At 33.7% G+C, this 72,089-nt stretch overlaps 3 protein-coding genes across 4 annotated transcripts; 1 reads left to right on the plus strand and 2 right to left on the minus strand.

The window, feature by feature from the left end:
- Nucleotides 1–22,214: 22,214 nt before the first annotated feature.
- LOC125873445 (double-stranded RNA-binding protein 1-like) lies at nucleotides 22,215–49,408 on the minus strand. Of its 2 annotated transcripts, none has more exons than XM_049554390.1 (6): nucleotides 49,045–49,408; nucleotides 37,758–37,895; nucleotides 29,057–29,292; nucleotides 28,450–28,666; nucleotides 23,429–23,557; nucleotides 22,215–22,675 (listed from the first exon to the last, which is right to left on the minus strand). In XM_049554390.1, the coding sequence occupies exons 1-6, from the start codon at nucleotides 49,319–49,321 to the stop codon at nucleotides 22,395–22,397; spliced, it is 1,278 nt and encodes a 425-aa protein (XP_049410347.1). In that variant the 5' UTR covers nucleotides 49,322–49,408; the 3' UTR covers nucleotides 22,215–22,394. The 2 variants fall into 2 exon arrangements, with proteins under 2 accessions (XP_049410347.1, XP_049410342.1); XM_049554385.1 differs by having other exon boundaries at nucleotides 22,215–22,681.
- A 6,777-nt stretch (nucleotides 49,409–56,185) lies between these two features.
- Nucleotides 56,186–57,180, minus strand: LOC125848256 (uncharacterized). Its single transcript, XM_049528128.1, has 4 exons — nucleotides 57,091–57,180; nucleotides 56,846–57,006; nucleotides 56,601–56,724; nucleotides 56,186–56,341 (listed from the first exon to the last, which is right to left on the minus strand). Exons 1-4 carry the CDS (start codon nucleotides 57,178–57,180, stop codon nucleotides 56,186–56,188), a joined length of 531 nt encoding a protein of 176 aa, XP_049384085.1.
- Nucleotides 57,181–60,802: 3,622 nt separating this feature from the next.
- On the plus strand, nucleotides 60,803–61,129 carry LOC125848351 (receptor-like protein kinase ANXUR1). Its single transcript, XM_049528238.1, has one exon. The coding sequence runs from the start codon at nucleotides 60,803–60,805 to the stop codon at nucleotides 61,127–61,129; it is 327 nt and encodes a 108-aa protein (XP_049384195.1).
- The last annotated feature ends 10,960 nt before the right edge of the window (nucleotides 61,130–72,089 follow it).

Below are 72,089 nucleotides of genomic sequence, written 5' to 3' on the forward strand. Positions count from 1 at the left end.
CCAGGTAGGCTAGGTTTCATGAATTGAGTAGTTTAAATCTGTGCTCACCGTGTAATATTTGTAAATCAATGGTAGGATCTATGCGTAGACCTTCATGCACCGAATGATTTATGATTCAAAACCCTAGAAAGAAGCCTTAGACGATGAATTAGGGTTGAGTCTGGTTGAATTAGGGTTTGCATGAAGTGGGTGGATGAATAATTCGTAGGTGATTGGTTGTGATTATATGATTGTGTGATGTATGATGTTCTTGTTTGATTGTGATACATATATGTACATGAATGATGCATTATTGATCACACTTGTTTCATATGAGATAGATGAAATATGATTGCCATGAAATCATGACTTAAATGTATGATCTTGAGGATATACTTGTGGTTGTGATTGTGGTGTGATGGATCGGTTGCCACGCTCCAGCATAAATAACTTGGATCGGTTGCCACGTTCCGACATAACTATGGGATCAGTTTCCACGTTCTGGCATAATTATGGGATCGGTTTCCACGTTCTGGCATAATTTATTGGATCGGATACCACGTTCCGGTATGCTAATTGTTTGTATTTGGGTTCCATGAGAGGACCATGGCAAAATTGTATTATGTGATATAAAATGTGAACCATCGTTGTTCGTAAATGTTGATAATGTGGTACATGTTCGACGTATGACTGTCATTATAATGTTGTTTGACTTGCTTATGTTGCGCTTAGTGGAATATATTATGACAATTATATTTGATAGTCCTTGTGTTAAGAGAACTTTTTAGACATAGTGAAAGAGTAAAGTGTTCAAGGGGCGAGTAATGGATAGTGAGGGTGGTTCGTGTGTTGTAATTACGAGAAGTAGGGATAGCAAGTGTGTTGAAACATACTTAGGTGGATTTCACTTGGGGGGAAAGAGATTGGGTTTAGTGGGAAGAATGCTTGATTTAATGTACTATGTGACCATGGTTGGTTAGTGTGATGAGGAAGTAAGGGTATGACGTGAACGGTTAGTGGGAATGTTGGCGGTTGTGTTGAATTTCTCTAAGTGTTAGAATGGTTAGGCTATGATCAAGTACCTGGTAGTAGGTTGATTGAGAAGGATGTTAGTGGTCCGAATAATAGTGTATAATGGAAGTATTTCAAGGGAGGGTAAAGGTGGAGGAGCGAGTGGTCTATTGTATATTTCTACTAGTTGGCTTCTTATGTTATGTGGTGGGCGTCGGGTTGACCGATGATGTCTACCAGTACGTGTGTTTTGTACTGATACTACTCTTGCATGTCTTTGACATAGTTTGGATGCAGGATTGGTGACGTTTCATTAAGTGAAGACAAAGAGAATTTCTAGCAGCTTCTATTCTTTATTCCTCATGGTGGGAGCTGTGTCTTTTATTTATTTTCCAGTTGTACTCTTAGTAGCTCTTGTACCTGTTTAGACTAGATCCATGGGAGTTGTTTAAATTACTTTACAAGTTGAACCAAAAGTGTGTCTAAAAGTATTATTTATAATATGATAAGTATTATAATTATTTCTGTTTTATTTAAATTTTTGCATGTTTTTACTATTGGGATATGAGGGTTCTCCTACTTAAGTGTTAGAGTGGGTGCCCGCACGATCTGGTGGGTTGGGTCGTGATAATTGGTATCAGAGTCTAGGTTACTGGTCTCCCCGTACAAGAGAAAAATGTGGACTAGACTCCTGTGGATTGGCGTGTTGACGTCCATATCTAATCTTCAGGAAGCTAGGAAGCATTCTAGGAAATTGTTCCACTCATTCTCTCATTTCGTGCAAAGTGTCGCTTGTGGTATGAGTTGAGTTCAATTGGTATCTCCCAATTCCAATTGGTATCTTAACAAAGTGAACCGAAAGTCGTAGTCACGACTTAAGGAGCACAAGCAAGGTAATTGGAATTGGGAAGGTTCCAATTTGTATCTAACCTTAGGGGCTATGAGGATCATGGATGACCAGTAATGGTCATCTATGGAACGAACTAACTAATAAATTGAAATTGTCTGTGCATTGTATTTTGGAAACTGTGAATGTGTGCTTCTTGTTGCTTGAAATAACTGTGTGTGTGATTCTTGCTGTTTGAATTAACTGCGGATATAAAGTTATAATTGCTTGAATGTTATGAGGTGAATATGTGTGCTATAAATGTGTGTTTTAAACGTTGATATGAAGTTGTGGAAATCATTAAATGCAACTACTCGTGTAATGTAAAAACCATTGAGAAAAAGAAAGTCAGAACTTAGCTGGTGCAAGGGTCTAGCTAATTTACGAGGTGATTCGTAAAATAGAATCTGGACGTGCGTCACAACCAATTAATAATCGTGTGAATGTCTGGGTGTATCATGGGGATGTGTGGGTGTAACATTGAATTAATGAGAACTAGTGGGATGTCGTGTCATTAAGTTTGATTTGGATTAGTTAATGATTTTCCTAGCTTGGAGACTTATCCTAGATTGTTTGGTTACGCTGGAAACTTTGGGGAAATATTAGAAAAATGAAGAGAACCCAAAAATTATTTGCCTGGGTTCTAGTCCCGTCTGAGCCGCTGGGGCGAGATTATTCCCGCCATAGCGACACCGCCAGCGATGGATTTTTCCCGCCATAGTGGGACAGGGCGAGGCAAAACCTCAACCCAGCTTCCCCTGTTTTCCCTAACTTCGAAATGTCAACCCAAATGGGATTCGAACAAATCCCTGCAACTCCAAACAGTGTTCAGCAACAACAGAAGTAGAGAGATTATAAAACCTTCAGACTTAATATAAGGCTGCATCAAATAGCAAAAACTAGCATCCTCGTGCTTACAAAAACTTAGGAAATCATAACATAAATCAAAGTGTCTTAAAAATTTGCAAACCCAAGAAGGGCGAAGAAAGCAACTCAGGAACCCTGCGATCAAGAGGTGTCGGTGTCAGAATCTAACTCCTTCGGGGGCACCAGGCCAGTCACGGCCTCCTTCAGCTCCAAAAATTGAACGTAATCATCCTTCTCCACTATGGGCATCTCCTGCCCGGGAGCTATACAGGTAAACATGATTTTTACAGCCTTCCAGAGCCGAATCATCAGATAGTTCCTCGCTAAGTTCTTCTTCCTCTCCTGGCGCAGCTAGCGACGGAGCATCTCGACTTCTAAGGAAGTGCTGGGTGGAACAGAAGTGAAGTCGGCATAGGCACTCCCCATCTTCTTCCGGACATCCTCCAGATCCTCTTCAACCTGTGCACCTGAAAGTGGGTCCTCATCATCCGAATCCACAGCCTCCTTACTGTTGCTAGCCCTGCCCGTCCTCCTCATCTTGCTCTTAGAAGTAGAACTTGTCCTAACCAAAAGAGGGTGAAGACGGGGATCCATGGGAAGTACCTCGTCAGTATCAAATAGAGGCACTCCTACCCGCTTGCACAGGGCAGTGATAAGGCCAAGGAAAAAGAATGCCTTTTTGTTACCCAGATAGAACATCTTCCATTCTGAGATGATTTGCGCCCCCACGTTCAGTTGTATACCCTGTATGGCGCAGGTCACCACCAAATCCAGGGAAAAGGTCACGTCGGTGAGGTTGTCCGACGGGTGGATCCTCCTAGTCACCAAGTGCAGCCACCTCTTAGCATCAAGTTACCAGTCTGTGCTAGTAATACCCTCAGCAGTAGCTTAGTGAACCTGATCCTAGCGTGTAGGCTCTACAAGAGTGTCCCTCTGCCACTCCAGATCCATCTCCCTCAGCCTGGTCTAATACTCATGGTTCGGGACCTCCGGTACCTCTAGGGCCTCATTGATAGCAGTGGCGTTCAAAGAAATGTCAACTCTCCTGATGGGAATGACGGGGTGAGGGTTGTCCCATCACACAGTATGTAGGATGGCGTAGAACTCCCTGACCCAAGTAGAGCGTGCATCTGTGGGAGCCTCAGTCAGTGGAATCCACCCGAGCTCTACCAGACGAGCATAGAAGGTAGGCTCTTTCTCCTCTAACTTGTGCAACACAAACCCCCTCTTGTAACAGAACACCGTGTTGCAGTTATCGTGATGTCTCTCCCGACTCGCGGCATCAAAAACCAGATGAAAGGTAAGTGTTCTTCATTTTTTCCTGCCATTTAGAAAGCCTGCAATAAGTAGAATATAAGTTAGAATGCAAAAGTATAATCGGGGAAAGGCTAAAAACTGAGAATTAAGAAAAGAGAATTTTTTGTATTAAGGGTAAGGCCACTGCCTAGCGCATCCTGCCACATCGGCCATAATCCCGCCTTGGCGGGATTATGAAGGCTTCCATAGCAGGATGAAGGCCACCAGAGCAGCCTTCATCTAGGAAGAACACAGGTGCATCAATGACGCCTTTTAATCCCAAAACCCTCGTTTTCGACAGAATTCCAGCAGATCAGGGTATATAAACTATCCTACAACATAAATAAGCAATAATTTGGTAAAATAACTCCTAAAAGAGGCCTAAATCGGAGTTTTACACCAAGAGACCCTTCAACTTCCCCCACCCATTTTTGTACCGATTTACCCGTATTTTTGAGAAATCCTTATGCCTAGGAGGTTGTGGGAACATTGGGGACGTAAGGGAAGTACCCATGCTACGTTTATTATATCAATTTAACAACCTAGTTAAAATTCAAAATAACTACCTGAAAAACCGTCTTTGATTCGATCAATTAGCAGCATGCAATCGTATTTAAATAATCTACAGAAGTAAAGAGTGTAAGAATGAGAAGCTTACCTTAAAACTCGACGTTCAGAGCGAGGGGTTAGAAAGGTTTTGGGAGAGTTGAGTAAGGGAGAAATAGAGAAATGAGGAAATTCGTTCCTCACCCCTTTACTGTTTTCGATCTCCCGCCTCAGCGGGAGATCTCTCGCCACAGCAGCCCCTCCTTAGCGGGAGGGATGCTGCCCTAGCGGGCCAGGCTGTGTGAATTTAATACGTTCAGTTCTTTTTGTGGGTTTCATTTTTTCCTCTAGTCGATGGGGTATAGTACCCCCTTCCGTGCGTTAATTAAGTGAAAAGTCGACTTTCGTTGTGATCCCATAGTGGACCAATCCTTTAATTTAGTAATGAATCAAAATAGGGCACATAATGTTCGTGCACTAGTCATTCGGGGATGAACGAGGGGTAAATTGGTATCTATTGTAACGATCCGAACCATCGTTAATTAGGAGGGATAAAAATCCAGAAAAAATGTGGGCCATTGTCCCGCCAGAGCGAGCCAGGTGCCGCTAGGGCGGCAGCGCCATAGCGAGGTAAGCTGGCCCCAAGGCAGGATAGGCGAGGCAGAACGTAAATTACGAGAAATCATATCTCCATCTTCCTAAAATACCCAAATAAGTCGTAAAACACCCTAAAAACCTCAAAAAAATTGTTCTAAGCTTGGGAAGGGAGGAGAAGGAGAATTTTAGCGTGAGGATGGTGAAATCTTGTGGATTATTGGCCAAATCTACCGTCGCGAAGCCCGGAAAAATCGGAATCAAAGTGCAAACTCTGTGTGACTACTTGGCACCCAGGTAGGCTAGGTTTCATGAATTGAGTTGTTTAAATTTATGCTCACCGTGTAATATTTGTAAATCAATGGAAGGATCTATGCGTAGACCTTCGTGCCCCAAATGATTTATGATTCAAAACCCTAGAAAGAAGCCTTAGATAATGAATTAGGGTTTGCATAAGGTGTGTGGATGAATAATTTGTAGGTGATTGGTTGTGATTCTATGATTGTGTGATATATGTTGTTCTTGCTTGATTGTGATACCTATATGTACATGAATAACGCATTATTGATCACACTTGTTGTATATGAGATAGATGAAATATGATTGTCATGAAATCATGACTTAAATATATGATCTTGAGGATATACTTGTGATTGTGATTGTGTGTGATGGATCGGTTGCCACGTTCCAGCATAACTAACTTGGAGCAGTTGCCACATTCCGGCATAACTATGGGATCGGTTGCCACGTTCCGATATAATTTAATGGATCGGATACCATGTTCTAGTATGCTAACTATTTGGGTTTGGGTTCCATGAGAGGACCAATGATGTGGAAAAATTGTATGATGTGATATAAAATGAGAACCATCGTTGTTCGTAAATGTTGATAATGTGGTACATGTTCGATATATACTTGTGATTATAATGTTGTTTGACTTGCTTATGTTGCACTTTGTGGACATATATTATGGCAGTTATATTTGATAGTCCTTGTGTTAAGCGAACTTGTTATACATGGTGGAAGAGTAAAGTGTTCAAGGGGCGAGTAATAGATAGTAAGGGTGGTTCGTGTTTTGTAATTGTGAGAAGTAGGGGTAGCAGGTGTGATGAAACATGCTTAGGTGAATTTCACTTGGGGGGAAAGAGATTGGGTTTAGTGGGAAGAATGCTTGATTTAATGTACTATGTGACCATGGTTGGTTAGTGTGACGAGGAAGTAAGGGTATGACATGAATGGTTAGTGGGAATATCAGTGGTTGTGTTTGGGAATTGCTCTATGTGTTAGAATGATTAGGATATGATCAAGTACCTTGTAGTAGGTTGATTGAGAAGGATGTTAGTGGTCCGAATACTAGTGTATAATGGAAGTATTTCAAGGGAGGGTAACGGTGGAGGAGTGAGTGGTCTATTGTATATTTCTACTAGTTGGCTTCTTATGTTATGTGGTGGGCGTCAGGTTGACCGATGATGTCTACCAATACGTGTGTTTTGTAATGATACTACTCTTGCTATGTCTTTGACATAGTCTGGATGCAGGATTGGTGACGTTTCATTAGGTGAAGATGAAGAAAATATCCAGCAGCTTCTATTTTTTCTTTCGCATGGTGGGAGCTGTGTCTTTTATTTATTGTCCAGTTGTACTCTTAGTAAATCTTGTACCTGTTTAGAATAGATTAATGGGAGTTGTTTAAATTACTTTACAAGTTGAACCAAAAGTGTGTCTAAAAGTATTATTTATAAAATGATAAGTATTATAATTATTTCTGTTTTCTTTAAATTTCTGCATGTTTTTACTATTGGGATATGAGGATTCTCCTTCTCAAGTGTTAGAGTGGGTGCCCGCACGATCCGGTGGGTTGGGTTGTGACAATTTCTAATAAATTTTATACTTACACAAATAAATAGGATTTTTAATTAACGTTACTATTTTTTTATATAGTTATTAGATTTTAATTTAGTGTAGGGACAAAATGAATATGTTTATTCCATATTATTGAATATAAAATTTATTTTGTTAATGATAAATTTTAAATTATTCATATATATTCACATATTTTCACATTTGTTGTGAGGTATTTTTTTTTTTTTTTAAAAAGAACTCTGAAAATTTTAAAATAATATATTTTGAAGTTAGAAGATCTTGTTAACTTGATAATACATTCGTGACACACACACACTCTTTTGTCTTGAGCATAAAAAAAAAGGCAATGTTTAAATAGTAACAACTATTTTGAAAATTTCCTAACAATCTAAATCACATAAGTAGCATTGACAAATAAAGTCATTCTTTTATCTTGAGCATCAAAAACCTAATTGTGACAATTCTCTAACTCTTGAGAAGTTTAATATTTTGGAAAAAGATATTCATAAACATATATCTACATCACAAGAGAAATTTTTAATAAAAACAAATGAATTTATACAACAATAATAATTAAACTAATACAAACTTCAACTAGCGTTATTACAAGTCATATGAACTTTTATTCGTTGACAATACTGAAAATTTTAAGAAATAATAAATCAGTAAAACAAAAGAGCAATGTTTACATAATAATAACTATTTTGAAGCAAACTTTATGTCAATTTAAGTCACATAAGTAGCATTGATAAATAAAGTCATTCTCTTGTCTTGGGCATTAGAAAAATAAATCGTGATAATTATCTAACTTTTGAGAAGTTAAATAATTTTGGAAAAAGATATTCAAAAGCATATATCTACATTACAAGAGAAATTGTTAATAAAAGCAAATAAATTTAGAATATAATAAAAATTAAAGTAATACAAACTTCAACTGACGTTATTACAAATCATATAAACTTTTCTTTATCGAAAATACTTAAATATTAGGAAATAGTAAATCAATAAAACAAAAGGGCAATGTTTATATAGTAATAATTATTTCGAAGCAAACAACCTGACGATCTAAATCACAAAAGTAGCATTTATAAATAAAGGCATTCTTTTGTCTTGAGCATCAAAAAATAAATCGTGACAATTCTCTAACTCTTGAGAAGTTTAATAATTTTTAAAAAAGATATTCAGAAGCATATATCTACATCACAAGAGAAATTGTTATAAAAAAATAAATGAATTTAGACTACATCATGTTAACTTCATTTATTGGAACATTACATACTATTGTATATATTAAGCAAAAAAATAATTATTATATCATCAAAATTATTTTCCTCAAGTAATCGAGGTTAAGGAATATACCCTCTTACAATAGAACAATTTACTTCATCAAAATAGTGGTACCTCATATTCCGCTTAACTTTGAACTAACTCAACGACAATAAATCACACAAAAGAATTTATAATGCAAGACGAAGAAGAGTAGAAGATTAAAAAAATTGTGGTTGAAAATGAGAGGAAACCCCTCTATTTATAGTCAACAAAGGATAGTATGAGCAAGTATTTTTTGTGTTTTAAATGAAAAGTCATGACCTTTCCAAGAAGTCACAACCCTTTGAAAAAGTCACAACTTATTAAAAAGGTCACAACTATTTTGGAAAAGTCATAACTCTTTGGAAAAGCCACAACTTATCGAAAAATCACAACCCTTTGAAAAAAGTCATAACTTATCAGAAAAGTCACAACTCATCGAAAAAGTCACAACCTAAGTTAGGGATATATGAATTTATACTACAATAAAAATTAAACTAATAAAAACTTCAATTGGCGTTATTATAAGTCTTGTGAACTTTTATTCATTGGAAATACTGAAATATTAAGAAATAATAAATCAGTAAAATAAAAAAGCAATGTTTATATAGTAATAGTTATTTTGAAACAAACTTCCTGACAATCTAAATCTCATAAGTAGCATTGATAAATAAAGTCATTCTCTAGTCTTGGGCATCTAAAAACATATCGTGACAATTCTCTAACTCTTGAGAAGTTGAATAATTTTGGAAAAGGATATTCAGAAGCATATATCTACATCACAAGAGAAATTGTTAGCAAAACCAAATGAATTTAGACTACAATAAAAATTAAACTAATACAAACTTCAACTGGTATTATTACAACTCATATAAACTTTTCTTTGTCGAAAATACTTAAATATTAAGAAATAGTAAATCAATAAAATAAAAAGGGCAATGATTATATAGTAATAATTATTTTGAAGCAAACAACCTGACAATCTAAATCACATAAGTAGCATTGATAAATAAAGTCATTCTTTTGTCTTGAGCATCAAAAAAGTCGTGACAATTCTCTTAATCTTGAGAAGTTTAATCATTTTTAAAAAAGATCTTCAGAAGCATATATCTACATCACAAGAGAAATTGTTAACAAAAACAAATGAATTTAGGCTACATCATGTTAACTTCATATTTTGAAACATTACATACTAATATATACTAAGAAAAAAAATATTACATCATCAGAATTATTTTCCTCAAGTACCCGAGGTTAAGGAATATACCCTCTTACGATAGAACAATTTACTTTATCAGAATAGTGGTACCTCATATTCCGCTAAACTTCGAACTCACTCAACGACAATAAATCACACTAAATTTTTTAAAATGCAAGAAGAAGAGTAGAAGATTAAAAAAAATTGTGGTTGAAAAATGAGAGGAAACTCCTCTATTTATAGTCAACAAAGGGTAGTATGAGCAAGTGTTTTTTGTGTCTTATCTGAAAATTCATGGCCTTTTCAAGAAGTCACAACCCATTGGAAAAGTCACAACTTATTAAAAAAGGTCACAACTTTTTGAAAAAGTCACAACTCTTTAGAAAAGTCACAACTCATCGAAAAAGTCACAACCTAAGTTAGGAATATTATAGTAATTTAACATTCAAATTAAGAGTTCATACTTTTAAGGTAATATAGATAGATAGAATAGAAGATATAGATAGATAGATATAAAAGATTAGCTATTTTCACCATATTGTTTCTTGTCATTAGCTTCACCAATTGATGCTTTCAAATAATCAAAAAAATTAAGGGAAGATTTGCACTCTGTTATTTCAATTAAGATAACACGTATTTTATAAATTATTCCAAACTTATTGATCTTAAGTAGTTCTCTTTAGATAATATGTTAGGTATATGTCAATTAAATTTCAGGCTTTTGAAACTGAAATTTTGTTTGATTTGTCAAATGATTTATCTTGCTAGTGCAAGGGGCATAAGTTGTTTAGGTGAAGAATTAATTGAAGAGAAAAATATAAATATATATAGACGGTGAGTTCCTTCATCTTTTCTCTTTATCACTCATTTTCTTGTAACTCTCTTCCTTACTTTTGTTGAATAAATATTTGTAATAATTATAAATGCATAGAAACAAGTTAATTTTGAGCAAGTTTGATTTGTATTCATTTTTGCTTCCTCTCACCATGCATAATATTCTCATCACAATATTATATTTTTATTTTTATTTTTCTTTATTTCCTCCGCTCATTATATTTGTGTGTTTGTGAGTTGTTTGTGGGCGTAAGTATACAATAAATAGATTGGACTCCTATTTATTTCAAGCTTGTATTTTAAAAAAATTGTGTTATTCATCACACATTTTGTTATTAGTTATGTTATTTTTAAAAGTTAATTTTGAATAATATGGGAGTCACACGTGCCCATATATATATATACTAGTTTTTTGACACGTACGTTGTCTGTAATTGCCAATTCAGAAAATATATGTTATAGTAAATATATTGCTTATTTAGGGGAAGATTTGAATACTAAGCTTTGTACAAAATCATATTGCAGATTCTTTTATGAATGATCAATGTGGATCATTATTTATATCTCTTATTCACGCGAACCTATGAAGATCGTCAATGAAAATATTTATTAGTTAAATGCAATAATGTATATATTTATTTCAATTTGATGAAGTTCAATAATTTAATTAGTCGTATCTCACTAATATTACCTTATAAACTATATTTGTTGTGTATTTTTCTTGTCATCTAACAAGATATACTTTGCACGTGTATTCCACGTTAAACTGTTTAGATGTCATATGAACATGTGAAGAGAACAACTACATTTTATCTTTTAGACTATTTTTTATATTAATTTTTATTTTATAAGTTATAACATAATAAATGACGTTCTTGTTGTTGGCTTTCATACTTGACTTCTCGATTGACTGTGTACATAAATGAAAGATAGTTATCTGACTGTCCATAGTTAACTGAGAAAGGTTTTCTTTTTTATTTCCGGAAAAAACTAAAAATTAAATTAAAGAATATATGTTATGTGTGAAATCATATATATAATCACTTGTTCATCTTACACCCAACAATGATATAATTCATATACTTTGAAATTATTTCAATTTATTCAACCAAGTATGATTCATCAAAGGAAAAATAACAACACCATGTTATCACATATATATGGGCGGTTTAATAATATGAACAATTATTGGTCAAAAGTTAATATAAGGAAAGATGATAGATAGAAATATAATTAATGTAATAACTATTGAATTCTTAATATTATACCTAAGAATGTAAAAGAGTATGAACAACGTTTACAATAAATGTAAATGTTTATTTCATATTAGTGAATATAAAATTTATTTTGTAAATGATAAGTTTTAAATGATTCATATATATTCACATATTTTCACATTTGTTGTGAGTGTTTTTTTTAAAGCAAATAACTCGAAATATTTTAAAATAATATATTTTGAAGTTAGAAGATCATGTTAACTTGATAATACATTTATGAAATATATAATACTTCAATTTAAATAAAAAAAATACCTACCAAAATATAAATATATATATTTGCATTAATGAAAATATTTATCTCATAAAAATTAGCTATTAAATAAATAATAAAAATTAAATTAATACAAACTTCAACTTGCGTTATTTCAAGTCATATGAACTTCTCTTCGTCTAAAATACTTAAATATCAAGAAATAATAAATAAGTAAAACAAAAGGGCAATGTTTATATAGTAGTAACTATTTTGAAGCAAACTTCCTAACAATCTAAATCACATAAGTAGCATTGATATATAAAATCATTCTTTTGTCTTGGGCATTAAAAAAACACATCATGACAATTCTCTTAATTTTGGAAAAAGATATTCAAAAGAATATATCTACATCACAAGATAAATTGTTAACAAAAACAAATGAAATTAGACTACATCATGTTAACTTCATATATTGGAACATTACATACTAATGTATATATTAAACGAAAAAAAATTATCTTATAATTAAAATTATTTTCCTCAAGTACTCGAAGTTATGGATTATACCCTCTTAGGATAGAACAATTAACTTCATCAGATTAGTGCCCCATATTCCGCTAAACTTCGAACTCACTCAACGACAATAAATCACACAAAAAAAATAAAAATGCAAGAAGAAGAGTAGAAGATTTTAAAAAAAATTATGGTCGAAAAATGAGAGGAAGCCCCTCTATTTATAGTCAACAAAAGGTAATACGAACACATGTTTTTTTGTGTCTAATCTGAAAAGTCATGACCTTTCCAAGAAGTCACAACTTATTGAAAAAGCCACAACTCTTTGAAAAAGTCACAACTCATCGAAAAATCACAACCCTTTGGAAAAAGTCACAACTTATCAGAAAAGTCACAACTCATCGAAAAAGTCACAACCTTAGTTAGGGATATTATAGTAATTTAACATTCAAGTTANGCAAAAGAGCTATAAGGGAACTAATCCTAAGACTAAACTATGGCAGCCAGCAAAAAGTGATACAGGGATCAGCAAAAAGCGAGAGTAAAGGGGCCAAACCAGCTCAGGAGAACCTTTCTCATGTTCGGCTTCATCTACAGATCGAGGGATTCGCTGTCAGAATCGAAAGAAAGGAACAACAAAAATGGGATGGGAGCAGCTATCTTACACAGATTTTCAAAGTTGAAAAGAAGGGCCTATACTCTATATCAATTTCGTCACGAACTTGGACATTCCAACCGAACAGCTCACCTTTAATAGAGCACAAGTCAGCTGAAAAGAGAGGCAATGCAGAAAGGAGAAAGGAGGAATGCAGACCTTTGTTAGCTGAGGATAACAGCAGACGACTTGATGAAGTAAACAAATCACCTAATGAAGGAGCATATACAAAGCAGAGCTAAAGGGAACGACGGAGATCATTTTCAAGGTTTAAAGACGGCAAATGGAGGAAAAAGAGAGAAGAGGAAAATAGAAGCGGAAAAAGCATTTAGGAAATCCTACGGTGGGTTTGTCTCGTTTAAAACACCTGCTTTGGTCATATTTGGGCCGACCAGGTTCCGAATTGTATGTTTGAATGGCCCATTTCTGGTAGTTTAATAACATGAACTCCGAGTCCAAATTTAGCTTAAAAAAAAGATATTTTAAGAAGAAGAAGAGTAGAAAACCTAAAAAAAATGTATTTTAAGGTGAGAGGAAACCCCACTATTTATAGCTAACAAATAGTAGTGTGAATATGTGCTAATTGTGACTTATCAAAAAAAAGTCAGAACTCTTCAAAAAAGTCACTACTTATCAGAAAAGTCACAACTCTTTGAAAAAATCACAATCCTTCAGAAAAGTCACAACTCATCAGAAATGTTACTACTCGTCAAAAAAGCCACAACCCTTTAGAAAAGTCACATCCCTTTGATGTGAAAAGGTATCTACTTTTAATTTGATACAGTAAATTAAATAAAAAATAAAATAAATTGAATATTTTTAATTGGGGGTATTATAGTAATTCAATATTTAAGTTTGGGAGTTCATGCTTTTAAGGCAGTACTAGTTTTTTGACACATGTGTTGCACGAGATTACATATTCAGAAAATATATGTTATAGTAAACAATATTGCTTATTTAAGCGAAAAATTGAATAATAATCTTAGCACAAAATAATATTGCAGATTCTTTTGTGAATGTTTGATGTGGATCGTCATATATATCTCTTATTCATGCAAACCTATGAAGATGATCAATGAAAATTGTATTAGTTAAATGCAATAATGTATATATTTATTTCAATTTGATGAGGTTCAATCATTTAATTAGTTGATATCACTAATACTACCTTATATACGACATTTATTGTGTATTTTTCTTGTCATCTAACCAAATGTGCTTTGTACGTGTGTTCCACGTTAAACTGTTTATATGTCATATGAACATGTGAAGAGAACAACTACATTTTATCTTTTATAACTATTTTTTGTATATTAATTTTTATTTTATAAGTTACAACATAATAGATAATGTTCTTGTTGTTGGCTCTCATATTTGACTTCTTGATTGACTGTGTACATAGATCAAAGATAGTTATTTGACTGTCCATAGTTAACTAAGAAAAGTTTCCTTCTATTTTTACCGGAAAAACTAAAAAGTAAAATTAAATAATATATTCTATCTATGAAATCATATATATAATCATTTATTTATCTTACACCCAACAAAGATATAGTTCATATACTTGTGAACAATTTTCAATTTATTCAACAAAGCATGATTCCTCAAAGGAAAAATAACAATATTGTGTTATCACATATATAGGGGTGGTATAATAATGTGAAAAATGATTGGTCGCAAGTTAATATAAAGAAATATAAAAGATAGAAATAATTAATGTAATAACTATGAAATTCATAATGTTATAACTTAGAATGTAAGAGAGTCACACTAAGAGTATTTCTAATGTTATAACTAAAGAATTAATGTGCAATAACTGAATTCTAATAAATTTTATACTTACATAAATAAATAGGACTTTTAATAAATGTTACTATTTTTTATAAATATTAGATTTTAATTTAGTGTAGGGACAAAATGTAAATATTTATTCCATATTACTGAATATAAAATTTATTTTGTAAATGATAAATTTTAAGTGAATCATATACATTCACATATTTTCACATTTTTTGTGTGTTTTTTAAAACAAAAAAAGAACTCGAAATATTTTAAAATAATATATTTTAAAGTTAGAAGATCTTGTTTACTTGATAATAAATTAGTGACATATATAATACTTTAATTTAAATATAAATACTTATCCAAATATAAATATATATTTGCATTAATGAAATATTTATCTCATAAATATTAGCTATTAAATAAATAATAAAAATTAAATTAATAGGAACTTCAACTAGCATTATTACAAGTCATATGATCTTTTCTTCGTCTAAAATACAGAAATGGTAAGAAATAGTAAATAAGTAAAAGAAAAGGGCAATATTTATATAGTAATAACTATTTTGAAGCAAACTTCCTGATAATCTAATCACATAAGTAGCATTGATAAATAAAGTCATCTTTTTATCTTGAGCATCAAAAATACAAATCCTGACGATTCTCTAAATTATGGAAAAAGATATTCAGAAGCACATGTTCACTTTATATATTGGAAAATTGCATACTAATGTATATATTAAGCAAAAAATAATTATTATATCATTAAAATTATTTTCCTCAAGTGCTTGAGGTTATGGAATATACTCTCTTAGGATAGACTGATATACTTCATCAGAATAGTGGTACCTCATATTACGCTAAACTTCGAACTCACTCAACGACAATAAATCACACAAAAAAATTTAAATGCAAGAAGAAGAAGAGTAGAAGATTAAAAAAAATTGTGGTTGAAAAATGAGATGAAGACCCTCTATTTGTAGTCAAAAAGGGTAGTATGAACAAGTGTTTTTTGTGTCTTATCTAAAAAGTCATGACCTTTCCGAGAAGTCACAACCCTTTGGAAAAGTCGCAACTCATCGAAAAATCACAACCTTTGAAAAAAGACACAACTTATCGGAAAATTCACAACTTATCGAAAAAGTCACAACCTAAGTTAGGGATATTATAGTAATTTAACATTCAAGCTAGGAGTTCATGCTTTTAAGGTAACTAGTTTTTCGACACGTGTGTTGCATGTGATAATCAATTTAGAAAATTAAGCGAAGATTTGAATAATAAGATTTGCACAAAATAATATTGCAGATTCTTTGTGAATGTTCAATGTGGATCATCATATATATCTCTTATTCATACAAAATTATGAAGATGGTCAATGAAAAATTTTATTAGTTAAATGCAATAATGTATATATTTATTTCAATTTGATGAGGTTCAATCATATAATTAGTCGTATCTCACTAATATTACCTTATAGACGATATTTATTGTGTATATTTCTTGTCATCTAACCAGATGTGTCTTGCACGTGTATTCCACTTAATTTGTTTAGATGTCATATAAACATGTGGAGAACAACTACATTTTATTTTTTAGAACTATTTTTGTATATAAATTTTTATTTTATAAGTTATAACATAATAGATGACGTTCTTTTTGTTGGCTCTCATATTTGACTTTTCGATTGACTGTGTAAATCAAAGATAGTTATTTGACTATCCATAGTTAACTGAGAAAGGTTTCCTCTTTTTTTTAAAAGAAAAAACTAAAAATTAAAATTAAAGAATATATTCTATTTGTAAAATAATTTATATAATCACATGTTTATCTTACACCCAACAAAAATACAGTTCATATACTTGTAAACAATTTTCCATTTATTCAACCAAGCATGATTCGTCCAAGGAAAATTAACAACCCCGTGTTATCATATATATATAGGGGTGGTATAATAATATGAAAAATTATTGGTCAAAAGTTAATATAAGGAAAGATGAAAGATAAAAATAACTAATGTAATAACTATTAGAATTCATAATATTATAGCTAAAGAGTGTAAAAGAGTGTGAATAACATTTGCAATAATTAGTAATAACTAAGAGAATTTATAATGTTACAACTAAAGAATTAATGTGGAATAGAAGATTTTCTGTAACGGCCCGAACCGTCGTTAATTAGGAGGGACAAAAATCTGGGAAAAATCTGAGCCATTGTCCCGCCGCTAGGGTGGCGGCACCATAGCGGGGTAAGTTGGCGCCAAGGCGGGATAGGCGAGGCAGAACGTAAATTACGAGAAATCATATTTCCTCCATCTTCCTAAAATACCTAAATAAGAAGTAAAACACCTTAAAAACCTCAGAAAAGCTGCTTTAAGCTTGGGAAGGGAGGAGAAGGAGACTTCTAGAGTGACGATGGTGAAATATTGCGAATTCTTGGCCAAATCTACCATCGCGAAGCCCGGACAAACCGAAATCGAAGTCCAAACTCCGTGCAACTGCTTGGAGCCCAGGTAGGCTAGGTTTTATGAATTGAGTAGTTTAAATATGTGCTCACCGTGTAATATTTGCAAATCAATGGTAGGATCTATGCGTAGATCTTCGTGCACCGAATGATTTATGATTCAGAACCCTAGAAAGAAGCCTTAGACGGTGAATTAGGGCTGAGTCTGGTTGAATTAGGGTTTGCATGAGGTGTGTGGATGAATAATCCGTAGGTGATTGGTTGTGATTCTATGATTGTGTGATGTATGTTATTCTTGCTTGATTGTGATACCTATATGTACATGAATGATGCATTATTGATCACACTTGTTGTATATGAGATAGATGAAATATTATTGCCATGAAATCATGACTTAAATGTATGATCTTGAGGATATACTTGTGGTTGTGATTGTGGTGTGATGGATTAGTTGTCATGTTCCGGCATAACTAACTTGGATCGGTTGCCACGTTCTGACATAATTTATTGGATCTGATACCACGTTTCGGTATGATAACTGTTTGGGTTTGGGTTCCATGAGAGGATCATGGCAAAATTGTATGATGTGATATAAAATGTGAACCATCGTTGTTCGTAAATGTTGATAATGTGGTACGTGTTCGACATATGCCTGTGATTATAATGTTGTTTGGCTTGCTTATGTTGCACTTAGTGGAATATATTATGACGGTTATATTTGATAGTCCTTGTGTTAAGCGAACTTGTTAGACATGGTGGAAGAGTAAAGTGTTTAAGGGGTGAGTAATGGATAGTGAGGGTGGTTCGTGTGTTGTAATTGCGAGAAATAGGGGTAGCAGGTGTAATGAAACATGCTTAGGTGGATTTCACTTGGGGGGGGGGGGGGGGGGGNAAAGAGATTGGGTTTAGTGGGAAGAAAGCTTGATTTAATGTACTATGTGACCATGGTTGGTTAGTGTGACGAGGAAGTAAGGGTATGACGTGAACAATTAGTGGGAATGTCGGTGGTTGTGTTTGGGAATTTCTCTATGTGTTAGAATGGTTAGGCTATGATCAAGTACCTAGTAGTAGGTTGATTGAGAAGGATGTTAGTGGTCCGAATACTAGTGTATAATGGAAGTATTTCAAGGGAGGGTAAAGGTGGAGGAGCGAGTGGTCTATTGTATATTTCTACTAGTTGGCTTCTTATGTTATGTGGTGGGCGTCGGGTTGACCGATGATGTCTATCAGTACGTGTGTTTTATACTGATACTACTCTTTCTATGTCTTTGACATCGTCATATATATTTTTTATTCACGCCGACCTATGAAGATGGTCAATGAAAAATTGTATTATTTAAATGCAATAATATATATATATATATATTTCTATTTGATGAGGTTAATCATGTAATGTTATCTCACTAATATTACCTTATCGGCAATATTTGCTTTGTATTTCTGTTGTTATCTAACAGATGTGTTTTGCATGTGTATTCCACATTAAATTGTTTAGATGTCATATGAGCATGTGAAGAGAAGAACTACATTTTATATATTCACATATTTTCACATTGGTTTTGAGTTTTTTTTTCAAAAAAAAAAACTCCGAACATTTTAAAATAATATATTTTGAAGTTAGAAGATCTTGTTAACTCTATAATACATTTGTGACATATATAATACTTTAATTTAAATACAAATACCTACCCATAAATATATATTTGCATTAATGAAAATATTTATCTCATAAAATTAATTGTTAAATAAATAATAAAAAATAAACTAATATAAACTTCAACTGGCGTTATTACAAGTCATATGAACTTTTATTCGTCTAAAATACTGAAATATTAAGAAATAGTAAATAAGCAAAACAAAAGGGCAATGTTTATATAGTAATTACTATTTTGAAGTAAACTTCATGAGAGTCTAAATCACATAAGTAACATTGATAAATAAAGTCATTCTTTTGACTCGAGCATAAAAAACAAATCGTGACAATTCTGTAAATTTTGGAAAAGGATATTCAAAAGCATATATCTACATCACAAGAGAATTTGTTAACAAAAACAAATGAATTTAGATTACATCATGTTAACTTCATATATTGGAACATTACATACTAATGTATATATTAAGCAAAAAATTATTATTATATCATCAAAATTATTTTTGTCAAGTACTTGAGGTTATGAAATATACCTCTTAGGACAGAACGACTTACTCCATCAGAATAGTGGTACCTCATATCCGCTAAACTTCGAACTCACTCAACGACAATAAATCACACAAGAATTTAAAATGCAAGAAGAAGAAAAGTAGAAGATTAAAAAAAATTGTGGTTAAAAAATGAGAGGAAGCCCCTCTATTTATAGTCAACAAAGGGTAGTATGAACAAATATTTTTTTGTGTCTTATCTGAAAAGTCATGACCTTTTGGAGAAGTCACAACCCTTTGGAAACGTCACAACTTATTGAAAAAGTCACAACTCTTTGGAAAAGTCACAACTTATTGAAAAATTAACAATTCTTTGGAAAAGTCATAACTCAATAAACGATTTATCGAAAAATGTCACAACTTATCGAAAAAGTAACAACTCATCGAAAAAGTAACAACCTAAGTTAGGGATATTATCGTAAACATTCAAGTTAGGAGTTCATGTTTTTAAGGTAATATAATATAATATAATATAATATAATATAATATATATATATATATATATATACACACACACTAGTTTTTTGACATGTACGTCGTCCGTGATTACCAATTCAGAAAATATATGTTATAGTAAATAGTATTGCTTATTTAGGGGAAGATTTGAATACTAAGCTTTGTACAAAATCATATTGCAGATTCTTTTGTGAATGATCAATGTGGATCATCATTTATATCTCTTATTCACGCGAACCTATGAAGATCGTCAATGAAAAATTTTATTAGTTAAATGCAATAATGTATATATTTATTTCAATTTGATGAAGCTCAATCATGTAATTAGTCGTATCTCACTAATATTACCTTATAGACAAGATGTCCTTTGCACGTGTATTCCACGTTAAACTGTTTAGATGTCATATAAACATGTGAAGAGAGCAACTACATTTTATCTTTTAGAACTAATTTTTATATTAATTTTTATTTTATAAGTTATAACATAATAAATGACGTTCTTGTTGTTGGCTTTCATACTTGACTTCTCGATTGACTGTGTACATAAATGAAAGATAGTTATCTGACTGTCCATAGTTAACTGAGAAAGGTTTTCTTTTTTATTTCCGGAAAAAACTAAAAATTAAATTAAAGAATATATTTTATGTGTGAAATCATATATATAATCACTTGTTCATCTTACACCCAACAATGATATAATTCATATACTTTGAAATTATTTCAATTTATTCAACCAAGTATGATTCATCAAAGGAAAAATAACAACACCATGTTATCACATATATATGGGCGGTTTAATAATATGAACAATTATTGGTCAAAAGTTAATATAAGGAAAGATGATAGATAGAAATATAATTAATGTAATAACTATTGAATTCTTAATATTATACCTAAGAATGTAAAAGAGTATGAACAACGTTTACAATAAATGTAAATGTTTATTTCATATTAGTGAATATAAAATTTATTTTGTAAATGATAAGTTTTAAATGATTCATATATATTCACATATTTTCACATTTGTTGTGAGTGTTTTTTTTAAAGCAAATAACTCGAAATATTTTAAAATAATATATTTTGAAGTTAGAAGATCATGTTAACTTGATAATACATTTATGAAATATATAATACTTCAATTTAAATAAAAAAAATACCTACCAAAATATAAATATATATATTTGCATTAATGAAAATATTTATCTCATAAAAATTAGCTATTAAATAAATAATAAAAATTAAATTAATACAAACTTCAACTTGCGTTATTTCAAGTCATATGAACTTCTCTTCGTCTAAAATACTTAAATATCAAGAAATAATAAATAAGTAAAACAAAAGGGCAATGTTTATATAGTAGTAACTATTTTGAAGCAAACTTCCTAACAATCTAAATCACATAAGTAGCATTGATATATAAAGTCATTATTTTGTCTTGAGCATTAAAAAAAACACATCATGACAATTCTCTTAATTTGGAAAAGATATTAAGCATATATCTACATCACAAGATAAATTGTTAACAAAAACAAATGAAATTAGACTACATCATGTTAACTTCAAATATTGGAACACTACATACTAATGTATATATTAAGCAAAAAAAATTATTTTATAATTAAAATTATTTTCCTCAAGTACTCGAAGTTATGGATTATACCCTCTTAGGATAGAGCGATTAACTTCATCAAATTAGTGTCCCATATTTCGCTAAACTTCGAACTCACTCAACGACAATAAATCACACACAAAAAATTAAAATGCAAGAAGAAGAAGAGTAGAAGATTTTTAAAAAAATTGTGGTCGAAAAATGAGAGGAATCCGAATTCCCTCTATTTATAGTCAACAAAGGGTAATATAAACACGTGTTTTTTTGTGTCTTATCTAAAAAGTGATGACCTTTCCAAGAAGTCACAACCATTTGGAAAAGTCACAGCTTATTGAAAAAGTCACAACTCATCGAAAAATCACAACTTATCGGAAAAGTCACAACTCATCGAAAAAGTCACAACCTTAGTTAGGATATTACAGTAATTTAACATTCAAGTTAGGAGTTCATGCTTTTAAAGTAATATATATATATATGTGTGTGTGTGTCTGAATTATGTGCATGATACCCAAAATTGATCTAGCACATGATAGATTCAAAAGCAACAATTTGAACCCGTACCAAATGATACATTGGGCATTAGGGCTAAAGAGATTTAACAAAAGATATTCCAGTTGTGTCCTTGTTTTTCCTGCTTTGTACACCAACAGTAGGCTTCCTTTTCATAATTACCACGGAAGGTTAATTTTCTTAATAAGCATAACCTAGTACTTACTCAAAAAATATAGCATAGATTAATTTTTTGTATCTATAGGGCACATATGTCTTTTACACATATTATAGTACCAGTACAAAATTATCAGAATTGAACTTTATCATCAAGATAAGATTCATCAAACAACATTACAAAGTTGGGTTTCTGCAGTTAGTGATTTCGATTCAACTCTAAGCTAGCAGCAACCCATTTTTTGTTGCTGCAAGGCAAAACAGAAGCACCACTTGGAAGGTCCATGTTTGCTTTCCGGGGTAAAATGAAAATCTTCTCACTTGGCAAAATACTGGTTCCAGCATACGTACCAGAATCAACAGACTCAACAACTGCATCAGTTGAATCTGAAGCAACAAATGGAGCTGCAGGACGACGAACCCTGATAAGGGAATATGTGTTGGGTGCATTCGAACATCTGTGTCTTTTTGCATTTGTGTCTGCCTCTGAAAATAAGTGGTCAAATAATGAGTAACACATTATATAATACGAATAGACAACTGATGCTAGTGTAAATTGGAAGAAACACAAAGTCGATAATATGGTTATATGACCTTGTTGTTTAAGTTGTAAAGACTAAAGCCGGAACCAATATGCATCACTTTAAGACGAGGAGATTTGAGTTGGAAGAAAGGCAACTCTTTAGTTCTAAAGGATTAATGTTATTTCAACTTGATGAAACTAACTAAACTGGTTGGTCCATACATAGAAATTCCACTATCTTGACCTCAATGATATAGAACCTACTAAAGAACTCCTCATGCAACCACACTAAGTTATTGTGCAAAAAGAGATTTTGGTCCAAAAGATGTAGAGTCACATTGCAATTCCCAACTTGATAGTGTGACACATCATTTATCAAACCTATTAGATATTACTTTAGAAAACAGTGTTTGGCTTTGTCCACTGAACTGTTCTGAAACCTGTTCTCTGTGACTACTTTTGCGGTAATGCATTAATAAATTATATTGTTCCTTAAAGAAGTACTTAAACATCAGAGATACTCAATTTAGTTCTATCAGCAATCTCAACAATGTCTTCTCCTTTTTAATACATGACAGTGGCACAGCTGAACCTGTGACACCTATATATTTAGTTCAATTAAGAGCCTCCACATAAAGAAAGATATCACAAAAAAAGCAGAAAACAAGTTTAAAAAATGATATCAAGGGGTAGCAGACTTCAGAAAGCACCTTCATTTTGCAAACTTAGTTCTTCAATTATCAATTTGGTCTTCTGCTGAACAACTAGTTGTGAAACATCAGCAACAACACATTCTGAACTGACTGGAAGGACATGAAGAGGTTCATCTAGTTGACCACCTGTAACACAAAAGTATGAAATTGTACACTTGACTTGGAACTTGCCAATGAACCCAACCCTTCAAGGTTAATAATGTTGGTTTCGAACAGAAACATAAGATATTTTCTTTAGGTTGAAGTGGTTTCATCAAAAAAACTTAAAAGACTGAATAATTCATCTGATATTTGAGCATAAATATTTGAAAAATGTCATATAATTGAATTGTAAAGTGGGAAAATATACCTTTTATGTGATAAGCCAAAGATGTTCCAATGAAATGATAAGTTGATTAGAAGGAAATCACCTCAGAAACATCGGTTTCTATACTTATGGATTACTTCTAAAATAAAATTGATTCACCAACTCTCTAATGTTCCTACTTGTATGGAAAATAAAAGATGGATAGCAGCCATATTTCTCCCGATACAAATGGCCAGCACTGAGGTTGTTTATACTTTCATAATCAACTTAGTATCTTTTTGCTGTTGTTCTCTTTTTCCGAACTTCCTAGTAATGGTTTTACTTGAGCCTAGGGTTAATCCGAAAGAGCCTCCTTTTCTCCCAAGATAGGGGTAAGGTCTGCATATACATAACACACCCTTACCAAACCACTTGTGGAATTACACTGGGTATGTTGCTATAGACAACTAGTAATTTTTTGAAAAGTATAGTAAACATAGCATTCTACAACTTTAGTCTCTCCAGAACCACAAAATATATATAACAATGGTATTTCAATATTTGCTGATTAAACTAGGACAATGTGTGGTCATTCTCAATGAAAAATTCTTGGATTTGAAGAGAGAGAATATTTTGCTTATTGAAAAAATAAGCTTTAACTAATACAACAACATTCCCAGTGAAATTACCCTTCTATTTATAGTTTCTTAAGAAGTGTGCAAAGTCAACAGCGGACAAGTATTGTTGGACAAAGGGAGTATCATTTTTCTTGAAGCTCAACAATCTTATTGTACACCTGGAAATGGTTGATGATGCAAGTACTGACCCCACTTTGTAAGAGTTAAACATGATGCAACTATCATTTTTCTTGAAGTTCAACAATCTTATTGTACAATATTGCAAAAGTAAGCAAACAAGGGATTGAAAAAAAAAAACTAATCTCATATAATGATGTAAAAGCAATTAGTATCTTGTTCACATAATTTCCAAACAAAACGACATTATCACATATTTATTCATGCAGATGTAGCCAAGTTCAACAAGTGGCAGCTCATGGGCACAGACTAGATCAAACTAATAATGAAGAGGCAGTGATGGAACTTTTGGTGCATTTAACTGATCAGAAAGGAAACAGTCAATAAATTCAATTAATTATTCACGGATCTGCAATACGATGAAGTACATAACGGAATAGTAAGGCTATAGCCAACACATCTCAGGTCAGAAATGATTTAGAGATCGAAAGTGTGAATACTCTGATGGATAGGAGAAGATAGAGAAACTGTCCGACAGTGGAAACTATGGAATAGTGCATGGGAATCAAGAGAACATGTAACTCAAAAAAACAATCTTATTGATCCTACAGAAGGAAACAAAAGGAACACGCAACATCCCTATACGTGTGTGTGTGTGTGTGTGTTGGTCCTATGCAACTTTTTGAGATCTTAGCTATATCCATTTAATTCCAACTGGTGGAGCTATTGCAAGTTATGCATTAAGTGAGACATGCAACCACCCCATTTATAGGTTTTCTTCTTACCAACAATCAATATCAGAACATCTATAAATGTCCACAAAGTTTCAACTGGAAAAGGCTTCTGTGTAATTCTCTACAGAAAATAGCAGAATCCATAGTCTCCTGAATGTATAGGGTGAGTCGGTTGAATTCTAGTAGTTGATTCTCCTTGCCTTCATATTAAAATTTTCCTTAGGGGGGAGGGGCAATCCATAAATTTATGCTAATTGTTAGAATCTTTGCGAATATTTAGAAAATAAGTAAATATAGTAGGTAACTTAATTTACTCCTATTGTAATTTGTAATTAGGTATTGATTTCTTTCCTTTTTTACAACATGGTATGGTTATTTAAACCCCAATAGCTACAACAACAACATACCCGGTGTAGTCCCACACAGTGGGTCCTGGGGAGGGTAGAGTGTACGCAGGTCTTACCTCTACCTTAGAAGTAAGGTAGAGAGATTGTTTCCAATAGACCCCCGGCTCAAGACAATAATAGTCTAGAAAAAGATAGAACAGAAGTAAAAGAGAAAATAGCTAGTAACAAAGCAGTTTTACAACAAAATAATACGAAAAACCCCAACAATTGAGTAATGACTCAAACTTTTTTGTTTCTCACACGGTGTCAGAGCAATTAGTGAGACAGTAATTAGAAGACAAAGAATTTCTGGTAACTAACATCGTTGTTTCGAGGTACCTCTCTACAAGGGTATTGTGCATATACATGTACCACTAAGAGGACCGGAAACCTCATGCGACCCTACCCAAGAAATTTGTTTCCTTCTTTTCGCCTTGAGGACAAGGCAACTTTTGAAGAGGGATGCACTGATATGAATGCTCCTTTACAGACTTACTCTAGAATAAAATCTAGACGAGCATGAGGAGATAATCTATCTTAGTTTCTTTGTTTTAAAAAGGATAAAATATATAAGCAGTAATTATCTATAGTAGTTATTGTTTCTATCTCTATCTATTAGGAGTTATCTTTATGTTTAGTATAAATATATATATTTAGGAGAATTCTGACTAAGAAAAATATTAATATTGTCTTTGTATCTTAAAGTTTGTCCAATCAATACGGACTTAGTTATTGGTTAATGCAGTGTATAAGATTCTTGCACTTTATTTAACGAGTAAAGTATCATTTTCATCTTGTTTCATCTTAGTTTCTACCACAATGCCTTGAAATATATATCCTCCAGTTTCAGCCGTTTATGACTCACCCAAGGATTCATCCGCCATTTTGTTTGTACATCCTCAGCAAAATGGGGTAGTATTGAGAAAGAATAGACACCTCTTTGAGACTGCTCCCACTTTTCTCATCTGATTCTATGTTCTATTCCGTTTTTGGGGGAATGTAGTTCTCACATCTTGCTACTTGATTTATCGAATGCCCTCATCTTCCATTTAGAATCAGGTTCCTTATTCAGTAATGTTTCCTTAGTCAACTTTATACTCTCTTCCCTCTTGTGTTTTTGGGAGCACGTATTTTGTTCATAATTTAGCCCTTGGAAAAGATAAATTAGCCCATTATGCTCTCAAATGTTTATTTCTTGGTTCGTAGTGCAGAAAGGGTATCAGTTGATGTCACATTTCTAAGTCTCGACCTTACATTACATCTTCATGATATCTCACATGTCTTACCTATACCAACTTTTGAGGAATCTATTATCACTTTACATCTCCAGCCACAATATCACCACTCCTGATTGACCATCATTGCTTACGTCCAACATTAAGCTTAGATGATTCACGTCCTGCATGAGACCATGCATCTACTAAGGACTTGTCTCTCCCTAGTCAACTGATTGCCCTTTGAAAAAGTATACGATCCCCTCATAATACTAACCCCCATTATACCTTTTTAAGTTGTCATAGTTCCATCATGCCTTTTTATCATCTTTGTCATGTGTTTCCATCCCCCCAAGTCTACAAGTGAAATAACTCCTCATCTAGAACAGTGACAAGCTATGATTGATGAGATATCTGCTTTAGATGTCAGTTGTTTCTCATCCTAAAGGTAAATCTATTGTTGGTTGTCATTGGATTTATGTGGTAAAAATTGGTGTGGATGGCGCAAGGTGATCAACTTAAGGCTCACCTTGTTGCAAAGGGGTATACTCAAATATTTGGGCTTAGTTACAGTGATACTTCCTCTGGTGGCTAATATATCATGTCCGTCTTTTTCTATCCACGGTTGTTGTCTGCCATTGGCCTTATCATCTTTTGGACATTAAGATTGACTAGTTTTACCTGAAAGGAGATGGCAATGTAATTCCACCAGATACTAAACTTTTATGTTCACAACATAAAAGCTACACAGGAAGCAGCAAAATTTTATATGTGAACCAATAAGATACTGGAAATACTGTTAGGTCTACACAACATTTCAGTTACACTTAGATTTTAATGTATTCCGTAGAAAATAGGAAGTCATGAAAGCACCTAGGTGCCCTAGGTGTAGATATAGCTTCTGGAACTATTTATTGTAATTTGATTTTTGTTTAACCTGTGGGGTATTTGCCCTGGGTTTTTTTTACCATAAATAGATTTTTCTTTTCCTAAAAGGAAATCAAAAAATCACCATATTTGGCTAGTCATTTTCTTGTAGGAAAAGGTTTAGGACTCTACAAATGGAGGCTCGTTACTTCTAACTTAATCAGCATTCACAATGTTGTCCTAGGGGCTTTGAGAGTTTTGGTTAGAGGGGAGAATTTGTGGGAAACAAGTGATACATTATCACTTGTGTGAACCTCCTTATATTTTGAGTGAATTGGTTGATGTTATTTCTCTCTATATTTTGTGCTCTCATATTTATATAGTGGATTGCCCATCTCTTTTGTGGGCGTAGGTCGATTGACCGAACCACGTAAAATCTGTGTCTTTTGGTATATTTCTCATTTGTCTTCTTACTCGTGGTCTTTCAAAGTTTGCTTTGTTAGCTTCCGCATGACACCAAATTATTTCGGTCCTAACATAACCGGCTGTAATGAAACTCCAACAGCATTGATGTGCAAAGTTTTCCTTGTTCTTTAGTTTATTAATTTCATTAGTTGGAAACACCATGTACTCCTGCTTAGTTTTATATTGTCTTTTAAAAATATCATTTTTCTTATCTAAATAAAATTCCATGTAATTTGCCCTTGTACCGCGATCAAAGTAATTTTAATTCAGAAAACTTGCAAATTATGATACTAAGTGTATATCCTCCTTACGTTTCACAAGGGCATTGTAAGCAACCTTTGCAGCATTCATCTCTGCTTGTTTCTTGGTTTTAGCTTCTTGTCCTTGAAAAGTCCCATCTCCAACTTCCACCATTGAGCGGAATACTGGTGCATGAGGTGGGCCAGTTCTGGCTGTATCATAAACTGGAAAAAGTAAAGCCTCTTTTTGAGCCAGTTCTTGCAGAAGTGTCTTGTACAAACCTTCATCCTGATGTTATTAAAAAGTAATTAAATAAATAAATAGAAGAACAATGAAATGTAGTCACATGAATGATCTCTCAGCACCGAAGTAAAACTAAAATTATTTAAATATTCCCTCCTTCCCGTTTTACTTGATGGTGTTTGAACGGGACATGATGTTTAATGTGCTAAATTGACTTGCACATTATATTAGTGAATAGAAGAAGAAAGTCTTAAAACAGTGGATGAAAAGTCAATTTGATAGAGAAAATACCACATGGAAGTTCAAAGATTTGGGCAGTTGACAAAATTTGAGTTTTAGAAGTACGGAAGTTGTATAGAAATAGAATGGATCAAACATTCGGAAAGTCCAAAAAGGAAAGACTGTTACATTAACAGGAACAAAGGGAGTACTAACCTCCTGAGTGTCATTAAGTGCTAATGACTCAAAAGCAACCTTTGCAGCTGCATGTTCAGCCTCCTTCAATGTAGAGAAGAACTCCTGAGTTTCATAAGTTACCCCGTCAACGGTCACTTTTGACCTAAAACAACGGGCATGAGGAGGGCCATCAAGTTCAGAAGAATACACGGGTAAAGTGAGATTTTGCTTCTGGGCATAGTGTTGTAATCGACTCTTGTACAAATGAAGCATGCCTGCAACATGGACAAAATTGTAAAGAATCAGAAACTTGTCTTGAAAGGATTAGCTGATTAGAAATATCAAGAAGTCAGTAATCTGAATTATTCACACACTCTTGAAGGTGTGTCTAGAAATGAAGTCTCCAAGAAATATGAAATACTTCAACAATTTCGCACATTGCGTCCAAGCATATCAATTACTGTTTATCTGCGATAAGGTCAAAGCATCTTTCTTATAATTCTATCCTTGTACGGAACTGCTTCAGTAGTAATTTTCTTTCATGAATTTGAAGCTCTGTAAACATTCACAGAATATAATCACCTGCTAGATTGCCCCCACAGTTAAGATTCTTTTCAAAGTGGCTTGCTTTACTTCGTTGGTAGCTAGATAAGCTTGTTTAACCCAAAAAATGGGCTTTCAGATGAGTTGTGTTACCTTTGTTATACTGAAGCAGAATATAACAGCCACTTATTTTTTCACTGTGGACTCACTGTTCTGCTATGGCACTATTCCTGAACATGGTTGGACTAAGATGGGATATGCCTAGTTCTACAACTGATATTTTTAGGTGCCGGATTGAAATGGTGGAAGATGATCTTAGCTTGTATATGGTGGACCTAATGGAGAGAATGGAATGGCAGGTATTTTGAAGGAAGATACAGCTCAATTCAGAAGAACAAGATGAGCTGCTAACTGTTATTTCATTATTGGTGTAAAGGAAGTTATGTGCAGGACGCTAACTCACTTGTGGGATTACACTGGGTATGTTGTTGTGTAGGATGCTAACTCTTTTTTTTTTTGAGAAAGTTAACATTTTATAGACAAAATACACAATAGTGTATTTTAGTAGTAGCTACATCAGGAGTTTACAGTAAGCAAAACCAAAGAAATCTATCACGTATATCCCTCCTAAACTATCTAGAAACTGAGTAATATCCTCCACCTTTTTGGGGAGTACATAGTTACACAAAAAATAAAAGGTTATAAGACAATTCAACTTCAGACTTTGGAAAGGGACAATCTTTGGTTCCTTTCCCTCCATATTGTCCACCAGATGCAAACAAGGACAATCTTCCATCTCTCTTTGTAGCCGGACATATTTCCTTCTCTATTCCAGCATGTTGGACCAAAGGATGCTAACTCTTTAGACATCATAGAATCCTTGTAAGACGAACAAGGATATATCTAACTTTTTGGAATCCGTAAATTGTACCAGCACAACCTTTGTACTGTTGATTAGTACAACGTTACCTTTCTCAAAATATAGATTCCCCCAACATGCCAACTCTCATTTTTATAAGAAGATGAACTATAACGAGTGTGGAGTGAGTAGTTAAGTTCACCAAGAAGAACAAAATATCCTATAAAGCACAACAGAAGGAAGGAACATCTGAAGGGAACTGCCAAGAGGCCTCATCTAAGATCAACTAAAGCTAATGGTTAAAAATAATGGACTCTCACAGAGAGAAACTCAGAACACTATTGTACTGGATAGGAAGGTCCAACGATCAACCATGTACTGATATACATTTAAAAACTTATACTGGTCTAGTTGGCAGATGGGTTGAACCTTCTACTAATCTGAACTAGAAGTAAGCGACATTTCCACAATTCATTTCTTAGTTTAGGCTGTATATCTCAAATCTCAACTGCTTACAGGTGCTTTATCCAAGGTACCGATGAAGTAATCTCATCAAATCCAGAAGGAAAAAGATCCATTTACCACCTGTTCTAAAGAATTAATGCTTTCACTCCAATTATAGGTATATGCTCTTCTTCTCAGAGAGATTTACGTCAGCTTTGAAGGGACATGTATTCAGCTTGAAGATTTTTAAGAATGAGGTGAAATGATATACAACTGATACACTAATAATAAACAAAAGCAATATGAAATAGAGACAAAAGAAGAGAAAATAGATAGAAAGATACAACACAGCAATGCAAATAATCAACAATTTTTATGCCATGACACAAAAGCTTAGAACCAATACTACTATAACACCCGGTATCTCCATGCCAAAGAACTACTAATCGACGCAGATGAATTTGTTCAACCTCAGGAGAATAAGATGGAAAGTGGCTAAATATATCAAGGAACCAATATATGAGGTATTTGAAGGGTTAAAATAAGATAAGAGGTCAAGGGGAAGCTTAGCACAAAAGTCAAAGTTGAAGGTTACATTGCGGTCAATTGTTTCAAATTATCTCATACATGGTCTGACTTCAAACGGGTGTGTCTCCCAATCTACAAGGAATTAGAGGGAGGTCTACTTTTCAAATTAAAACTCTAAGTCTTCTTTCCAGCACATCAAACCATTTTTCAATCCAAGTTCGGAGCAAAAAATTAAAGAACTTTCAACTGAAGGACTGCAGAGCAGTACGCTGAGTAGATATGCAACCGCATTAGCCCATATGCGACCGCAAGTTGGTCGCATCTGGCCCAAAATTTACAGTCCTGTTTTTCTGTGCAGTATAGATGCGACCAAAAGTTCCCATATGCAGCCAGCATTTAGCTCTGCATCAAGGCTCGTCCAGATGTTTTAAAACTCGATCTTCACTCCATTTCCCTTCATTTTTGGGCGACCCAAAGCTATTCTTCACTCTTATTCTCTCTTCCAAGTTCTAAAACACCAAGGTAATTTCTTCCCATAGTATCTTAGCCATTCTTCACCTAATACGTGATTGTAACATCAATTTTTCGTTGGATTCTAGAGATTCATAGGGGTTTCTTCACTTGGGGCTCAAGGATGATTTTTGGGGTTTCTCTTCATCTTTCAAGGTACGCCTCCTTTTCAGAGTATGCATGGATGGTTCCTGATGTTATAAGAATGTTTTAGCAATGGGACTCATGGGGTGGTGATCGGAAGCCATGACTTAAATTGTTGCTAGCTTTATGAGAATGGGGATTTGTTTTGAGGTGTTCTTGTGGTGTTACTGCCCGGATGGTTATGGGTCACCTCAGACTCGGAGGGAAGTTTTTATGTTGTCACTACCAAGGAGTAGGTTGGCTGTTGGTACACCATTGATGAAGGGCTTTTGCTCACATGTGTTTGATAATTGACAAAGTAACATAGTTATGAATCTCTTCGCTAATTCTAGCTCCCTATCATTATTAGTCTTGTAGATTAAGGTCGTAATGGAGTAGTTGGTTGTTTTACTAAGGTCGGGCTGAGGTATGTAATGGCTGACCCTCTCAATGTGGAAATTTCCTTTGTTCTTCTCGATGTTATATCTCTTAAATCGATACATCCTTTTCGTAAATGATATGCTCCATGTATGCTTCAACCATGAAATGCTATATCACCCTAAAGCTATAAATGAACATTTCTCTACATGTTTAGTGTCCTCAAATGATATGTACTCTCCTCAAATGTAGTCCTCGTGTATGTGTACCCGTAAGTGTGAAGTGCTAGTTATCCTTTATGTCATGCACCCCTCATGTATACAGTTTACTTTGATATGTACCCCGATGTCATGTATTCCTAACAAACTAAGGTCTTGAAGCTTAGGGAATCCTAATAGGACCCCACGTACTCTATGTATTGATATTATGATAGGTAACATCAACAACCCTTAATGCCTTATGAACTCAAAGATAAGTACTCCTTGTTAGAGTATGAATAGGAACAAGAATAGTATATAGAATCCTACTTGAAAAAGGATTGTAATATTGTCTATAAATAAGGTTTCAGTGTAATCATGTAGAGATACAATTCAATAATATTTTTCTCCTATAATTTCTTAAATGGTATCAGTCTATCAAAGCAATTGAGAGAAAAGTATCGATATGAATCGTTTCAACGAATCCAGCTATCCCTCTGTAGCTTCCTGGTGATCTAAGCGGCTGTCTAAGTAAATAACATTTTCTTTTAGTGATTTTCGAAAAATAATGCCACCACTAGGTTTGGAATTCCCCGACAAGCAAACTCTAGTTAGACTAGCCAGAAGCAATACACCGACGAGCTCATCATATCCATGGCAGGAGTGTGCATCATTTTTTGGCAGCTTTCTTTTTCCAGTGGAGTCGCCACTTCATTCTGAAGCTGTCCATATAATTATTTCCTGGTTCCAACCAATTCTTGGAGATCAGATCTAATTTTCCAGCAACAACCCTATTTCTTTCTGATTTCCGACAATCTTTTTTTTCAAATTGCAGGGACTTTTTTTTACCGACTCCGGCACGTATTTCCAGATTATTGGCTACAAAAATCTGATTTCACAAGATGTTTTTCCCGAATAGATATTTTTGGCTCCAAAAATACAGGAATTGGAAGTTCAAGCCCTATGATCACTTTAGAACCATTAATGGGAAGCTCAAAATATTTACCTTGGGCTTCCACAGTTGAGTTGTGGTGCAAGGGTCAAGAAGTCCAAAACCACTTAACAAACAATGCTTGTGTGATAGATAAAAAGGGAAAGGTTAGTGAGGAAGATGCAAAAATCAAAGTAGAATAGGAGAAGGTTGATGCTCAATTATGTAGTCTCATATGGCGATCTATTGATTCCAAGTTGATGGCCTTGTTTCGCCTATTCCACACATGTTAATCAGTTTGGGAAAAGGCTCGTGCTTTATACACTAATGACATATCTTGATTTTATGATGTGATATCTCAGATGACAAACCTAAAGAAACAAGAATCCGACATATCTACTTACTTGGGACAGGTACAAATAGTCATGGAGGAATTTGAAATGTTGATGCCAGTCACTACGAACGTGGAAAAACAACATGAACATAGGCAGACATTGTTTTTAGTTCTTACACTTGTTGGACTTTCTACTGACCATGATTCAGTGCATGATTTGATTTCAGCTAGTCCTATAGTAGTTTTTTTTAAAACCAAATGGGCCATGGCAAACTTTTATTAATAAAACAATAATATATACAAAAGAATAGGCCAAAAGAAATGGCCCAGAATGACTAAGAAAACCAACAAAATATAGAACACATAAATTGTAGCCAACACAAATTGGAAAGATCTCGAGAAGGGAAGTGGAAATGTCTATAGAGATTCCTCCAATATTCATCTTCAGCCATCATCAAGCTTAGAGATCAGGTAATTTCAGCTTTGTTACCAAATTATTATTTTTCATTGTATGATTTTCAGTGCGCTGAACCTTAAATAGGTTGAAAACACCTCTAATCGAAACTTTGAAACTAGATAACTGGATGTTCGAGCTGTAACCCTTCTCCACAGTTACTTCTACTAGGCTTCTAGATCCCCACTTCAACATGATAATTCGTCACTTGCTACTGGAAACAATGGCTCTTGAACTTGAACTGAAATTTTGCAGAGCAATTTCAGAAGTCACCTAAAGGAGCTGAGCTAAGGTATAATTTATTATACTTTCTCAGATCTGAACTCTAATGGATTGGTTGAATCCCAATTAAGGAATTAATGAATTAATACCACCATTATTATTTATCTCTTAATAAATCACTAATTTACACCTTTTCTGCTGTTGAGAACCATGCAGTGTTGAATACTATACTCAACAACAACGCCGAAGAAAAAGCTCCAATTCAACACAAGGTACACTGACCTACTGAATGTCAACCCTGCTTACTTTCATTTCTATTATCTCTTCATTGACGGTGAACCAAATAGTTAAAACCACAATCAAAGTTAAGATTAAAGGAAAGTACCACTGAATGCCATCATTGTTAACCTTAATATCTATTTTCTCTTCCTTGATGGAATGAATCCAATTAGATTAATACCACCATCCAAGTTATGATTACAGAAATTAGTGTAAATAATGATGAGCTTGATATTCTAACTAAATATAAAGCAACAGAAGAAAGAAAATTCTACTTATACCATGTGAGTCCTGGATTCATACCATATGTAACATCTTAAATATCTCACCAGATGCATGGTATAGAATCCAACAGAAACTACTTCAGACATCACTTGATAGATGAGAAGATTAAATTCTCTTTCTATGCTTCAATATTAAAACCATAACATTGTATCAGCAAAAATTGAGCTACGTTGAACTTGTAGAACCTGCCAGTCTAGTATTTCTATTGCAATGTTATGTATTAGAAGCTTCATAAAATAGAGTATTTAAGTCATGCATATGTTTTGAAATCAGCTCCATTTGCCTTAAATATGGTTTTACATCTTTGTTATGATCAAAGGAGATCTTATGTTTTTTAATGAGAAGAAGACTTTAAATTACCTTTGCACTCCTTGACAGAGAGTTGTTCTTATGTGACTCATGCCTACTATTCCGCTTTTTGATGTGATATCATATAAATGTTGTATCTTCATGTTCATATAAAAGGGTTCTCTAAGTTAGGTTAAGGCATCGAGCATCAGTCCGCCCAGGCCTAGGTTTGAGGGGTGGCAACTAGCTCCAAAACCTTCAAGGTCACAAGCCAAGCAATTGTCATTGTCCTACTAGTATGATCGAGAAGCAGGAATCTAGTGTTCTTTTTAAAATTTTCATCTTGTTCCTTCTTTAAGTTCCTGGTAGCTCAATTTTTAAGACATTGAAAATATATATGCTCCATTCGCAAAATATATACAGAATGCATCATGGACAACCAACACAATCACACAAATAAAATAAATTGCTTAGCCAGTAAAGTTACTGTGTAGAATCTCGGAATCGGAATTAAGTTTATTACTTTGAGTATACAAGTATATAACTCTTAAGCTATAAAGAGTTACGTGGTGCACTATATACCAAATTAAGGATTTTTGAGTGTGCCATAATTATTTGGTATTTAAGAATTTCTCGCGAAGAGTTACAAATAATATTCGGAAAGGGAAACGACGCGCTACTCGCTACCAAGTTAAATGGGGCACTTGATGTATTGGTATAACAATTATATGCTTTAGATAGAGTGTGCATATCTTAGGGAAAATTGTAGCATATATATGTATAGCTGCTGTCAGCTAAGTAAAAGAAAGAAAAAAGAAGGGTTAAGGGATCATTTCTTACGCTTGTCATTAATTGGTATTTGGGTTAAGTGGGGTCACCCTCTAATTCTTTCTTTAGAAGGCTTAGTTGAAGAAACACCAAGAATTTTTCTTGGAATTTTCCAGGGACATCAAAGTGCCCTCTGCCTTCGCACATCAGTGGCTGCAGCGAGGTGGTATTAACCAGGAAACAAGAATTATTTTTGGAGTAGCAGACAATGATCCTAAATTGTTAGACAACTATCAGTCTTTGTTCAAGAATTGTGGAGATTCTTCAAGAACTCAAGTTGGGTTGACTTCAAATAGGTAGATTCTCTACCCCACACTTGAATATAATTATAGAATACCTATTTGGGATGTAGTGTAAAATGGATATCACCATTTAATTGGAAATTTTGCACTAGCTTTCGAAATAGGTTTTGGTGATGAACTAGGGTTCTTGAAAAGGGAAGATGAATAGTGAATTATTGATAAAGGTGGAATTTTTGAGTGTTTCTACTTATGGGCAGAATTAATATTGTACCTTATAAGTTGGAAAAATAAATTAGGAATTCACTCCAAATGATTGTAAAAGAATTGGATTATACCCTTCGGGGTGGCCCAGTGGTTTGAGCTTGGGACTTCCATGCTGGAGGTCTCAAGTTCGAAACCCCTTGCCAGCAAAAGCAAGGGGTTTGCCTTCTGGGTCGAGCTCGTCGCACCAGGCTTGCCTAGTGCGGGTTACCTCTCCTATGTGGTTTGCGAGCTATTGCATAGGAGCGGGGGTTTTACCCTGTGCGCACCCAAAGGTAGCGGCTGCGGGTTTTCCTTGTCATCAAAAAAAGAATTGGATTAGTTTGGGTATAAGTGGAAAATATTGGAATGAATCTATTGATGAACCTACGGGTTATTGATGAACATGTATATATATTATTTTGTAGTGAATTGCGTTGGATTGATTGGCTGCAATTGAGTGGTGGAAGCGAGTGGTTGGCTATGTGAGGCTGCATCTATGTGAGTTTAGTTATTGGTGATCCGCGATAGCTAGGAAGGTACTAAAGGTATGTGAAACTAAAACTCCCTTCGCATTTAAGGCACCACCTATGTCATGTGTTTCTCATACAAAGGTCAAGTTAGTTCACTTGAAGTACGAACGTAAAACTTTCATATTTTATGTGTGGCACCTACTTGATTAATTGTTTGAGCTTAAAGGTATTCATGTCAATCCAAGTTGAGTTCCATAACATTTTGTGTTATCACAAGTATTTTTACTTGATTTCTTTTGAGCTAAATGGTATATATAATTGTGTTAAACGAGAATAAAAGATAGCGACGGGAGGGTATTCATAGGTTTTACTTGACACACACAACGTGATTCCGTGCACAAGATTGAGACCAAGCCACTATAGTAAGCCCGAATGGTGTGGCGTACCCGCCCTTGTGGCATCATTTGTATTTGCATTTGGAGTTAGTTGAGATGTCATATTAGCACATTCTTGGTGCTTAGCAATAAAATCCACATTCTATCCAAGAAAAAATTGAAAAGAAGATTTATGTGTCATTCTAACCTTTAGAGGTATTAGTGTCCACAATAGCCAATGCAGTTCCATTGACATGAGAAAGTTGTCCAATGTTATTTTGTCTTTGCTGAAAAACATCCATATTTGGAGGTCTATCCCCCACCTTACTCTTTGATGTCGAAGCACCTGCACAACTAAGTGAAATGTAACAATATCAAGGCACTTTTCCATATGCCCCAATAAGTATTCCCATTAAATCAAATAATTATTTCATTGTTCATTTCTTTTTTTCTGTTTTGCGTGTAAACTTGATCATTGAGGATAGAGACACAGCACATCATTTGACTTCAAACGATTAGACAAGCAGCAAAAACGAACAAACAACAATAGTAAAATTATAAGAAATTGTGTTCACATTTAGTTAATTCAATTTATTCTTTGGTATAGGAAAAGTTGTTATGAACATATCAAAAGGAAATTGAAAATGTGTCCCTCTTTTGTAACAAAATAATGTGACTAGGAGGTCAAGGGTTCAAGCAGTGGAAATAACCTCTTCAAAAAATGCAAGGTAGGGATAGAGACGATATCATGTAACCCTTCCCTAGCCCTTTTACTGCAGAGGTCTACGTGTATTTCTTTTATGATGTATCAAACCCGTTAGGTAAACAACTTATCCCTCCAATATCCCTATTTTCTTTCGGCAATCAACTTGACCATATTCCCAACTAAAATTATGATAACAATAACTACACCTCAATTCCAAACAAGCCGAGGTTGTCTATATGAATCTTCAAATCAGCAATTAAGCTAAATTCATGTCATCACCATACCATAAGTTATATCCATAATAATATTAAGGGTTTTTTTGGAAAGCCACTTGGTAATTGGAATTGGTGTAACTACTAGGGTAGTAATTACTAGCCTAGTAATTACACTGTCTAGTAATTACACTGACATGTTTGGTTGTCACTTACACTATAATTACACATGTCCTGTTTGGATGCCACAGTGTAACATGTTCTGTTTGGATGCACAATTGCAATTATAAAATTATAATAAATTTTAAAAATAAAAATTAATAATTTATACTAGACAAATAAGAAACTTTATAAATGACATTAAATTAAATATTTAAGATATATATATTCTTTTTTGAAAATATATTAATTAATAAACATATTTTCTGTAACTAATATTATGAAAAAATAATTGATTTATATTTTTTAAAATTAATATATTTCAATTGAATTGATCGTAACAACTAAAAGTATGAAGTTTCCACGAATATCGTGAAATGCATGTTTGATAAAATGAATAATATATAAATAAAATGTCATAAATTATTAAATGCTTGACAAAAATATAATCTATCAAGTCTAATTAAAAAATGACGTGCAATGTAAATTCAATATTACTAAAACAAATGAAACTGAAAATATAACATAAGTTATAAATTCAAAACAAAAAATTTAACATAATACTCTTATAACAAATTTCAACATAGCAATAAATATGATTTATTTTTATTTTTTCTTAATAAAGAAAACGTAAGTCTATAAACTTACTTAACAATAAATTCTATTTTAATTTAGAAATTAGAATACTAATAAAATTATGCTAATGAGAAAATAAGCATGGCATAAAGAAATAGATAATACGAGAAAATTACATAGAATCACGTAAAGTAAGGTAGAGAAACAAGAAGAAAATGAAATATAATAATATAAAATAAAAAATAAACTTTTACAATTTTTTTGAATAATAAAAATAAAAAAAGAACTTAACATAATATAAGTAAAAAAAATTAAAACAAAAAAATAAAAGTAGAAAAAAAAAAGAAATTAAAAAGTAATCAGGTGGTAATTACACCATGTAATTACCAGCAATTCACAGCCTCTGCCTGTGAATTGTAGAGTGTAATTACCCCCTGCCAATTACACCAATTACCTGCTGACCAAGTAATTATCTGTCCTTCCAAACATGACAAGACAGTGTAATTACACCAATTACACCAAATCCAATTACCCGGGTGTCCTTCCAAACAGGCCCTAAAAGTACTCTAACAAGACTAAGAGCCCGTTTGTGTTAGCTGAATTTAAGTAATTATTAAGTAATAAGAGCTTAAAAGCAATTTTTAAGTGTTGGAGCTGAAAAGAAGCAATTGATGTGTTTGGTAAAGAAGGGCTGAAAAGCTCTTTTCTACTTAATTGACTGAAATACCCTTAAATTTGTTTAAAGTAAAAATAAGCTTGTCATTTCAACTCTTTTAACTTTAAATTAACTCAAAAATAAATTAATTTTTGTCTCAATTCACTTTTAAGTTATAGATTGCTTTGATGAGATTACTATGAATAAATATAAGTTATTTTATTTAAATAACTATTATGTTGTAATTTGACTCAAGTTTGTATATAAAAAAATATATTCCAATACTACAAAAAAAAAATCATATATAAATTAAAGAAAGTTATTTTCTCTTGAGAAAATCTCTTAAAGAAAGACTCCTGGAGAAAGATGACTCAAGAACTCTAAATTAAAAGAGTCCTACATAGGGCTTCTATAAGAGGAGGGTATTTGGGGTTTATAAAATATACAAGGAACAAGTAAGTCTTTTGGTCAAACTAGAAAAGTTGTTAAGTAAAAAAGTACTAATAAGTTGAGGGTGACCAACTTACAACTTTTAGCTTATTTTAGCTTAGGAACACCTAACTTAAAAAACATTTTACATGTAAAGCAAACACCAAATTAAGTTAAGAAGTGCTTAAAGCAGGTTTTACCAGCTTTTAATCCCTCCCAAACAACCTCTAAATCCTATTCACCTCTAAATCCTATATGGATTCTTTCATTGTTTCCTATTTTTAGCTAAGTCTACATTGAACTCCAGAAACTGTAGGTCTTTCGAAAAAACGTTCTTCATGTGATTTTAGGTCTACCTCATCCCCTTTAACTTTTTCACTCACCATAGTATCATGCTTCTGGATCGGCACATCTATAGGTCAATACAAGATGTGACCAAGCCATCTCAAGCGACCTTTAGGAGAATGTGGTCATTTTAATCAACTCTAATCTTATATGACCGTACCTCCATCTTAGCATCCCCATCTCTGCAACACTCTATCTTCTGGATTTGTTGGATATAAGTGACCAACATTCACTACCGCATAATTTTGCAGGTCTTGTAATTGTTTGATGAAACCGTGCTATCTTTACATACATGATCATTTAGATATCCTCCCTACAAAGATTTGTTGGAATCCTAGAATCCCTTGAATCAAGTGTCCATATCCTGCCAAAACATGGCTTTAGCTTCTGCATCTTATCCTATTTGCACAGTACATGCACTAATAACTTCGATTATCTCCTTTCTCATACAAGTCTTGATGCAATAATCATATCCCAAACCCATTTTACTTCTACAACCATATCTTTAGGTCTTGGTTCTACAATAATCTCACACCATTCCTATTTTATCTATCCCAAAATACCATGACCGTTTCTTACCAGGTAATTACTATTAATGTAAAAACCACCAGCTCTAAGGTGCTGTAATCCAAAAAGAAAGAAAGATAAAAGAAAAGGAGAACCCGAATTGTCGATACAAAAGCTTATATGAGCTACAATAGGGATTCAGCATCACAAGCCAGCTCCAATTGACACCAAAATGACAACATCATGATGCAATCAGATCTAACTTTTAAAACAGAATTTTCTTGTCCTTTAAAACATCTTATATTTCTCTCGTTCCAGATACACCACCATTTACTGTACAGACAGGTATGGTGTCCCAAGTCTTTCAGATTCTTAGACAATCCTTTCCTCTTCCAGCATGACAGAAATTAAGCAGCTGTTTTTGGCATGCTCCATCTCATACCCAAAAAATTAAGGGATATCTGTTAGATCAAAGAAGTTGTAGGGCAATGTAGAAAAAGGTGGTTGACTGATTTAGGCGTCTGGTCGGAACTGGTTGGAATGGATGGACGACTTCAACAGACAAAAAATTTCTCAAAAAAATTGATCGGAACAGCCCTCACGCGCCGGCGCGTGAGCTAGATCTCGCCGGAAACTGCCACCTTCTATCGGCGCGTGGGGTGAGATTTTCCGGTGATTCTGGCTGCGGTTTGGTCGCAGGAGCTTTCCGAGGCTCGTGATGGGGTTGGTTTTCGCGCAACAACCACAGAAAGAAAAATTAAAAATAATTGACACAAATCAGACCCAACAGCCACCGGAAATTGACCAACAGTGACTTGTTTGTTCTCACCAATGCTCTCATACCATGTGAAGATATGGCACCTGGGCTTAACTCAACCTCAAAAGCTAGCTCAAGAGGGGAGGATTTCTCAAGTCCATATAAAGAGATCACCAGTCCATTCCCCAACCAATGTGGGACTTTTACCCACTCTACACAACACATGTAGCATCTATTTGTTACATGTATTCCTCTTCTTTGCAGATTATCTCGAGTCAAGCATGCTTCTTTCGTAATCAAACACATAACTTTTGTTAGTGCTTTTTTTTTTAGAATGGTAACTTTTTCTTCTATTTATCCACAGGTATACTACATCAAAGTAGCCCCCCTCCAAAAGTATTACAAACTAGACCGACTCCATCTGTGCTTTTTGTCACAAATAGTCTAAAACATCAAAAAGTTCTTCCGCCTGTACTAAGACTTTCTGTTTACGCCAAAAATAATAAAGAGCTATACAATTCATCTTGAAATTCTGCAAATTGTTCTTCTTGCCCTCAAAACATCTTGATTCCTTTCTTTCCACACTGTCCACCATATACAAGCTGGGACAATCCTCCATCTCTCCTCCTTAATTGTAGTGTTGCCAATATTGATCCAACAATTTAGGAGTGTACTATGTTTCTTGGTTTCACCCAAGTGATCTTTCTAAGGCTGCTGAAAATTCTCCATAATTGATCTGTCCATTTGCAATGCAAGAAGAGATGGTTGACTGTCTCTGCCTGTTCCTCACACAAATAGCATCTTGAGCATAGTTGGAACTTCCTCTTCTTTATATTCTCTTGTGTCAGCACTGCTTCCTTTGCTAGTAACCATGTGAAACAGTTTACCTTGTATGGGATTTTAGGTCTCCATATCATCTGCCATGGCCAGAGCTCCATCCTATCATTTGAATTTGATTGATTAAGATCTTTGTAAGCTGACTTGACACTGAAAACCCCTTTGCTACCAATCTTCCACACAACCTTGTCTTCTTCCCTAGTCAGATTGCTAAATTGTGCCATTGTATCATGGAAGGCCACTATGTTCCCCATCTCCCAATCATTTAGATTCCTCCTAAGATGTAAGTTCCACCCCTGTCCTGTCCACATTTCAGCCACAGTTGCATTTTGTTGAAGGCTTAGTGTAAATAAGTCTGGGAATAATTGTTTCAAGGTTCTTTGGGCTATCCATCTGTCCTCCCAAAATGACACCTTCATTCCATTACCCACCTGGAATCTGATTCTAGAAAGAAACAGAGACCAAAGGTTTCTTATTGATCACCAGATACCACATCCATATGGTGTAGTTACCATCTTTGTCATCCACTTATACTCCATTTCATATTTTGCCCTGATCACCTCTCTCCATAGCATATTCTCTCCTGTCATAAACTTCCAAAGTCATTTTGACATTAGGCTTTTGTTTTGTTTCTTCATGTTCCTGATCCCCAGTTATTTTTCCTTATTTTCTTAGATGGACCATAAAAAATCTGATTAAAACCTGTGACTTGTGAGCAGCATATCATGAATGGACTATGAATGAAACATTACCATGTTCCCTCCACAACACTTGACCATTATTGTAGTTCAAACAAGAAAAAGTGGAAAGAACTAAGAAGTCGGAAAAATTTTGCAAGTCTTCTTTCCTGAGATAAAGGTAATTTTGTATTCACAAAAATACATCATCCAAAAACTGATGAGATGTTCACTTACAACCCACACTGGGCAAGACAAAAACCATCTAGACTAGTCTATAGACTTTACAGTTTCCCTAGGAAATCAACTAACATGTCTATATCCCCACCATATCTTGTTTACACTTTACACAAAAAAACAAAGAAGGATGATGCAGTTCATTTTGATTTTCCTGGTGTTTTTACTTTTTGCCTCCAAAACATCTTGCATTTCTTACTTTCCATATAGTCCACCAAATATAGGCTGGGGTCAACTTCCACCAGTCTTCCTCTATGTCTCTTCTTCCAATTGTTTCCGAGTTGTTCAGCATTTCCAAAGTAACTTGGGCACTATCCAGCTCAATACTAGCATACACGAGCACATGATCCACATAATTGCAGTTGTTTTACAGTGTAAGAAAGGATAATCATTAAATCCTACTTCCTTGTCACACAAAAAACACCTTGAGCAATCTGTAAACCTCTTTGCTGTAAAACTTCATGGGTTAGACAAGCTTTACTGATCACCCACCAAGCTAAACAGGAAACTTTTAGGGGAATTTTGATCTTCCAGATGTTTCCAGGCCAAGTTATTGTGAAAAACGGACTAATGTTTTTGTTCCAGTAACAAGATTTAGCTGTAAATACACCCTAACAATGCCAAGGAAGTTTGTCATGACCCGAGGAAACACCTGGAAAAGAGTTCAGAGTCCGTAGAATATTTGCTATTACATCCACCTCCCAGTCATTGAAAGTTCTTTTAAAAATGAGATTCCAACCTGTGGACTCCATCACTCCATAGCTGGACTCTGTAACTTTTCAGTAGATTGAGATTGTAAAGGTCTGGGAAAGTGGCCTTTAGACAGTCTTCACCTATCCAATGCTCATTCCAGAACTGTGTTTTCACACCATTCCCTACTTTGAAGGATATGTTGGTGCTGAACTGGGGCCATAGCCTTCTGATGATTTTCCACATACTACAGCCAAAAGTTCCATCAATTTCCTCAAATGTCCAGTGGTTAAGGAGCCCAAACTTCTCTATCATGAACCTTTTCCATATAGTCATTTCTTCTATGCAAATTTCCAAAGCCACTTTTGTAATAGACAATTGTTGTACAAGCAAAACAGGAAACTTTTAGGGGAATTTTGATCTTCCAGATTAGTTTCCACGGCCAAGCTTTTGTGAAAGACAGACTAATGTTTCAGTAGTCTTCAGGAAGATTACTTACAAAATGTCTCTTTCAAAGCAGGGAATGGGCTTAAGATTAGATTCTGGCTAGAGTCTAGACAGATGGCTTGGGGACACTTTACTGAAAGATTCTTTTCCCACATTGTCTCGGATAGCGTCGAACAAGGAAGTCACAATTGCTCAGTACAGAGACAACAACTAATGGCATCCAACTTTCAGAAGAAACTTGCAAAACTGGGAAATTAATGACTTCCTCAAACTACTAGAAACATTGGGAGAAAGCTCTATGGTGAGGGAAGTCCCAGACAGAATCCTTTGGGGCAAATCAAAGGATGGGGTTTACACTGTGAAGGAGAGTTACAACTACTGGAGCTCTCAAAATGGCATCCTTAAGGACTGGCCTTGGAAACATATTTGGAGAACTAGGCAGCCTCTTAAAGTCTCCTGCTTCACTTGAACTGCCCTCGGAGAAGTATTTTGGACGGCAAAAGGCAACAAAAGGCGACAAGGGTCTGCCTCGCCTCGCAGCGAGGTGCTCGCCTTTTTGAATTGAGGTGCCAATTAATACCAAAAACTTAAAATATTTAATTGCACATATAAATATCCAAAATCTCAATAGCAATAACATATATTTAAAATATAGGTAGATTGCAGTCAGTAGCTCCAGAAATAAAAAACAGAGCATAAAGAAACAGAGAATGCACACTGCACACTGTTGTGCTGAATGCATATGAAAGAAGAAGAGAAGAACAGAAAAAGAAAAAAAAAAGGAGCTGAAAACGTACCTAAGCAGGTAAGGTCTCAAACTGAAGAACTGAAGAAGAAAGAACCCTAATAGAGAGTCGCGAAGGAGAAGAGAAGAGAATCGCGAAGGAGAGAAGAGAGTTGCAGCCTCGCAGGTTTGCCAAAACACCAAATGAAACCCTAATATTGCCTTTTAATTATTAAATCAGTCCTTATAAAAAAAAAAGGGGGGTGACGCCTTGTTGCCATTCACCTTTTTGATCTCGCCTTGCCTCGCCAGTAATAAGCGATGAGGCCTCGCCTCTCGCCAAAGGCGATAAGGTGCTCGCCTTTCAAAACAATGCGCTTAGAGAGGCTTGCCTAACGCAAGACAGCCTCAGGAGGAAAGGAATAATTCTCAGCAACAGATGTTTCATGTGTAAGCAAGATAATGAAACTGCAAACCATCTCTTTTTGCACTACCCTGCAGCAGCCGACTTATGGCACTTATTCTACTCTATATGTGGGCTCCAATGAGTAATACCCTTAACCCTTCTCCATGAAAGATGCCTATGCGAGTTGGTCATTGTGGAGAGGTGACAAAACTGTCAAAAGAATCTGAAGAATGATTCCAGCAGTTATTTTTTGGTGTCTCTGGACGGAGAGAAATAGCAGATGCTTTGATGGAATCTCGACTCCTATTAGCACCCTCAAGGCTAGATGTTTGGAATGCTTTTTGGAATGCTTATTCAGTTGGCACTTCCTTTCCCCCGTAAATAGTGTGGATAACTTTTTGGATTTTGTTAGCTCCTTGACTTTAGCTTAGTAGAATATTCAGGGAATTTTTTGGCTGTTTTACAGGTAAGGTTGCTTCATGTTTTGTTTGAAGCAGTTTCATTTGCTCTCTTGTAACCTTGCATCTTCTAGATGCTTTTCTAACATGATTTGATTACTTTAGCAAAAAAAAAAAAAAAAGATTTAACTGTAAAGACACACTTACAATGTAGCTTCCAAAGAGGTTTGTCATGGGCGAAGGAGACACCTGGGAAAGAGTTCAGAGTCCATAGCAGATTTGCTATTCTACCCACCTCCCAGTCATTTAAAGCTCTTCTACAAGTGAAATTCCAACATGTGGACTCCATATCTGGAAGACAGTGTCACTTTTCTGTAGGGTCTAGGAAAGTGGCATTTAGATAGTCTTCACATATCCAGTACTCAAACCAGCACTGTGTTTTCATACCATTCTCCATTTTGAAGGATATGTTGGTGTTGAACTGGAGCCATAGCCTTCTGATGATTTTCCACACACTATAGCCAAAAGTTCTATAAACTTCCTCAGTTGTCCAGAGGTTAAAGAGCCCAAACATCTCTATGATGAACCTTATCCATAAAGTCATATCTTCTATGCAAAATATTCACAGCCACTTTTGTAACAGATAATTGTTGTGCAAGCTGAGTTTCTTCATGCCGAAACCCCCTTGCTTTCGGTTAAGAGTTATGGCATCCCATTTCACAAGGTTGAAGCCTCCACTCTCTTATTTCCTTGCCACAAGAAGGTCCTTCTCAATTGGTTGATCTTCTTTTCAATTATCTATAGTATCCGGAACAGGATCACCATATATGTGGGTAGTGCATCCATCACAGATTTGATAAGTGTCAATCTGCCTCCTAAGGTAAATATTGACTCTTCCATCTTGCTAGCTTCTTGTCACATCTCTCCAACACTGAATTCCAGACTTCTAGCTCCTCATTCTTTGCTCCCAATGGCATTCCCAAGTAGCTTGTGGGTAGGGAGGCAACTTGGTATCCTAGATTCGTTGCCAACATCTGCATTGTCTGGAAATCATTTGTCCATACTTTGTTGTGATGGCATTTCTCCATAAAGGAATTTCTTCACCATTGAATCTCAATAGCCATTTCATGAGAGGCCCCTATTTTGCTTTTTTGTGTGTGTGACAATGGTAACATGGCTCCTATTTTGCATTTTTAGATTCTTGATGCCCAAACCTCATCCTTTCTTTGTGATGAAAGAGTTCCATTTGACTAAGTTAAATGTTCTACATTCTTTGTCCCCTTGCCATAGAATCACGCATCCCTGCCATATAGGACCTGCCTTATGTTTTGCTCCTGATGGCAATCCCAGATTAACTGTGGGAAGACTCTCTATTGCACTTTGTTTGACAACAAAGACTAGCTTCTAGGTTCTGTCTTTGTTGCAGTTCATTGACCAGAAGTTTATAACCCGTGTTACCTATTTCTCTAGCCTTTTTCCCTGTCCATTTAACTTCCTGTAGGCATGCAATATCAACTCTCCTCCTTTGTAGGGTATCCACTAATTCCATGGCTTCCCTGTCAAAGTGTCTATGTTTTAGCTACCTACCCAGATCCAACTCTCATGGACTAGTTTTTTTTACCCTCATCCGTCCATGATGCGAGAAACCTTTTATATTTTGCACCACATCGGACATGAATAAATTCCCCAATAAATAACAATAATTAGAGATGTAGAAACTACATGATGTTATAACTCAAAAGATTTCATCATTTCAAAATATCAGCAAGCTACCAAATTCATTATGGTCAAAGTTCATTCGGTTAATATGCGAAAGCAAAAAATGAAAAGAAAACAACTTGGTACCAGGAGTAATCACTATCACAAAAAATAAACCCCAATTAACATATTCAACTCTTGTCAAATATTAATAACATAATAAAATAAATAAAGATACTCCCATCTCACCCCCAACCTACTATATGTCCTTTGAATTTGGTTACTATTTGTTGTTTATTATACTTTGATTATCGTATTATCTTGTTGTGATTACTGTTCAAGATGATTTGTCATGTTGTCCATAGTATTTTTCCATGACTTCTATACTTCTGTAATTTCTTTTTTCCATACTGCTTTGGACTATTTCTTTTTCTTGAGTTGTAGATCTATCGAAATCAGCCTCTTTACCTTCAAGGTATGTTCTGCATACTCCTACCCTCCCCATACCCCACTTTGTGGAATTACACCGGATATATTGTTGTTGTTGTTGTTGTTGTTGTTGTCATCTCACCCAACTTTATATCCTATTTCTATATCTGGGATTGTCCAAAAATTCCACATTTCTCTCTACTCGAGCTCCTCCACTCCCTAGATTCACGGAAAATGGAGGTCCGACTTTTTACCATGTAGATATTTCCTACAAAATTCAAATTATTTTTCAATATTGGTTTACTTATGAAACCCACCTTCTGACTAAAAGATTCATTTTTTCAAATGTTAATTTACTTGCACTATTGAACTCAACCAGTTTAAATAGAGCAAGTAAATTGTTGAAACAAAATGAGTGGTCTATATTGGGAAATAAAAGTTCGATGTTCAATAAGTTGAGTAAAAAGTACAATAACTTATGCATGAAGTACAACAGCAAACAACACCCAAAATTTCATCAGAGCAGTTCAAAAACAAAGAAATTTGTAGCAAATCAGTGATAAACATAACAAAGGGTATTTCAAATAGAAAGATTAAGGAACTAACCAGGAGAAGTGGGTAATAGAGCAGGTGAAGGAAGGTTGTGGGGTGAGAAGAGGATGGGTTGAGGAAGAGTGAAATGGTCATAGGCGATATGGGCAGCATGATTTTGGGCTTCTTTGGAAGAACGGCATTGGTCCTTGGGCGACTCAAAGGAGACTCCATTCACTATAACAGTGGCTGTGAAACGAGGGTTGTGATCAGGGCCGTCTTTCTCCGTCGCGTACTCCGGCAAATTCCATTCGAACTGATGGCAAAGCTCTTGTAGCTTCGTTTTGTACATTCTTTCTGAGTTTACAGTAAAGGCGAAAAAATTGAGGGAAGGTATCAACTTCTCTTCTTACAATGTGCCTGCTTCAGGCTATTTATTTTTTTTGGGAGACAAAATATTTTTAATTTGATATAAATTGGCTATTACTAGTAAAAAAATATTATTATTATTATTTTGCTGAAGTACTAGTAAATATTTATTTGTGCTTTGTGGGGACATAAAAAGGTATAAATAAAACTAGATGAGTGTTGCCCGTGCTAAGCACAGGCCCAACGTTTAAAATTTTATCATAATTTTACTTCTGTTTAATTTACTATGAAATATATTTGAGATCCAACGTAGTAAAAAATATTTTCAAATAATCGTAATTTTAAAAAACACAATGTCCATCATTTTAGTAACGAATCATATTTCTTCATTTGCACAATAAAAGAATCCACATGGAATAAGATACCAGCGAGAGGCACTATTATTATTTTTTCAAGTTTCAACGATTAGTTCAATATTAAGTTTGGCAAACATTCACAATTTAGTATCCTTATTCAAAGTTTACCAATATATACATTATAAGAAGGCAATTGATTATTATTACATAGATATTGAATGCACGACAGAAAATCTACTTGTAAAGTACAGTTCGTTGTTATTCTTTAAAAATTAAATGAATAAAAAAAATACTACATAAAACAACTTGGTATAATTAACTTTGATTCTCATGCCAAAGGTATAACAGTTTGGTGTAACAGTATATATAGTTTGCTAATGAACAGGTTGTCTAGCTTCCTAATGTTGTGAGTTCTATTTCACCTATAATTAACATCTATCGTAACGAGCTTCTTTTAATGATAAGAAAAAATAGTTCAATTCCAGAAAATGTGAACTCAAATCAGTCAGTAATCTGTTATTTTCTTATATAAATCTTCATATCACCCATGCATTTCAGCCATAAAATTGAAAAACACATTAGATAGAATAATAAAGACATCAGCCTGGGAATTGAGACATAAAATTCAAATAAATGGTTGATGTAGTTAAATGACATAATAAGAGTATATAGTGTAAAAGTTAACAGATCATTGCATCAGTTATCCTGCTTTACAGCCACATCTATCTTTTACAAATGGCAGATCTGATAGATTTAAAACACATGAACTTCAAAGTGCAATAATATAACTAATTTCTCCCATTCTACAAACAACTTTAGTGCAGATGTAACGACTCGGAAAATGATAGGTTAAGCAAGAGCCTATGACTTTATGTTGACTTTATAATGAGGTTCTATGAGGGGTTTTTATGTAATTTCGTTTTAATTGTGTTACATCCGACAATTTAAAATGAATATGAAGTAGCTTGAAATTGGAAGTAGTCACTTTTGGAAAAAGTTCAGAACCTGGAAATTTGGTTAAGTGTGGGAAATCAGTGAGTTTTTGGCCAACTTTGAGCAGTCATAACTCCTAGCTCAGGATGATCCAGGAGTAGTTCCAGTTATGTTTGGAAAGCCCTTGGAACGATCTTTCCAACGCCACCGAGTTTGCTCGATTCCGAGTTCGTATGAGCGAGTTATGCCCTTTGAAAGTTGGGCAGTTAGCAAGGAGTCCGTCCGGAAATTTAAGGGCATTTTGGTCTTTTCACAAATCTTTTCTTTTGAGGTTATATTATTGTGTTAGGCTGATTGTGGATCATTTTTGTTCCATTTTAAAAGAGTAAGAGTTAGGGTTCTTGAGTGAAGAAGAGAAGAAGAGGGGAAGAAGAAGAAGAAGAAGTTGGAGCTAGGATTGAAGATTTTGAGTTCTTTCTTCTTCAATTCTCGTGGGTTTTCAACTTAGAGGTATGGGGATCCTTTATCCTTGATTATTCTTCCTTTCAAGGAGCTCAATTCAAATGATTCAAAGTTCTTCCAAAAACACAAAAATCCTAATTTCGATTCTAAGCATGGGTTCTTGCATTAAATGATTTTTTTTGATGATTTACGTTATTAATGGTGTCTATTGATGGTTTTAAGAAAGAAATTTCCATGAACCCATGTCTTGGCAAGTTTCCTAAAGTTGGCTTATGAAGTGGGTTTATTATTTATGATTGAATGATGATGGAAGTATGCTTGGATTGAGTTGAATAGTTGACTTCTATTATTATCTATGCTTATCTATTGTGAATTGTTGGAGAGTTGAGGAATGGTGATTGTGGCTTGGGAAAAAGGGTAAGTGGACCTAACTTCATTGTTAAGGTAGAATTGATATAGAATTGTGATAGATTGATGTGTGATCCACTTATGGTGGAGGTGTTTACTTATTGAATGTATTGTGTTTATGGCCTTGGAGGCATTATATGAGGAATTGAAGTGTTGACATGATATCATATATGTGAATGTGATGTGAAGGACTTGAATGAGAATCAAATGAAGTAAAGGCAATCATGTTGTGAATATAAAGGTGTTCATGTGATCTCAAGGTGATCTTGTTTAAAGTGTTATTGTATTGTGATTGAAAGTGTGTCCTCTATTATTGTTCATATGTGATGATGATGGAATGTGAAGGATCTTTATAATGTGATGTGTGTCTTGACTTGGTAGACTTAGGTGCCTCTTCTTGATACATTAGAAGCTTTGTTGAATATGAATCGATAGGATATGGCATTCCTTTCGGATGTAAGTGACGAAACCTGTTTTTGAGCTGGATAGTGTTTGGTATTTTAGGCATATCTCTTGCTCTAGAACTTAGTTTGCAGTGAATAAATATGATTTGGAAAGCTAACTCGTATACCTACAACTTTTATGTTTATGTAAAATTCTAATTTAACTGTTATGGATACGAAATATGGGACGCAACATAGGGCAAGTTCTGCCCAGATTCCGAGAATTGAAATCCTGCATGACCAGCGGCTAGTGTCTTGACTATATCTTTTTGTACAAAATATATTTTGCGGTGATCCTTGTTTGTTTGCAACCCTAAGAGATGTATCTACATCTTTCATGAAGGTTATAAAGTCTAGTTCTGCCATTTTCCTTTTCAAATCTAAGATGCAACATGAGGTACTAGGCTGGCCAGATTCACTGTTTTGGGAGCATAGTTGTATTTGTACATGCTAGGCTTACTTATGATGATGATCCTATTTTACGTCAACATTACTGAGCTAATAGAAGTTAAATAAGTTATGTAATTGTATTTCTAAGGTTGATATACTCGTGAACAAGTTGAGGTATGTGGGTTTGATTGTGGAAACCTTCCTTTCCACAAGTCCAACCATTTATCCTCTATTTCTACTTCAAGTTTATGGGTCCTTATGATTATTTATGAACTCTTGAATTATGGAATTACTACTACACATCCTATTATGGTCTATTTTGCATATTATCATGAAATGGAATTATTATGTGATGTTTATGGTTTTCATGCTTCCATGATCAAATTATGAAGGTTGATATATATGTATGTTGTTGGTGGGCTGATTTATATGGATTTTGGAATTGGTTGGACTTAGTATTCTTGAAATACAAGATTTCATTTACATGAACAATAGCCCACCTTGTGTTTGATAAAATGCCCATTTATAGAATTCTTAGGAAATGGAAGGTCCAATGTACGTCCTATGAATCGGATGGTTATATAATTACTGAAATGATGATGAAATGGACACATGTATATTGTTTTCTCTATATAAGTGTTGTGAGTCGACCAAGCCTAGTACGGGGGGTAGTAGGCCCGTATAACCATATCGAGGGGTTGGTACCTTGGTTGCCTAGTACGGGGGGTAGTAGGCCCGTATAACCATATCGAGGGGTTTGTACCTTGGTCCCTAGCTCGGGGGGTGGTAGGCCCGGGTAACCACATTGAGGGGTTTGTACCTCTTTCGCCTCTCCAAGGGGGTGGTAGGCCTTGGAAATACTATATTGATGGTCACTCACCACACATGTACTATGCCCCACTAAATATGATTTATTTTATGTAAGCATCATTATACATATCATCTCATTAATATGCTATCTATCGGGTATGATTATGCACTTTGCCTATAAAGTCCTTATCTAAGGTAATCTTGGGGAACACTTAAGTGTGCTTGAAGAGGATTGTGTGGGCGGTCACTTCTTGTCTCACTCAAGTGTGTCTTAAGGTTATATTAGGTAGAGGTCCTATGGTAATGAAATGACATGTGTCCTTCTAAAGTTAAGCATGGGTTGTATATGGATTTATGTTAAGTATATGTATGGTTGGCTATGGTCTAATATGTTAATGTTGACTTGTATTATGTCTCTTATACTTGTAAAGGAAAGGTTTTATCAAAGGACATGAAAGCATACATTTCTTGTAAATGTCCGTTGTGCATATTTTCTTGCATGGTCTCCATACTTAGTACTTAATTGTGCTAACCCCTTTCTTTCGCTTTTTGACTAAAGTGTAGGGATTTGGAGATGGTGATATGTCATGGCTACTTGATAGGTTTTTAAGAGTTGAAGATGAAGACTTGGTGAGTCCTCATAGATTCGAGGGCAATAACCAACATGTTCTTTTTATGTCTCTCTAGTATTTGCTTAGGTTTTGAGTGGGCTTAGTCCCAATGTTATATTCAAGTATTAGATGGTTTTGAGACATATTGTATAAAGTCTAGAAAGTCTTCCGCTTGCTATTTATTGAAAGTATCTTCGTGTGTGAAGAAAGTTTTTAATTCCTTATAGTTTTGGTGTCTATGCGATGAATGAATGCTAAGAGGCTTGTATTAGACCTCTTCGAGGTCGAGTACGCCGGTTACGACTAGGGGATGCTCCCGGGTCGTGACAGCAGACATGTATCTTCTAAATACTCTTCAATTGTTCTTCCATTGTTAATACCAATGATACATACGAATACATTTTAGCCAGAAAACCTTGTGGCTACTTTCCCTGCACATTTCGATTTAAAACAATAGGATATCAAATCTAGAAAAGTAGTGACAGTAATGGATGGAGTAACAACACGGTCCTAACGTATAATTTATAATGAACCTAAAATATATTTCAATGAGAAAAATTACTAATTTAAACACATTATAGCTGCCAAATTTGTTCATTATATATTCATGTGAATGTCATACTACTGAATGTTGAAGTGAGATACTTACATAGTTTAACATTTCCATATGTGGGAGTGCTAATTACATACATTTACATACTATTTTAAATTAGACAAAAATAGATGCATCTTTCATGCTTGGATCTTCTGGACCATATTTGGTCAAAATCACCTGTTACATTAAAATTGAGGGATTAAATGTCAGCAGAGAATCACCTAACTTATACAACACATGATATATCTGTTAGCAAGTCTAGGATCTATAAATAATACAATCTAACACTTACAATATAGGCACTAAAAACAGCAGGAAACATTGTAACACTAATAACAGAATCACTATAAATCACATGGCCAAGACATTTAACTCTCAACAAACTCACATATTCTTTCCTTCCCAACAATAACATATCCAGTGCAATCCCATAGGTGGAGACTGGGTAGGGTAGGTTGTATGCAGACCTTACCCAACCTTCAATATTTTTTCCTTCCCATTGAACAAAAGTGAATTTTATAACAAAAGGTTATAGCAAGATTTTCTGACCCCAAAGATGGGGGCAGGCGGTACCTCTATCGCTTAAAATTTTCAATTATAGAATGAGTTGGGGACCAAGATCTTCGACTTGCAACATTTTATTTCTGATTAAGCAGGCCTCTAGCAAACTCATTGACAGGTTTATAGTCCAAGGCTCCAAGCTAACAAGAAAGATGATGTGGAATGTGAGGAAGCAACTGCTAAGCACTGATGGGGTTAGGAAGTGTATTTAGATTCTCTTTTTTGATCTTCTCTAACGTAGATCTGAAAATCATTATAATCATATCAATGCAAAACTTTTGAGGTAAAGGAAGTTCATAGATATGATGGTATTTCACCTCAATGATTGGGAGCAGGGTTATCTACAGGACATATTGTTGCGAGGGTGGAGATACAACAAAAATTAATTGTCTGAGGCTGAGAAAGGTGCAGTTCTGAGCTAGCCTTTGATTTTGACTCTTTAAAGCAAGAATCGAAAACCCTTCCCTTATGATCAATATAAGCCATCAGGAAAAGCTCAAACAAATAACCAAGGAGAAATCACTGAAGTGACTGGTCTAGTAGTCATATAAATCAAAATAGGCAAACATTCTACCAAACAGGTTTGATTTCACAAATTTTTAATTACTAACTGCTATTTCATTATTGTAGTTTTTGATTCTATCAGTTTAAGGTGGTTATTCCAACAAGATCAATAGAGGAAAGTTACATCATCTTTTAGGAACTAAAAATGAACACAATAGTCTTCAGCGATAACAATAACTATAACACCAGAAAGAATATATTTTCATTTAAGTTGATAAATGGAGTACCTGTAAAAAGATAACTTTTAACTAACCTTCTATCACAGGAGAAAATATTTTCAATTTCCACAAAAGAACAAGAACATAAAGAATCCACATAGCAACATCAAAAGCTTGCAAAACACGGCATTCAGTGGCAGCAACAAAAGAGTGCAAAAAATGATTGTTTTGAGAACCACAGAAAAAGTATTCCAACTGCAATTCAAAACAATAAAAGATAATGTGTCTAGGGACTGAATCAAATTCAAAGAAAATAAATACAAAGATAAGTAAATCATATTTATATTAGTCAATTTCAAAGATGAAGTTTTAAACAATGTACAAAATAATTCAAATACCTTTTAATTCTTTTTCATGGGAGGATTTTTCATTTCCATGCTATGTTTGTGGGTGGAAGAATTATATTTGTTTGCCATGTTTGGATATTCTTTTTCCCCTGAACTAAGATGTTCAATTATGCGCTTTTTCGCATCTGTAACATTGACTGACGTAGATGTTATTGGTTTATAATCACATCTTGTTTCTCCATGTAAGACAAAATGGATAATTTTAGTATTGCATCCAATTTTTTTGTAAATAGCCTTTTCATTTGAATGTTGAATATCTTGCCGTTCAGTTGATCTTCCATATTTTGGAGCAATAATGTTTCTTTCTGAAAAAATGAAAAAAATTGACTTAATAATAAAAAATCATTAATATTTTATATATATAATAATAAGAAAATAAAGCGAACAAACAAATCGAAAGAGATCGGATATTTTTACCATAAAAGAAGATGTTCAACAACAATAGCATATGTAAGGATCATGAATTTTCAAATCAAAATTCAAGAGAAAAAATAAGTAACAATGAAAATACAAAATCACAACAAGTTCTTTGTGATTATTTGGTGAAAAAAAAGTAATATGTACCTTGACGAAGCAAATTTCATAAATTTCTTCTAAAGTGAGGTGCAACATTTTCTCTGCAATTTCATCCAAAACAATAGTTGTTGCAAAACCGTTGTTGTCCTTAATAGTAACTTCGAATTGACATCTGTTTTGATAATTAATGAAAATTTAAAAAATAATGGTTACTTAAGACATTTATTTCTTTGAAAAAACAAAATAAATAATCTTAATTAGTTATTATTAATTTTGTAGAAGAGCAAATATACCTAGGAATAAGATGTGTGGAACGATGACAACTTGTGCAGTAGATTTCCCTTCGCACGTTATATCTCGTGAACAATTGCTTACAATTTGAGCATGCTAACACACTAAAGCGTTGATCCTTACTTGCAAGGGACAATTCAGCCTCAACATTAAATACTTGTCCCTTCAAATTCAATATACCAAATATTACTTTTTACTGTAAAATTAAAAAATTAAAAAAAGAGAATAATATACTTGTTGTTCTTACCGGAGGTTGTGCCTGGATGTTAGCCACAAATATAACCTCATCCTCAAATGAAATCAACATAATAGAGCCTATTGGAGTTGTACTTTTCATCTTATATGCAACAAACTTTGTTTCAATTCTTTTGATCCTATAAACAAGTAAAATTATGAAAATTTATTAATATTGGCTCATCCAAAACACTTGTATCATTTTGAAAATTGTAAAAAGGATTGTAAAGAAGTCTACGGTCCATACATTTATAAAAAAACAAATAAGAATACTACTATCTTCATTTTATTATATATGTCTTGTAGAAAGATTAGGAAAAAAGAAATAAAAGTGAAATTTTAAAACATTGTGATTGTAAGATTAAAGATGTGTTTTATATCTCAAAATATTCTGGAATTTCGATGCATTAAATAAAAATGTATATTACCACGTCCTTAACTCGACAGCCTATGGATATGGAGGTTTGATTTCAATTGTTGTATTGAATTTTCTCGTCAAACCAATGAATCTATTCGACGTTCCTACGTGCATTTGAATATGTGATTTTAGTTTCATCATGTCATATATTTTCCAAAAAGAAAAAAATAAATTTATTTGCACTTTTACCCGATGATGATTTCCCAATTCTCCTAGCAAGAATGATCGGGTTATCATGAAGTTGGTTGAAAAGTTTAACTCCCTCATGATCAATAAAATCCTCCCAAAGTGTCAGTTTTGTTGGTTTTTTCCTATGATTCGAAGGATATTTTCAAACATTAAAATAAAGTTATAGAAGATATGTGATATTGTAAAAACATTATAAATAATAAAATTCATCAGATTATTATCAACAATTTGTGCTATAAAAGTCAAAATATAAGATCCATGAACAAAGAAATGAATCCAGTTGGACTGCGAAATTGATGAACTTTTTAATCTATCAAAGTACTACAGGTATTCAAAGTGATGGAAAACGCATCCTAATAGTTAATCTATTATGAACTTTTCCTGATAAAATAAACTAAATTAAGATAAGTGTACCTATTTACATTCCTACTTTATTTAAATAAGGAGAAACGTCGCGGTGACTTGAAAAATAAATAATTAAGTCAATTTTGAAAGAATTTTAAGGAAAAATGAGTTTTAAAGGAGTTTCCACCTAATTTAGGAAAAACTAGGAAACCAATTATAAATGTCTACGAAACCATTAGATTCTAAATAAGGGGTTCAACTTATTTCGACGGGAAGGTATTAAGCATCCTTCGAAATCCACAACTATGGGTCCCGCCTAAATTCATTTTTTCAAATTGAGGAAGAGATAAAAATAATATACACATGTAATAAAATAAAACAATAATATAAGAGACGGCCTAAGATTTGCCTAACATCGATATATATACAAGACAATGCATAAGTAATATAATTCGAACTTCATTCGAATGGCTTCAATGGGAAGCAACTCTGGGTACTTGTAAAGACACTTAGTAAAAGTGTTAGTAATAAATAAATATGAATAAAAATAAATGAATCAAATAATAACTTAAAAATAAAAACTCGTCTTATTAACATGGAAGGCCTTGGAAATCGACGATAATTTCTTCATTGGCCAATTTAACAAACAAAATATATAAACTTAAACTAATTCGTCTTTTACAATGTGGAGGCCTCCAAAATCGATGGAGAGATTTTATCATTCGCTAATGAAGAACGAACAAACAAAATGAATATTAATAACAAACAAAACAAGTTCTCTAAGAAAATGTAAGTCAACAAAATTATACTACAATCCTAATGAATAATATAGACAATAAGATGATAACATTAAGAGTAACCATAACAAATGAATCAAAATAAACTAAACAGTGGTTCAAATAATCTAATGATGGCTTTGCAAACATTCTTTTCAAGTTACAGAAAAATAACACTAAGCAAGTCAAACAAAAATTCACTACTACACCAACAAAATAACATCTTTTAAAAAATCAATAAACCACACTAAATAGCAATATCCGGAGAAAACCAAAATAATTAAAGCTCTACCACCAAAATAATAAAATAATAATGATAGTAAACAACTATAACGAGTAAATCAACCAAAAAGTCACAAAAATCTGAATCTAAGATTAATATCAACTCAATATTTTGCATAAGAGATAAAGGAACAGAACAAATACTTTACCCATTGAAGGAACGAAGTGAGTTGCTGCCAACTCCAGTCCATTGGAGCACAAAGATGCAGCGAGGCAAAGCTTTGGCTTGCCGGAATACAATATTTCACTTCTTGGCGGAGTTTGAGTTTAGGGGTGATTGGGGGCTGTTTTAGTCAAAAAAATGGGTAAAGAAAGAGGGGTTGTTGGTTGTTTCGGTGGAGCTCATGGTGGTTGAGCGGTGGTTTGTTTCTGGTTTGGGGTTTTGGTTTGTGGTGGAGCTGTTCTTGGTGATTTTGGTTGCTGGAAACGGAAGAGGGCTGAGCACTGGTGGTATGGTGGTGTTCGGTGGTTGCTCGAGCTTCTAGCTCCGAGCTCTGCTGGATTTTGTTGCTGTTTTTAGGAGGTGGTTGGTCTGGTTGCTATAGGAAAATGGTTCTGGAGGTAGTGAACAAGGGGTTTGGGTGGTGGCGGCAGCTCTAGGAAGATAAATTAGGGTTTTTTACACATTTTGACTTTTTCCTTCCAATCTAAAAAAATTCACCCACTTATTCTTTTGACCTAGTAAAACTTAAATAGAAAATTGTTATACAATAGGCTCAAATCATGGGGTTGAGACTGTGGCCCAAAATTGTTGGTTGATAAAATATCTGTGTATGAAATCTTATCCATATTTGAATGAATTTTTAGAGTGTGCAAAATATCAAAATGAATACTAATGACGAATAGACGTGAATACTAAAAATATGTGTTCAACGTAACTAATGACATGTAAAAAATGCAATTTAACAAAAATAACAATTTAATTAGAATGAAGAAAAACTTCTCTCTAAGTGTTTTCTACACAAATGAACTACATACAATGGCTTATACCATTTGTAAATAAAGTCCTAAAAATGAAATAGGACAAGGTCCCACGAGAAAAGACTAAAATTGATGTCTTTTACAAAAGTCTTAAAGTAGGTGGGAAAATATGATGCTTTAACAATCGTCTAAAAGTAGGTGGGAAAAGGTGATGCTTTATTTTCATAAAAAAGGTAAAATGTCCCTTTGACAAATCAGCCTTGTCTCTTCTCTTGGAATCCGTTTTGGCTGCTAGTAAAGGTCAATAATTGCTCACCAAGGATCGATAAACTTATTTAAAATTATATAAAAAAAATAATATTTTGAACTATTAAATAAATAAAACAAAAAAGTTACGAATTTTGAAAATGTTAGGCCAAAATTGGGTGTCAACAGTACCTTAGAGGAATTTAAAGTTATCGAAAACTGAGATTCATATTGACACTTAGTCTCACTAATTGGGGTTTGTGAAGAGAATGATGAGATGATATTAGTCTATGACTACATGGCTAATGGGACATTGAGAGAGCACCTTTACAAGCATAACAAGCCACCCTTATCATTGAAGCAAAGGTTGGATATTTTCATTCGTGCAGCTAGAGGTCTTTACTATCTTCACATGGTGCAATGCACACTATCATCCATAGGGATGTGAAAACTACAAATATTTTGGTGGATGACAAGTGAGTGGCAAAGGTTTTTGATTTCGGGCTATCGAAAACGGGACCTTTCTCCAACAAACTCATGTTAGTACAATGGTAAAGGGAAGTTTTGGATACTTGGATCCAGAGTATTTTAGAAGACAACAACTAACAGAAAAGTCTAATGTCTACTCTTTTAGGGTTGTACTATTTGAAGAAATGTTTGGAAGGTTAGCTCTAAATGCTAGTCTTCCAAAGAAACAAGTCAGTCTAGTAGAGTACTGCCTTCAGTTGCAAAGTGATCCTGATGAACCAAAAATGGTGGCAGAACAGAAATCTAATGATGCTTATGCTATGCATACAAAATCATTAACGGTTGCCGAAAATGGTAAGGAGTCAGAGGAGCACACAACGTCGAAACTTCTTACGGAATGGTACTAAAGAGGGCAAATAATATCATCTTGTTAATTGAAAAACTGCTTAACTAAGCAGAGAGCATGATGGATTGTGTTTACTGACTTACTTATGAAATGACTTTGGAGATACAATGGTGAAGATCAAACATATGGCCAAACAAACCACAAGTGGTGCACTATGCCATCATGGCTAGCTTTGTCTGAGAATATGCGTTAAAATAACTTGTTAAAGCATTAATAACAAATATACAGACAATCTATTCGTCATAGACTCGTAATGCCTAAACATTTTATTCATCACACGGCAACGTATTTTTTTAATCATGTAAGGTAGCATCTATATGAACAATATTAAGCATAGAAGATTGAGAAACTTATATCAATTAAATCAAGTACTCGGATGTTATTGAGGGGAGTACACAACACAATAATAAATACAAGAGAAGCTCTTAGTTAGCCACCTCTAACATTTTTTTAATTTTTTTTGCTTAATTGTGTTTTTTCATAGCAAGTTTGTATGCCGACAAAAATATATAATAGAGGAGATGACATAGGAAGAGGAGAAGACCAAAAACAAGTAATAAGATATAAAGATAAATGACAAGAGTGATATTCTATATATACTTGCAGCTTGTCCATGATAATAAACTCTTGAATTCGTCTTCCAGTTGCAGTCTTTGTTGAAGGACTGCCACTAATGACAATGGCAAGTACATCTTGCATTAAACAAAAATAAAAAAAGAATAATTAGATCATGAAAAATATTCTATAATAATTAAATAAATTTATAAATATCAAATTCAAATTCTTTGGGTTAATACTCAAAAGTGTCAACTGTGGTAAGAGCTAGTCGTGTTGGTGGTGGTAATGGATCCTCTGGAGGTTTGACCTCTTCAATTGGTTCAACTCTGGTGTTTTAATCGAGTGTCCAAATGAATTTGTTAGGTGAATTTTTGTATCCAAGAGGTGGTAATTTCACATGTGCAACAGATACCAAGTAAGTCTTGAAAGGAGCAAATTCTTTTTCAAAATATGTTATATCAGTACTGAAAATAGTGGTATGAACTTGATTCTCCTGTAAAAGAATTTGTAAAAAGTTTGATTAGTTGTGTAAAATTTAAAAGTTATCTTATTATTTTTCATATTATTAAAGTAAAATTATAAAATGATGGATTATTTAGTTAACTCAATTAAAGTTAGGCTTTTAAAATTAATAATATATTAATAAAAATACATACCTTTTCATCTTGTAGAATTAAGACTTGGTATTTTGTGGTTTTATCTTTGTTGTTTCTTGGTCGACTTTTATTAACAACTTGGACTTTACAGGTCCAATCTTTAGTAGTTGGAGTGATCATATTGGTATATCTTTCTGCCATGTTGAAATATCTGCAATTAAAATACATTTTAAGAAGATTAACTAAAGGTAAATGTATAATGTAAGCAATATTATAATATAGATAAAAAAAAAATAAAAAATATATATAGTATAAGTAAGTTGTATATGAGATTTACCATTGCAAATAATAGCACAAAGTTCAAGAAAAAGCCTTTTCAATAATTTCATTATAGACAACATTATATGTTGAATGATCATCATTTTCGTCAATTATAGGTGGTCTAATTAATACTTTGACACTGTTAGAACTTGTGGCTCTTGATAAAGCAACATACAATTGTCCATAAGAGAAGACAGGTTCGCGTAAATATATACCAACAAAATCTAATGTTTGTCCTTAAGATTTATTTATAGTCATTGCAAAACATAATCGTACAAGAAACTATGTTCTCTTAAAAGGAAGAGGCAATTTTTTATCTTCTGAAGTCATGAGTGGTATTTATGGAATAAATACATGTGTACTTTTAAAATCACCGCTAGATATTGTTGCACTGATAACATGAGGCGTGTCCCATTGCATAAACCTTCACAAGGATTTAAATTTCTTAATAACATAATCGGACAATTTTTCTTCAAAGTTAATTTGTATGGAGGTAATCCAGTAGGATTTAAAGTGTGTAAGAAATCTTCATATTCACTTTGATCCTTTGGATCAATAGTTTCATCTATAGCAATATACACTTTTTCAGTGTTTGAAAATTGAGAGATCAACATGTCATTTATTTCATCAACAAAATCATTTTTAATTGTTAGAATAGCACGAGAAGTAATAAAAGAAATTTTTGTACAACATGTGTATAAATCAGGATAAGTATTTCTAAAGAGAAGATTTAGAGATTCTTTTTCAGAAGTAAAAGGAATAAGAGAATGAGGAATTTCAATTTTTCCATGGTCATTTGTTTTTTCTTTTCCATCACCAATTCTCATTAAATATTCACAAAATTCAGGATCTTTAGTTGCACACATATTCTTCGATAACTGTAATTTTTCAAGTTGATTCCAACTTTCAGAACACAATAAACTTTCATGAATAAAATCTTCTTTTTTTCACTACAAACAACAGGAAGAGTTTGTCTAAAATCACCACTAAAAACACCTATTTTACCACCAAATAATGTATTTGTTTCCATTAGATCTCTTAAAAGTAAGTCAAACGCTTCAACCATTTTCTTTTTTGCCATTGAAATTTCTTCCCACACAATTAATCATGCATCTCGTATTAAAGATGCTAGTGAACTTTGTTTATTAATATTGCAAGTAAAATTTTCATTAACATCAATAGGAATTTAAAATCGAGAATGAGCAGTTCGACCTCCGGGAAGAAGTAAAGTTGCAACACCAGAACTTGCAGTTGCTAAAGCTATAAATCCTTTGTGTCTTACTGTAGCTAATAAAGCACGATATACAAAACTTTTACCAGGACCATCAATAAAGAATGCCCCAAATTTATTTGACAATACTCTATCAAGAATAATATTGTAAGCCTTTCTCCGTTCAGTGTTTAATTTATTTTTTAATAATAATTCTTCCTCACTAACAATGCTATTTCTTTCATAATGAACTTATTTAGCTTCTCTTGCTATTGATGAAGGTTTGATATATTCTGAAATTAGGTCAAATTCATTAATGTCACAACCCATTGAATGAAGAATATCATTAATATAATTTAATACTTTATAACATATTTCTCTTACATTTATGTTCGAACTTTTTTTGAAATCTTCAGACATTGGGCTTTCAAATCTTTCCCATAATTCTCTAGGATTTGTTGGATTACAATAAATCAATAACATAGCAAATAATTGTCTTAAACTGGATGGTACTTGATAACCTGCAGCTTCAGACATGCATTCTACCAAATTATTATCACAAAGTAATAGTTCTCTTTTTTCTGCAGCTTCTCTAAATGAATTATAATGTACTCCATTTACAGTTCACAGATCTTCATATGATTTTGGCCCTCTTACGTTCATTAAAAGAAGTCTAAGATAATATCTTTCTCCTTCGGTTGGATGACATGTCACTACACGTCCAATAACATGACCTCGTTTATGACGTGTCTACATTTTATCTGTTGTTGACCATACAAAATGTTCTGGAAATTAACGATATAATAAATTTAGGTCCATAGCTTCTTTGTTTGATTTATTCATTAAAAAAAATTTAGTTAACATTGTTTTTCTTATAATGGGATTACTTGCAATTTTGCTAATGTTGTCGGTACTTTTGAAGGAAACAAGTTGTTGTCCATCAAGATGTAGTTGGAGATGATATACACTTGGACTCATTTTGCTAATAGGAAAAGAGAATATTCTCCATGCAGCTTCAGGTGGTGATACCCACCTTGCAGATTGATATTCTTTTATTTCATCTATCTCTAGGTTTACATCATTAGTCTGTATATGAAATGCTATTTTATCATGTCTTTTGCAAATGTATTTATAAATGTACTTAACAACTGTTATATCCGAACAAATCTATACATTTATATGACAGTTGAATTTACAAAGTAAATATGGATTATAAGGAACAACCACGAGTTATCAAGAAAGTGTCCTCTAATTTTCACACTTTTTGTTGTATTTCGTCTTCTATAAATTAGGTATGAATTTTTCCTTTAGTTGTTTGTTCTACAAACTCTTTAGAATACTTATTTTTACAACATCCTTTTTTTTTCATACAAGAATTTGTTGGATTCAAATTACCACAAGGACCATGCATCATATGTTGTGTAACAAGTGAGTATAAATAGGGATATATATTTTCATCTGGTATTTTAGCACATACAAATCAATCATATGCTTCTAGAGTTAGTAATTTGTAATTCTCATTTAGTATAATAAGAAACTGAGCATGGGGAAGTCCTCGTTTTTGAAATTCTATTGTATACATAAATGCTGCAACTTTACCAAATATATGCCTTTTCATTATATCATTTTTCAATTCTTCTATTTTTGCTCTAAATACTCTATTAACCAGATCAGGCCTATTTTGTACCTCATAGTTTTTCTTCTATTTCAGGCCAAGAAGGATTACATGCTATAGTAAAAAATATATTAGGTTTTCCAAAACGTTGCACTAATGCAATAACATCCATATACCGTCTACGCATATCTCTTGGACCTCCAGTAAAGCTAAGTGGAGGTATGTGTTGTTTTCCTATATGTGAACCTTCTCCTTCCCCCTTACGTAAAACATCCAAAATTCCATCTAATACATTAGTCCTAAATAAATCTTGATTAAAAGAAGCAAAGTCTAATTGTTGGCTTTCAATTTTTATCCATTCATCTACTACATATTGTTGGAATAATCTTCCTGCATGTAAGACTATATTTACATCATCTCTTATTTGAAGTTTGTAACAATAATATTCACGACAAGAAATAATGTCTCGTTTGTGCTTTTCTTTTAGCATAGCTTCGGCTTCCATGTTAAGCAGTCCATCTATTGAACACATATTTTTTATACTTGGTAGTTGTTCTTGTTCGCAATATATTTGTGTTGATGTTCTTGAAGAACACTTAATTTTCTTAATACCACAGTGCCATCCACCTTGACTATATGAAAATAGCAATGGATATTGCAATGGATCATAACAACCGTAATAATAATTTACCAATTGACTTTTATCACTTTTTGTATATATTCGAATATGTGGTGTAGGAATAAAATTAGTAATATCTTGTTCTACCCATATTCCTGCAACTTCTGATACTATTGGTAAGTTATATATATGTTGATCTAAGTCAGAATCACACTTAAGTGCAATATAAAAATCAGATAGTAGTGGAACATCTACTAAAGATTTTAAAAACATAGAGTATGGATTAATTTTTAATATTTCCATCAGAGTTCTCACAACATATTCATTGAATTTATTTGAACATGCCATTCAATTTCTTAATTCATTTTCACTATCAAAGAAATATAATTGAAGATTTTTTCCTTTTTTATCGGTAGGAATCAAGTCATTGATGAAATGATACATTTGACCTTGAACTCGAAAATTATAAATATCATTATTTCTTTTTGCTAATTCTTTGTCATAAGTTACTCCAAGAGATGTGAAAGCAAATATATTATTGTACTTTCTAATGTAAGTTCTAAAATGTTTTGATAGCTCTGTATTTTCCAGATAAATGTTCTTTAATTCTATTGGAATCTCATGTGAAGTTAATTGAACAGAACCATTGCTACAACAAAATGCAGGCGGTTCATATTCAAATTTTATGGCTTTACAAAATTGACAATTTGATACTTCTTTTAATTTGATATAATTAATTTCTGATGGCATAGTACTACCTATTTTTGATAGGAGCAACATGAGTTCTCTCATAAGATCAGAACTTTGTGCAACATAATAATGGTGGAATTAGAAGACGATGCAGTAGCCAAATCATTATTCATTGAACTTTCAGATAAGTTATGTTTTCTCATGTCAGCTCTCTTTGCTAGACGGCGTGCCAAAAGAATCTCTTTTTCCTCAGATGGCATCAATCTATATGCCTAACATTTCTATCCGCATTTGATTTTTGAAAAGCATGCACATTTTTATGGTTTTTATTACTTGACATCTTTGGGATCAAAATAATTTTACACAAAATAATTATCTAGTAAATAATAGTAATAATTTTAAATAAGAGATTAGTTGAGTAATACTTACCACACACTGAGAGAAAAGTGAAACATAGGAGCGAACAACTACCGCAACGAAGTGGATATTCTGTAAAGTTAATAGTTCAAACCATATATTAAATCTATTATAATAGACATGTATAACAGGAAAAAAAAATGCTAAAAATGTAAGGCTCATTTAAATAGTAATGCAGAAGAGAATATGAAATGAGAATAGTAACAAACAACACATAGTTCAAAGTGAAGAGCCTACGCAACATAGCTTTCAACACACCATACTATTGTTATTTTTTAACATGGTCAATGTGGATTCATATAGCCAACTTTATATGTTTGAAACTTGGGCATAATTGTTGCTATCGTTATTATTGTATTTCAAGATTGTTGATTGTTGGCTTTTAGGTCCCTACCTATTTGAGATTTTGGTAAAGCTATGAGCTTCATGACACTGATGTAAATACAAAAAATTGCTATCTGGCTGTTGAGTAGATTATTATATCATTGCAAATTTCCCTATAAGAAACTTCCAATTCATTGCAAATGAATCTTAGCCTTACTTCAATAAGTGGTATAGACATAGTAGTTTTCTGATGTGATAATCTGCATGTCACAACTATTCTTTTTTTCATGTCCCCATGTTCTCCTCCGGCCACGAGGCTAGCTTTTTTCAGCACTAAGCAAAATAATGTTATCATTTCTAATACATTTTAAACTCACCAGCCAAAGAAGAAAACAAATAACAAATAGTTCATTAAGACTATGGACAAACATACAGATCTATCCTATTTCATAACTGTTACCAACTAAAAAGAAGTATCCATCTCAATTAAGGCTGCAACATAAAATTCAAAAAAGAAATGTGTTACACACTAACACAAACAAAAATAAGCTTGAGTGATCAGCTACATACACCAATACTGTACAAACTATAAATGGTTGATTCCTAGCACTTGTCTAGTGTGTAAACTTCTACATGAGAGATAAACAATTAGAATGGAAACTTCTTAGTCATAATACATTGGCAAAATCTCGACTACATTCTCTTACATCGAAACAAAATGCAGATAACATAAAGCAATGCAGAAATCTCAGAATGAACCACGAGTCATCAAGCATCACCCCTAAAAATCACTGCCTATATGAACTTCACAAAGCACAACGGTGTCCCAAGCCAATAAAGGTTACAGATTGAGATCGAGTCACTAAAATAGTCTACTTTCAATGAATCATCTCCACACCACCTTAATAATGGTGAATGTGTACATAAGATTCATATAGGCAAACTCAACTAAACTGATGTAAATACAAAAAATTTAACGTGCTAATTCAACTTCCTTGAAATCATAATTCCTAATAGATAGCTATATGAATAAAAAAAAAGATAAATATATGAGAGAAGGACAAAAAAATTGATGAAGAACTTACCTGAAATTCAAAGAATAGAAGACTAAACAAACTTGATATAACAGGAAGATGAACTATCTGTGAGAAGAGAAGAGAAGATGAAGAGTTATTTAAAGGTATGATGGAAATTTCTAGACAGAAGATATTTTGTAATTGTGTGTTTAATATTCGCCACGTGGAAGGGATTTAATGGACAAGTAAAATATTATATTTTATACCTAAAAAATAAATTAAATATCAAGCAGAATGACAATTATATATTTGTATGTATATAATAAAATGACAATTATATCCTTGAATATTGCAAGAGTACCGCCTTGTTAGGTTTAGCTTTTTATTATTATAATTATAAATTTTTATTTATTATTTTTTTCGTTAGAGATTTTGAGATTCAGACAAAATGAATGAAACATACCAGAGATTAAAATTCAGTTCAGGAAGATGAGCAAGTCTCCATTGATGGTGAAGCAAGAAGTTTGTTGATCATAAAATTGTCCTGATATAAGATATGAAATGAATAACAACTTTAAGTTTCGATAAAGAAGATGAAATTGAAAATCTTATTTCTGGAATCTGATGAAATTGAAAAAATGGAAAGCACAAAAAGTCAAAAATCTAGAACTTTAACGATACTGATGACCTCGTCACCAATGGTTGCCTCCACCAAGGTAGCTACATTCTTGATTCTTTTTAGGTCCCTCTGCCTCTTCCGCCTTCTACTCTACCTCTAGAATGGTCAACTACAGTTTGTCCCGATAGGAGGTCATGTCAAACATTGATCAATTATGGTATATTTCTCACCATATAGCAGAACATATGTTTGATTCTCAAGCGTACCTTAGTTTGAGCTCTTTGAATCGACATTCAGCAAGATCAAAACCATTTGATTTGGATCGACGCCTAAGCCACCTCACGCAGGCCATCATACAAAACTATTTTCTCTCTGATTTCAATCATTTTGGTTTGGGAGTCAACCGTGATACTCAAATCTCTGGTACCATGCCTTCGAACATCAGGCAAGGGAGCGCCGTGGAACCTAACCGACCTGAGCGAAGAAACTGTCACGATCCGAGTCTACACCTTGGACGTGACCGGTACTCAAAGACCATTGCTCGTTCCCAAGAGAACCCTCATCTTGGCTAACTACAAGCGAAAGACTAACTCAAGTATGCAAAAGCTTAAAAATTGAATAAAATTCATGAAACTGAAATACAAAGCTTTAACTCAATGAAAAATTCTTAATAAAATAATATATTCAACTCGCCCCAAAATGGGAAATTTAAGTCTTTAAAACATTTAATAAAATAAATGAACACACTTCTGAAACTCTACTGTCTATCTATGAAGCCTCTAAATGACAAAGATGAAAGACGGGACAAGACCCACGACTTCCTAACAATTGATATAACTGAAAGCTAAATGAAATTCTCCGGAAGCAATGAGGCTCACCATAACTAACTCGAATTGCATATGGTATCAACGAAGCTCTTGTTGATGACCCTGAATACCTGCATCAACATCATGAAAGGATGCAGAACAAATGGCTCAGTACGGGGAATGTACGAGCATGTAAGGGGAATTCTAAAACATAAACATAAGCTTGAAACTTGATAAAAAGGAAACATACTTACTTCTTCTCAAACTTACTCAACTCAAGGGATACTAAAAACTACTCAAACTTACTCAACTCAGAAGTACCCAAGGATAAGATACTCAATTCAGAGATTAGATACTCAACTCAAAGATATGATACTTGACTCTGGATACTCAACTCAATATAAAGCAACAATACACATGCAATATATGGAAAGCTTTTAAAACAATAGAAATCAACTCGGTGTATTGAAAAATACAATAACAACTCAATTTATATATAATAAAATATAATATAACTCTTGGGATTTTCTCTAACCGACAACCACCACTATGATTCTAAGTGATGATACATCGTCTTGCCCACGCTGCCAGAACTATCCTATACTTTGCCGTCATATAGAACGCCTTAACTAAGTGGATCCATTAATCTATGCTAAAAAGCACTTAAGGAATCATCTAAAAAGTATGATCCTTTACTACCCATGATAGCTATATGGTTTATGGAGATGTGAGTTATCTGAACTCAAACTCGTCCCCATATCGATGCTCAATACTACTCCCAAAATACTCAGCTCATATGTTTAAAAACATAACTTTTTCTTTGATTTGAGATAATTACTTAAAAATCTTTCTCTTAAAAGAGATGGTACTCAAACTGCTCAAAACTCTTTCGAAAATCTCAGTTTCCTCTCATCTAAAATGTGAAAATATTTACTCTTGGGAATACTTAGTTCCCATATATCATTTTAAAGAAAATGAATTTTACTCTTACTCTTTACTCAACTCAAAGCTTAAGTCTTAAAATAAATTTAAAACGTTTGTAAAGGACTTCTTAAAATATGGTTCATGCCGAATTATCGACGTGAACGACTCAATGCAAGGTTTTCAATAACCATAGATAGAACTCAGTACTTGGAACTCAAGAACTTCAATGATACTACTCATTTCAAGAATTCTCAACTCAGAAGGTTCATGCGGAATTATGAGCATGAACTACTCAATTCAAGGACTCAAAGATACTTCTCATCTCAAGATTGTTCGACTTATAGGGTTCATGCAGAATTATGGGCATGAACAATTCTACTCAAGGACTTCATGAGTAACATGTGATAGTCCTATGATTAGAAATATAATCTCAAAGGGGATTAGGAACTCAATACCCAAGACTTAGAACTTGAAGATACTACTCCTCTCAAAGGTACTGAACTAATAGAGTTCATGCAGAAGTTATGGGCATGAACGACTCGACTCAAGGGTCAAAATATGAATAAGAAACTAATGTACACGACTCTTCTCATTCTCATTCTTACTTACTCAAAACTTAACTCAAATCGATGATGGATCTCAAAGGATTCCCAATTGAACTCAAAGGCTTCCTTGAACTCTACTCTTAACTCTCTCTTGAATGTAAATTATGAATTCAAGAGTTATGGTTCCTGATATGAAGGATATCATGATGACAAAATAGACTCATGAATACATTCTCCTTACTCTCATACTCACTTGCTCGAGTCTTGAAATAAGTAATTAGAAATTGTAGAAGATTCCACAAAGGATACGAAGGGACTTTCTCAAAAAATTTTGAGAGAACTCTCAAGACTTGACTCTCAACTCTACCTTGAATGTGATTTATGAATTCAAGCTTGCGATTTGTGATAGAAAAGATCTCGTGATGTTTAAGAGTGTTTTTTGATAGTTAAACATGAAAAACGATCAAGAAATCACTATTTGGAACCAAGTCCGCGACGTGAAGATCCATTTTAATATTTGATTGTGAATTAACTTTTGAGGTAGAGAGGTCCGTGACCTCTCCGCGATGCAAAGAAAATTTCTGTGAAAGGGGAAGGTAGGTCCGCGACGTGCAGCAAGGTGCCAGATTCGCCCGACTTTTTCCTTTCTCATTTTCTAACCCCAATTTGCCTAAATTCGATTCTTTTTCTCAATCCCTCTT

This window comes from Solanum stenotomum, chromosome 1, assembly GCF_019186545.1.
Source record: "Solanum stenotomum isolate F172 chromosome 1, ASM1918654v1, whole genome shotgun sequence".
Classification (NCBI taxonomy): Eukaryota; Viridiplantae; Streptophyta; class Magnoliopsida; order Solanales; family Solanaceae; genus Solanum; species Solanum stenotomum.

Excerpts from the sequence above, each read along its gene's own strand:
- LOC125873445 (XM_049554385.1), bottom strand. The coding sequence starts at position 49,321 with ATGTACAAAACGAAGCTACAAGAGCTTTGCCATCAGTTCGAATGGAAT. Across the intron at positions 37,896-49,044 it reads TCTATTACCCACTTCTCCTG|GTGCTTCGACATCAAAGAGT; the intron begins GTTAGTTCCTTA and ends TTAGTTGTGCAG. Across the intron at positions 22,682-23,428 it reads ACTAAGTTTGCAAAATGAAG|AGGCAGACACAAATGCAAAA; the intron begins GTGCTTTCTGAA and ends ACTTATTTTCAG.
- LOC125848256 (XM_049528128.1), bottom strand. The coding sequence starts at position 57,180 with ATGAAAAGTACAACTCCAATAGGCTCTATTATGTTGATTTCATTTGAG. Across the intron at positions 56,725-56,845 it reads TCCACACATCTTATTCCTAG|ATGTCAATTCGAAGTTACTA; the intron begins GTATATTTGCTC and ends TTATCAAAACAG. Across the intron at positions 56,342-56,600 it reads ATGAAATTTGCTTCGTCAAG|AAAGAAACATTATTGCTCCA; the intron begins GTACATATTACT and ends TCATTTTTTCAG.
- LOC125848351 (XM_049528238.1), top strand. The coding sequence starts at position 60,803 with ATGGTAAAGGGAAGTTTTGGATACTTGGATCCAGAGTATTTTAGAAGA.